At 38.6% G+C, this 72,089-nt stretch overlaps 1 long non-coding RNA gene across 1 annotated transcript; it reads left to right on the plus strand.

The window, feature by feature from the left end:
• Nucleotides 1-6,145: 6,145 nt before the first annotated feature.
• LOC149121672 (uncharacterized) lies at nt 6,146-28,522 on the plus strand. The gene is made up of 3 exons (XR_016222327.1): nt 6,146-6,546; nt 25,643-25,683; nt 27,109-28,522. It is a non-coding gene; the product is annotated as an uncharacterized LOC149121672 (long non-coding RNA).
• Nucleotides 28,523-72,089: the final 43,567 nt, after the last annotated feature.

Genomic DNA, 72,089 nt, shown 5'->3' on the forward strand with positions numbered 1-72,089 from the left:
TTTTTTTGTACTTTTTTTAATTTTTTTTAAACTTCTATTTAATTAATATAAATTTCCAAAGTAAGACTTATGGATTACAATGGCTTCCCCCCATACTGTCCCTCCCACCCACAACCCTCCCCTTTCCCACTCCCTCTCCCCTTCCATTCACATCAAGATTCATTTTCGATTATCTTAATATACAGAAGATCAGCTTAGTATACATTAAGTATGGATTTCAACAGTTTGTTCCCACACAGAAACATAAAGTGAAAAATCATAGATGATTTTTTTAAATGATGATGAAATCAGAGCAGACCTATTGTCATGTTTAATCCCAGTGAGAGTCAAGTTGGGAATTGATAATTTCTTTCTTTTTTTTTTTTACAGAGGATCAGTTTAGTATGCATTAAGTAAGGATTTCAACAGTTTGCACCCCCATAGAAACACAAAGTGAAATATATTGTTTGAGTACACGTTATAGCATTAAATCTCAATGCACAGCACATTAAGGACAGAGATCCTACATGAGGAGTAAGTGCACAGTGACTCCTGTTGTTGACTTTACCAATTGACACTCCTGTCTATGGCATCAGTAATCTCCCTCTGCTCCTGTCATGAGTTTCCAAGGCTATGGAAGCCCTCTGAGTTCTCCGACTCTTATCTTGTTTAGACAAGGTCATAGTCAAAGTAGAGGTTTTCTCCTCCCTTCAGAGAAAGGTACCTCCTTCTTTGATGACCTGTTCTTTCCACTGGGATCTCACTCACAGAGATCTTTTGCCAGAGTGTCTTGGCTTTCCATGCCTGAAATACTCTCATGGGCTTTTCAGCCAGATTTGAATGCCTTTAGGGCTGATTCTGAGGCCAGAGTGCTACTTAGGACATCTGCCATTCTATGAGTCTGCTGAGTATCTCACTTCCCATGTTGGATCACTCTCCCCTTTATTTACTCCATCGGTTAGCGTTAGCAGGTACTAGACTTGTCTATGTGCTCCCTTTGACTACCAGTCCCTCTACCATGACCAACTGTGAACTGAAATTGATCACCTGGAACAGTGAGATGGCATTGGTACATGACACCTCGATGGGATTGAATTGGAATCCCCTGGTATGCTTCCAAATCCACCACGTGGGGCAAGTCAGCCTGAGCATGTCCCAAATTATACATCTCTTCCCTCTCCCATTCCCACTCCCATGTTCAACAGGGATCACATTTCAGTTAATTTTCAAAACTTAAGAATAACTGTGCATCAATTACAGAACTAAATCAGTCATATTAAGTAGAACAGATAAAAAAAAAACTACTAAGAGGGATAATGTATTAAGTTGTTCATTAACAGTCAGGGCTATTCTGATCTAGCCACCGTTTCCCATAGTGTCCACCTCACTCCAACAGGTTTCCCTCTTGGTGTTCAGTCAGTTGTCACCGATCAGGGAGAACATATGATATTTGTCCCTTTGGGACTGGCTTATTTCACTCAGCATGATGTGTTCCAGATTCCTCCATTTTGTTGCAAATGACTGGATTTCATTGTTTCTTACTGCGGTATAGTATTCTAAAGAGTACATATCCCATAATTTCTTTATCCAGTCTATCGTTGATGGGCATTTAGGTTGGTTCCAGGTCTTAGCTATTGTGAATTGAGCTGCAATAAACATTAGGGTGCAGACCGCTTTTTTGTTTGCCAATTTAAATTCCTTTGGGTAAATTCCAAGGAGTGGGATGGCTGGGTCGAACGGTAGGGTTATCTTCAGGTTTCTGAGGAATCTCCAGACTGACTTCCATAGTGGCTTGACCAGTTTGCATTCCCACCAACAGTGGGTTAGTGTCCCTTTTTGCCCACATCCTCGCCAGCATCTGTTGTTGGTAGATTTCTGCATGTGAGCCATTCTAACCGGGGTGAGGTGAAACCTCATTGTGGTTTTGATTTGCATTTCCCTGATTGCTAATGACCTTGAACATTTTTTCATGTGCCTGTTGGCCATTTGGATTTCCTCTTATGAAAAATGTCTATTGAGGTCCTTGGCCCATCTCTTAAATGGGTTGTTGGTTTTACTTTTGTGGAGTTTCTTGATCTCTGTAGATTCTGGTTATTAACCCTTTATCTGTTGCATAGTTTGCAAATATTTTTTCCCATTCTGTCGGTTGTCTCTTCACTCTTCTGACTGTTTCTTTTGCAGTACAGAAACTTCTCAATTTGATGCAATCCCAATAGTTGATTTTGGCTTTGACTGCCTGTGCCTCCCGGGTCTTTTCCAGAAATTCTTTGCCTGTGCCAATATCTTGAAGGGTTTCTCCAAAGTTCTCTAGCAACTTGATGGTGTCAGGTTGTAGATTTAGGTCTTTAATCCATGTTGAGTGGATTTTTGTGTAAGGTGTAAGGTAGGGGTCTTGCTTCATGCTTCTGCACGTGGAAATCCAATTTTCCCAGCACCATTTATTGAATAGACTGTCCTTGCTCCAGGAATTAGTTTTAGATCCTTGATCAAATATAAGTTGGCTGTAGATGTTTGGGTTGATTTCTGGTGATTCAATTCTGTTCCATTGGTCTATCCATCTGTTTCTGTACCAGTACCATGCTGTTTTGATTACAACTGCCCTGTAGTATATCCTGAAATCTGGTATTGTGATGCCTCCGGCTTTGTTTTTGTTGTACAAGATTGCTTTAGCTATTCGAGGTCTCTTGTGCCTCCATATAAATTTCAGCACCATTTTTTCCAGATCTGAGAAGAAGGTCTTCGGTATCTTGATTGGTATTGCATTGAATCTGTAAATTGCTTTTGGGAGAATGGACATTTTGATGATATTGATTCTTCCAATCCATGAGCATGGAAGATTTTTCCATTTCTTGGTATCCTCTTCTATTTCTTTCTTTAAGGTTTTGTAATTTTCATCGTAGAGATCTTCAACGTCCTTGGTTAAGTTTATTCCAAGGTATTTGATTGTTTTTGTAGCTATTGTGAATGGGATTGATCTTAGAAGTTCTTCCTCAGCCATGGCATTGTCTGTGTATACAAAGGCTGTTGATTTTTGTGCATTGATTTTATACCCTGCTACTTTGCCAAACTCTTCTATGAGTTCCAATAGTCTCTTAGTAGAGTTCTTTGGGTCCCCTAAATACAGAATCATGTCATCTGCAAAGAGGGATAGTTTGAGTTCTTCCTTCCCAATTTGTATCCCTTTAATTTCTTTTTCTTGCCTAATAGCTCTGGCTAGAACCTACAGAAATATATTGAATAGCAGTGGTGAGAGTGGGCATCCCTGTCTGGTACCAGATCTCAGTGGAAATGCTTCCAACTTTTCCCCATTCAATAGGATGTTGGCTGTGGGTTTTTCATAGATTGCTTTGATTGTATTGAGGAATGTTCCTTCCAAACCCAGTTTGCTTAGAGTTTTCATCATGAACGGGTGTTGTATTTTATCAAATGCTTTCTCGGCATCTATTGAGATAATCATATGGTTTTTCTTCTGCAGTCTGTTAATGTGGTGTATCACATTGATTGTCTTGTGCACATTAAACCATCCCTGCATACCAGGGATAAATCCCACTTGGTCTGGGTGGATGATCTTTCTGATGTGTTGTTGCATTCTATTGGCGAGAATTTTATTGAGGATTTTTGCATCTATGTTCATCAGGGATATTGGTCTGTAATTCTCTTTCAGTGCTGCATCTTTCTCTGGCTTAGGAATTAAGGTGATGCTGGCTTCATAGAAAGAATTTGGGAGGATTCCCTCTTCTTCGATTGTTCTGAATAGTTTGAGAAGAATTGGAGTTAGTTCTTCTTTAAATGTCTGGTAGAATTCAGCAGTGAATCCATCTGGTCCTGGGCTTTTCTTTGTTGGGAGTGCCTTTATTACTGTTTCAATTTCTGTCTCAGTTATGGGTCTGTTTAGGTTTTCGATGTCTTCCTGGTTCAATTTAGGCAGGTTGCATGTGTCCAGGAATCTATCCATTTCTGATAGGTTTCCCTGTTTGCTGGCATACAAGTCCTTGTAGTAATTTCTGATGATTCTTTTTATTTCTGTGGTGTCTGTTGTTACATTTCCTTTTTCATCTCTGATTTTATTGATTTGGGTCTTTTCTCTTCTTTTTTTTAGTTAGTTGGGCCAATGGGGTGTCAATTTTGTTGATTTTTTCAAAAAACCAGCTCCTCGTTTGGCTGATTTTTTGTAATGTTTTTCTTGATTCAATCCTGCTGATTTCTTCTCTGATTTTAATTATTTCTCTTCTCCTACTAGATTTGGGTCTGGTTTGCTGTAGGTTTTCTAGATCCTTGAGGTGAATTGAAAGCTCATCTATTTGGTGCCTTTCCAATTTCTTGATGTAGGCACCTATTGATATAAACTTTCCTCTCAACACTGCTTTTGCTGCGTCCCATAAGTTTTGGTATGTTGTGCTGTTATCCTCATTTACTTCCAGAAAATTTTTGATTTCTCTTTTGATTTCTTCTATTACCCATTGTTCATTCAGGAGCATGTTGTTCAATCTCCATGTGTTTGTGTATGCTCTAGGGATTCCTGAGTTGCTAATTTCCAACTTCATTCCTTTATGGTCTGAGAAGCTGCATGGTATGATTCTAATTCTTTTGAATTTGCTGAGACTTGCTTTATGGCCTAGTATGTGGTCAATCCTAGAGAAGGTTCCATGTACTGCTGAGAAGAATGTAAAATCTTTAGCTGTAGGATGGAAAGTTCTGTATATATCTGTTAGATCCATTTGGGCTATAGTGGCATTTAAATCTACTGTATCCTTGTTGATCTTCTGTCCTATTGATCTGTCTATTTCTGAGAGTGGAGTATTGAAGTCCCCCAGTACTATTGTATTGGGGTCTAAGTCTCCCTTTAAGTCCGTTAATAAATCTTTTAGATAAACTGGTGCCCTGTAGTTAGGTGCATATACATTGATAATTGTTATATTTTCCTGTTGAATTGATCCCTTAATCATGATATAGTGTCCCTCTTTGTCTCTCTTAACAGTTTTTGTGGTAAAGTTTATGTTGTCCGATATTAAGATGGCTATGCCCGCTCTTTTTTCATTTCTGTTGGCATGGTATATCTTTTTCCAGCCTTTCACTTTCAGTCTGTATGGATCTTTGTTGGAAATATGTGTTTCTTGTAAGCAGCAAATAGATGGGTTTTGTTCCTTAACCCAATCAGCCAATCGGTGTCTTTTAACTGGACAGTTCAGGCCATTCACGTTCAATGTGACTAATGATAAGTGGTAACTTTGCCCTGCCATTTGCCAAAGATAAGTTCTAATATATGCTTTGAATTCCCTGTGATCTTTTGCTGTGAGGTTTCCTTCCTTGGTTTCCTTCCTTTACCTTCTTTCATATTGATGATCGTGTTTCTGTGTTTCTGTGTGTAACACATCTTTAAGCATCTTTTGCAGGGCTGGACGAGTGGCAACAAATTCTTTCAATTTCTCTTTGCTATGAAAAGTCTTTATTTCACCTTCATCACAAATGATAGCTTTGCAGGATATAATATTCTGGGCTGGCAGTTGTTCTCTCTTAGTACCTGGGCTATATCTCGCCATTCCCTCCTAGCTTTTAGAGTTTCTGATGAGAAGTCAGCTGTGAGTCTGATTGGAGATCCTCTGAGAGTAATCTGACGTTTCTCTCTTGCACATTTTAGGATCTTTTCTTTATGTTTCACTGTAGAGAGTTTAATTACAATGTGTCGTGGTGAGGATCTCTTTGGTCGTGTTTATTAGGGGTTCTGTGAGCTTCCTGTACTAGGATTTCTCTGTCCTCCTCCAACCCTGGGAAATTTTCTGCTAATATCTCACTAAAAAGGCCTTCTAATCCTTTCTCCCTCTCCATGCCTTCAGGAACTCCTAGAACCCGAATGTTGGGTTTTTTAATAGTATCCTGCAGATTCCTGACAATATGTTTTAGATTTCTAATTTCCTCTTCTTTTCTTTGGTCTGACTGTATCCTTTCCTGTTCTCTGTCTTCTAAGTCCGATATTCTCTCTTCTGCTTCACCCATTCTGTTTGTAAGGCTCTCTATTGTGTTTTTCATTTGATCTATTGAATTCTTCACTTCAGTCACTATCCCAGTTTCCTGTTGTACTAGTTGTTTCGTTTCATTTTGATTCCTCCTTAATATTAATTAATATCACAAGATTTTAATAGGGTCCTGGAAAAAGGAGGGAGGGACAGTGCTCTGATGTCATGATCATCAGGGAGGTGAGAGCGGCCCCTGCTGTTGGGAGGATCAAGCTGCAAAGATGAGGCAGTTTCAGACCTGAGACCAAGTCCTCTCTGCCCCCACCTGCCACAACCCCAAGCTATGGCCCTCATGCTAGGAGCATTTGGATTGGCTGTGTGTTCTCTGATGTTATGCATGCTCATTGTTAGGGCAGACTTTAAAATCAGGTGTTCAAAGGCAACACTGCTGAACCACACAGCGTCTTCTTTTCTGGCATCCCAATGTTAGGCTTTCTGGGTTTGTTCCTGAGAGAGGCCTCAGGTGTTTCACCCATTGCTGCTCTGTGAACTTCCCTCACCACACTCAGGAGCCCTTGGGAGGATGCTGGGATTCATTGGAAGCTGGAAAGTGGTGAGTGTCAGAGAGCAGTATTCTATGGGCACAGGAGGGGAGCTGGGCCAGTAGCCAGGATCCTAGTATCCTGTCCTGTGTCTAAAGGAAAAGGGTTTGTGTGAACCCTGGGGCCTCACAGCTTTCCAAATTGATGGTGATTACAGAATCCACATGGGGAAATGACTTCCACATGTGATCTGATATCCTTTGGTTGAGAAACGAGGTCACTAGTTTACAATTCAGTGCTGTCAGCACAGCTCTTGCTAGGTTCTGAGTCAGGTTTTGTTTGATGCTAATAACAGAATGGTACAGACTCAGTCATTTAGAAAGAAATGGTATTTGTCTCATGGTTTGGGTCCAAGTTTGGAGGGCAGTATCTGTTGAGGGTCATCTTGTTGGCAGAGGTTTGGGTGGCACAGAGACCATATGACCAAATAATGAAATTGCAGGAGGTTCAAATATGAAGTAGTTTCTACAGCACACACCTGGGAATAAGCAGTCACTCAACAATCACATGAATTGATCTAGCCCAATCGCTTCATTAGGGTCCTACCTGTTCCCAATGATTGATCTCTCCTAATTGGGATTAAATGCCTTCACACCCTTGTGTGGAGAGTAAAATCTTTGTAAAGGCCAATAATTTTTCACTCCCCAACCCCAAGCTAACTGGTGTGAGAACTGAGAATCAAATAAACTGTTGAACACACGGTAGTTGCATTATGCATCCAAATTTGGTTTAGCCAAATGATAGCTTGTAGCATTTGAGAATATCTCAGAAGATCAGATTCTGCTGGCTATAAAATGGTTTATAAATTTGAGAGTTCATTTGTGACTGGTAAATGAAAAAATTTCTTTTCTCCTCAATTCCTGTACCTTTGATTTTAAGACTCAGATATTCCATGGGCAATATGAGTGGCTATGATTCTGTCTAATACACAAATTTCAGGCCATAGCTAAGCTCATGCAAATAAGATAGCTTTACAGGGGATCTCTGGATAACTTCATAATTTTGACTGGAGCCAGAAAATCAAATACATGCTTTTCACTGGTATATGCCTGGGATGTGTGTATGCTAAAATCTTAATCCATTATGTCTTCTAACTATCTATTGTCAGAATTGAACTGTTGGTAAGTCATAGGTGTTATAGATGTGCTGTTTGATATTATGCAAACAACACACATTTGGTGTTAGTGACTGCACAGGTCACAGACTTAAACTGATTTTAAGTGTTTGATTTCTGGTGAGAACTAATACCTTGGAGGAGGGAGCCAATGCAAACTGTTGGGAGGGAAACGTAAAAAGTGTGGAACTCTCAGAATTAAATGTTCTGGCTGTGAGGTTTGTCTTAGTTCCTGAGAGTGAATCCCCTTAGTCTGCATCTCCGGAGAGTGATCCCCAAAGTCTGGGAACCTGCGTTTGGTGTCCCTTGATACTGTGGGATAAGTAGGTTGTTTCCTTTTAATTGCACTTAACACCAGTTTAGAAATTATGTGCTATGATTTCATGTTAGACATGTATACCCTTGCATAGATCCCTGAAAGGAAGACAATTGTTGACATCTTTGTTTTCTGCTAAATTTGAATAAGAATGTTAACATCCATAGAACAAATATTCAGGAAAATATAGGGGCCTTGGTCAGTTCAGGTATTTTCCCAATCTCTTCTACTGCTGCCCCCGAGAGGAAAGTCCTGGTTCTTTGAAGATTTTGTTTGCTTACTTTCTGTTTCTCTAAACCATGAGTTTTACTAGCTTTGTTGGGTATTTGTGACAATATCTTTCTTGATTTTTGTTCCTCATCTGCTAATTCTTGGCCTTTTTGGTTACATTATGGCAAAATGCTGTCATGTTATAGATTGTGTATAGACTGTGCTTCTGTAGGAAATATTGCTAGTTAAAATGGATTGTCTATCTTTTCTTCCATATCTACTGATTTTTGTGCTTTTTCAACACTTGAAGTGACCTTATTTATTTATTTTCTCCATCTAGTGTTAGCTGATGTTTCTGCACAATGACATATGGATAACTATTACTTACCCCTGGTTGGGTATTTATACCATTGTATTTATTTGTTCTGATAAACACTGGGCAATCCTTGCAGTTTTGTAAGCATTTTTCTTAAATATTCGGATGCTCTATCTATGAACACGGATATGAAACACTGTACTATCCTCATAGAAAATGAATCTGATATTGTGATTCCTCTGGCTTTGTTTTGTTCTTTAAGTTTGCTCTAGCTATTCAGGATCTCTTGGGCTTCTGTATGAATTGTAGCATCATTTTTTCTATCTTTTTTTCAGAAGAATGTCATTACTATTTTGATTGGGATCATATTGAACATGTAATTGCTTTCAGTAGTATGGACATTTTGATTATATTAATTCTTCTAATCCATGAACATGACAGATATTTCCATTTTTATGTTCTCCTATTTATTTTAAAAATGTTTTGAAATTATCATTGTAGAGATATTTGACCTCTTTATTTACATTTATTCCAATTTGTTTGGCCATTGTGAATTGAACTGATCTTGCATGTCCTTTCTCAGCCATAGCATTGCCTTTTATACAAATGCTATTGAATTTTGTGCATTGATTTTATCTTGCAAATTTACCAAACTCTCTGGAGTTACAATAGTCTCTTGGTGGAGTCTTTTGGCTTCCCTATAAATAAAATCATATCTTCTATCAGCAGTAATAATTTGACTTCAACCGTTCCAATTTGTATCCCTTTGCTTGGATTTTGCTTGCTGGTGGCTCTCAGTAAGCCTTCTAGAGCTATATTGAATAGCAATTATGGGGGTGAGAATCCTTGTAGGTCTTAGTGGAAATGCTTCCAATTTACCCACACGATTTGATGGTGGCTCTGTGTTTGTCATAAACTACCTTGCATGTGTTCAAGAATATTCCTTCTATTCCCAGTTTAATGTTTTTATCAAGGACATATTTTATCCAGTGCATTCACACTTGGTCTGGGTGAATTATATTTCTAATGTGTTGTTATGTTTGATGAGCAAGTATTTTGAGGATTTTTTGCATCTGAATTTATCAAATCTATTGGTCTTAGTTTGCTTCGTACATATGCCTGGTTTTAGAATGAAAGTGATGCTGGTTTTATAGGAGTTAAGAGGGGTTTTATCTTCAATCTGAAGATTGTCTTCTTTGTTGTGAATTATCTTCTTAGTTTTATATAAGGTTTCCCTATTAGTTTTTTATTGCCTGTTCTTAGGCTATCTTATCAAGAAGCCATTGCTTATGTCAATGTCTTATAGTTTTCTCTATATTTTGTAAGTTTCAGTCCTTACATTTGTATCCATGACTCACTTTCAGTTGACTTTGTATAGGAAAAGAGGGGTGGTCATCTGGGTTTAGTCATGTCCATATGGATATCCCGTTGCCTCTGGACACTTTACTGAATAGACTACACCTTTTCCAGTGTATTTTTGTTAGCTTTGTGAAAGATCCATTGTCTGTATGTATCTGTATTTCTTTTTGGGAGCCTCTATCCTCTTGCACTGGTCTATTCATCAGTTTTTATGCCAGGGTTTACCATACATCTATGGTATGTATTGAACTCATCTGTTGTGACCCCAGACGTGTTCTGTTTCTCAAGAGTTACTTTTCTATGTGGAACATTTTTTTTTAATATATGTGAAGATAGGAGGTTTAGGTTTATTTTTCTAGATACAATATGAATTCCATTGATTTTGATGGAAAGCATATTGTATCTGTAATTTAACTTGGACAATATGGAAATATAAGAAAGTATTTCAATCTGTGAATATGAGTGGACTTTTTGACCTCAGATTCTTTATCATGGCTCTAGAATTGTCACTGTAGAGGCATTTCACATCACAAGTCAAATTTATCCAGGGTACTTTATTTCTTATTGTGAATTTAATTTCTTCTTTAATTTATTTTTTCAGTGGGTTCACAATAGTATAGGTATATAAAACTTATTCTGACTTTTTGTGCTTACTTTGTATCCTACAAATCTACCAGTCATTTACCAGTTCAGGTGGCCTGTTGTTGACCTCGTTGCATTTCCATATAAATAGAATAAAACCATCTGGAAAAATAAATAATTTCAATTTCTTCTTTTCTATATCTGGGTCTTTTATTTCCTTCCCTTTTCTTTTGGTTTTGCCTAGATCTTACATTGCAGTATTGAATATAAAAGTAAAAAATGTGCATCATTTTATGGTTCCAATTATAGGGTAAATGCTTTCATGTTATTTGCCATTCAATAGAATCTGGCTCAGGTGCTTCAAATGCAAGGGTTTTGTAATTGAAGTATATGCAATCTGCAAGTGTTCTGCTCAACTTACTTCTCATAAGTGAATGTATAATTTTATACAAAATGTTTTCTGCATCTAGTTTATTATACTGATGTTGATTTTTGATTGATGTGAATTTTGGAATTATGAATTACATTCATATTTTCCCTGTTCCTATATTACATCTGACTGGATTATGATATCTGACCATTTTATTTTTTTTTTTTGATTCCAAACTGGATTCAATTACTATCAAATTTTGCACCTATATTCTAATATAAATTCTATTAGGATGACAGTGTTGCATTATATTCAGCAGGGACTCTGCTTTCTAAGTTTTTATTTGAAAAAAGAGAATCAGAGATAAACAGAGATCTTGCATCTATCAGGTCACTTTAGGAAAAACTGGCCTCACATAATGAGTTTGGAAAAGTTACCTCCCTAACAATTTGTATAATACTTTTCAAAAATGGGTGTTAATTTTTTTTAATTTTGTAGATTTTAGCAATGAAGATGTTTGTTGCTGATCTTTCATTTGAACACATTATTCCTCATTTAATGTTCTTTCTCAGTATTGCTCTATTCAGAGATGTTATTATTATTATAGAAAACTTTTTATAATTCCCTTAATTAAACTTGTTTATTTATTTATTGTTTAACTTTTATTTCATAAATATAAATATAAATGTCCAAAGTACAACTTTTGGATTATTGCAGCTTGCCCCACACCATAACCTCCCTCGCACCCGCAACCATCCCATCTCCCACTCCCTCTCCCATCCTATTCACATCAAGATTCATTTTTTCAATTATTTTTATAAACAGAAGATCAATTAGGTATATGCTAGGGAAAGATTTCAACAGTTTGCACATACACAGAAACGCAAAGTATAGAGTACTGTTTTACTAGTAGTTTTACCATGAATTTACATAGTACAACACATTAAGGACAGAGATCCTACATGGGGAGTAAGTGCACAGTGACTCCTGTTGTTGATTTAACAATTGACAATCTAATTTATGATGTCAGTAATCACCTGAGGCTCTTGTCATGAGCTGTCAAGGCTATGGAAGCCTCTTGAGTTCACCACCTCTGATCTTATTTAGACAAGGCCATAGTGAAAGTGGAAGTTCTCTCCTCCCTTCAGAGAAAGGTACCTCCTTCTTTGATGGCCCGTTCTTTCCACTAGGATCTCACTCACAGATATCTTTCATTTCTGAAATACTCTCATGGGCTTTTTAGCCATATCTAAAACCTTAAGGGCTGATTCTGAGGCCAGAGTGCTGTTTAGGACATCTGCAATTCTATGAGTCTGCTGTGTATCCCACTTCCCATCTTGGGTTGTTCTCTCCTTTTTAATTCTATCAGCTAGTATTAGCAGATACTAGTCTTGTTTAGGTGATCCCTTTGACTCTCAATCCTATCATTATGATCAATTATGAATTGAAACTGATCACTTTGACTAGTGAGCTGGCATTGGTACATGCCACCTTAATGGGATTGAATTGGAATCCCCTGGCATGTTTCTAACTCTACCACTAGGGGTATGTCTGATGAGCATGGGCCATACTGTACACCCCCCTCTTATTTCCACTCTTATATTTAACAGAGATCACTTTTCAGTTAAATTTAAACACCTAAGAATAATTGCATGTTAATTACCGAGTTCAACCAATGGCATTTAGTAGAACAAAAAATACTAAAAGGAACAAAATAGTAAGTTGTTCTTTAATAGTCAGGACAAGGGCTGATCAAGTCATTTTTTTCTCATAGTGTACATTTCACTTCAACAGGTTTCCTCTTAGGTGCTCAGTCAGTTGTCACCGTTCAAGAACATATGATATTTGTCCCTTTGGGACTGGCTTATTTCTCTCAGTATGATGTTTTCCAGATTCCTCCATCTTGTTGTGAATCAACAGATTTCATTTTTTACTGCTGTATAGTATTCTATAGAGTACATATCCCATAATTTCTTTATCCAGTCTTTTGTTGATGGGCATTTAGGTTGATTCCAGGTCTTAGCTATTGTGAATTGAGCTTCAATACACATTAAGATATAGACAGCTCTTTTACTTGCCAACTTAATTTCCTTTGGGTAAATTCCAAGGAATGGGATGGCTGGGTTGTATGGTAGGGTTATATTCAGGTTTCTGAGGAATCTCCAAACAGACGTCCATAATGGCTTTACCAGCTGGCCTCATATGATGAGTTTGGAAAAGTTACCTCTCTAACTTTTCAAAAGATTGGTGTTATACTTTTTTAATTTTGTAGATTTTATTTTGAAGATATTGGTTGCTGATCTTTCATTTGAACACATTATTCCTGATTGAATGTTCTTACTCAGTATTGCTCTATTCAGATATGTTAAGATTATAGAAAACTTTTATTTAATAAATATAAATTTCAAAAGTACAACTTTTGGATTATAGTGATTCTTTGCACTATAACCACCCTTCCACCCACAAACCATCCCATCTCCTACTCCCTCTCCTATCCCATTCCTCATTAAGATTCATTGCAAATATCTGTATATACAGAAGATCAACTCTATACTAAGTAAAGATTTCAACAGGTTGCACCCCCACAGAAAGACAAAGTATAAAGCATGGTTTGAGAACTAGTTATAGTGTTAATTCTCATAGTAAAAAACATTAAGTACACAGGTCCCAATATAGGGAGCAAGTGCACAGTGCCTCCTGTTGATGATTTAACAGTTCAGACTTTTATTTATGATGTCAGTAATCATCTGAGGCTCTTTTCATGAGCTGCCAAGGCTATGGAAGCCTCTTGCGTTCACAAAGTCCAACATTATTTATACAAGGTCATAATCAAACTGGGAGTTCTCTCCTCCCTTCAGAGAAAGGTACCTCATTCTTTAATGTCCACTTCTTTCTGCTGGAATCTCACTCACAGAGGTCTTTCTTTAAGGTCATTTTTTTTTCCACAATGCCCTGTGTTTCCATGCCTGAACTACTCTCATGGGCTTTTTAGCCAGATCCAAATGCCTTAAGGTGTGATTCTGAGGCCAGAGTTCTGTTTACGGCATTTGTCATTCTAAGAGTCTGCCCTGTGACCTGCTTCCTATCCTGGATTGTTCTCTCCTTTTTAATTCTGCAATTATTAGAAGACACTGGTCTTATTTCTGTGCTCTCTTGACAATCCTCTTTATGATCAGTTATGGACTGGTATTGGTGCATGCCAGTTTTTAGTATTTCAAGTCCCATGGCAAGTTTTAAGCTTTACCCTTAGGGGTAAACACCTTGGAGCATGTGCCAAACTGTATATCCCCTCCATGTCTTATTCCAACTCTTATTTTTATTTCAATTTGATTTAAACACCTAAGAATAATTCTGTGTTAAGTAAAAAGCTCAACCAATGGTATTAAGTAGAAAAAGAAAATACTAAAATGAATAAAATAGTAAGCTGTTCCTTGACAGTCATCACAAGGGCTGATCAAGTCATTCCTTCTCATAGTGTCAGTTTCACTTCTACAGTTTTCCTATTAGATGCTCAGTTGTCACATATCAGGGAGAACATATGATATTTGTCCCTTTGGAACTGGCTTATTTCACTCAGTATGATGTTTTCCAGATTCCTCCATTTTGTTGCAAATGACCAGATTTCATTTCTTTTACCACTGTGTAGTATTCTGTAGAATACAAATCACTTAATTTCTTTACCCAGTCTTCTGTTGATGGGCATTTAGGTTGATTCCATGTCTTAACTGTTCTGAATTGTGTTGCAATAAACATTGAGGTGTAGACAGCTCTTTTATTTGCCAATTTAATTCTCCTTGGGTAAATTCCAAAGAATGGAATTGCTGGGTCATGTGGTAGGGATACATTCCGATTTCTGAGGTATCTCCAAACTGTATCCATAGTGGCTTTACCAGTCTGCATTCCCACCAACAGTGGGTTATTGTGCCTTTGCCCCCACATCCTCACCATCATCTGTTGTTAGTTAATTTCTGTATGAAAGCCATTCTAACTGGAGTGAGGTGCAACCTCATTGTTTTGATTTGCATTTCCCTGATGGCTAGTGATCCTGAACATTTTTTCATGTGCCTGTTGGCCATTTGGATTTCCTCTTGAGAAATGTCTATTTAGGTTCTTGGCCCATCTCTTAAGTGGGTTGTTTGTTTTGCTGTTGTGAAGTTTCTTGATCTCTTTGTAGATTCTGGTAATTTTTTTTTTACAAACAGAGTCAGACAGTGAGAGAGAGAGAGACAGAGAGAAAAGTCTTCCTTTTCCGTCGGTTCACCCCCCAAATGGCTGCTACACTGGCGCACTGCGCCGATCCAAAGCAAGGAGCCAGATGCTTCCTCCTGGTCCCCCATGTGGGTGCAGGGCCCAACCACTTGGGACATCCTTCACTGCCTTCCCAGGCCACAGCAGGGAGCTGGACTGGTAGAGGAGCAACTGGGACAGTACCCAGCACCCCAACCGGGACTATAATCCAGGGTGCCAGCTCCACAGGCAGAAGATTAGCCAAGTGAGCTGTAGTGCCTGCCAGATTTTGGTTATTAATCCTTTATCAGTTGCATAATTTGCAAAGATTTCCTCCCATTATTTCAGTTGCCTCTTCACTTTGCTGACTTTTTTTTTTTTTTTTTTGCAGTACAGAAACTTTTCAATTTGTTGTAATCCCTGTTGTTAATTTCGGCTTTGACTGCCTATGCCACTGGAGATTTTTCTAAGAAGTCTTGCCTGTTCCTATATCTTGCAGACTTTCTCCAATATTCTATAATAATTTTATGGTGTTGGGTCATAGATTTAGATCTTTAATCCATGTTGAGTGGATTTTTGTGTAAGGTGTAACATAGGTATCTTGCTTCATACTTCTGCATGTGGAAATCCTGTTTTCCCAACAATATTTGTTTAAAAGACTCTCCTTGCTCCAGGAATTGGTTTTAGCTCCTTGATCAAATATAAATTGGTTGTAGATGTTTGGATTGATTTCTGGTGTTCCTATTCTGTTCTATTGCCTATCCATCTGTTTCTGTACAGTACCATGCTGTTTTGATTATAATTGCACAGTAGAATGTCTTGAAATCTGGTATTCTGATGCATCCAGCTCTGTTTTTGTTGTATAAGACTCGTTTATCTATTTGAGGTCTCCTGCGCCTCAATATATGTTTCTATATGAATATCAGCATCATTTTTTCTAGGTCTGATAAGAATGTGTTTGATATTTTCATTGGTATCACATTGAATCTGTAAATTGCTTTTGGAAGAATGGACATTTTGATGCTATTGATTCTTCCAATCAGTGAGCATGGGACATATTTCCATTTTTTGGTATCCTCTTCTAGTTCTTTAAGATTTTGTAATTCTCATCATTATAGAAATATTTGTCATCTTGGCTAAGTTTTTTCCAAGGTATTTGTTTTTTTCTGGTAGCTTTTGTGAATGGGATTGACCTTAGAAGTTATTTCTCAGTTCTGGCAGTGTCTGTATAAAAAGGCTGTTGATTTTTATGTATTGATTTTATATCCTGCTACTTTGCCAAAATCGTCTATGAGTTCCAATAGTCTCTTAGTGGAGTTCTTTGGATCCGTTAAATAAAGAGTCACGTTGTCTGCAAAGATGGATAGTTTGACATTTCCCTTCCCTTTTTGTACCCCTTTTAATTTCTTTTTCTTGACTAATGGCTTGGCTAGAACTTCTAGTGCTATATTGAATAGCAATGGTGAGATTTGGCATCCCTGTCTGGAACTGGATCTCAGTAGAAATGCTTCCAACTATTCCCCATTCAATAAGTTGCTGGCTGCGAATTTTTCATAAATTGCCTTAATTGTGTTGAGGAATGTTCCTTCTATACACAATTTGGTTAGAGTTTTCATCATGAAATGGTTTTGTAATTTATCAAATGCATTCTCTGCATCTATATAGATAATATATGATTTTTCTTCTGCAGTTAGTTAATGTGGTGTATCACATTGATTGATTTGTGAATGTTGAGCCATCCCTGCATACAAGGATAAATCCCACTTGGTTGGGTTGGATGATCTTTCTAATTTGTTGTTGGATTATTTTGGCTTGAATTTTGTTGAGGATTTTTTGTATGTTCTTTAGAGAAATTGGTGTGTAATTCTCTTTCTCTGCTACATCTTTTTCAGGTTTAGGAATTAAGTGATACTGGCTTTGTAGAAAGAATTTGGGGAGGATTCCCTCTCTTTCAATTGTTTTGAATAGCTTGAGAAGAATTGGAGTTATTTCTTCTGTAAATGTCTGATAGAATTCAGCAGTGAATCTCTCTTGTCCTGGGCTTTTCTCTGTTGGGAGGGCCTTTATTACTGATTCAATTTCTGACTTTGTTATGGGTCTTTTTGGTTTTCTATGTTTCTTGCTTCAATTTTTGTAGGTCATATATGTCCAGGAATCTATCCATTCCTGACAGATTTCCCTGATTGTTGGCATACAACTCTTTGTAGTAATTTACAATGACTCTTGTTATTTCTGTGGTGTCTGTTGTTACATTTCCTTTTCATGTCTAATTTTATTGATTTGTGTCTTCTCTCTCCTTTATTTGGTTAGTTGGGCCAATGGTGAGTCAATTTTGTTTATTTTTTTCAAAAAATCCTTTCAGCACTTAGCTTCTCTTTTGTAATTTTTTTGGATTCAATTTTGTTGATTTTCTCTCTAATCTTAATTATTTCTTTTGTCCTACTAGTTTTGGGTTTGGTTTGGTGTAGTTTTTCTAGATCTTTGAGGTGAATTGATAGCTCATTTATTTGGTGCCTTTCCAATTTCTTGATGTAGGCACCTATTGCTATAAACTTTCCTCTTAACCCTGCTTTTGCTGTATCCCATACGTTTTGATATGTTGTGTTGTTATCTTCATTTGTTTCCTGAGAGTTTTTGATTTCTCTTTTGATTTCTTCTTTGACCCAGTGTTCATTCAGGAGCATGCTGACATTCTCCATGTGTTTACTTATGCCCTAGAGAATCCTGAGTTGCTGATTTCCAGCTACATTCCATTGTGGTCTGAGATGCATGGTAGGATTTTGATTTGTTTTAAATTTGCTGAGACTTGCTTTATGGCCTAATATGTGGTCTATCCTAGAGAAAACCCCCTGCACTAGTGAGAAGAATGTGTATTCTGTAACATTAGGATGAATATTTCTATACATATCTCTTAGATCTGTTTGTTCTCTAGTGTCAATTAAATCTGCTGTTTCCTTGTTGATTTCTGTCTGGTTGATCTGTCCATTGCTAAAAGTGGAGCATTGAAGCTCCCCAATATTATTGTATTGGAGTCTAAGTCTCCCTTTAAGTTCCTTAACATATCTTTTAAATAAACTGGTGCCCTGTAATTAGATGCATATATATTTATAATAGTTACATTTTCCTGTTGAACTGATACCTTAATCATTATATAGTGCCTCTCTCTGTCTCTCTTAACATTTTTGTGTTAAAGTCTATTTTTTCTGATATTAAGGTGGCTACATCAGCTCTTTTTTGGTTTCTTTTGGCATGGAATATCTTTTTCCAAACTTTCAATTTCAGTCTGCATGCATCTTTGTTGGAAAGATGTGTTTCTTGTAAGCAGCAAATAGATGGGTTTTGTTTTTTAATCCATTCAGCCAGTCTGTGTCTTTTATTTTAAACTTTTACTTAATGAATATAAATTTCTGAAGTACAGCTTATGGATTACAATGGTTCCCCCCCAAAAAGTTTCCTCCCACCTGCAACCCTCCTCTCTCCCACTCCCTCTCCCCTTCCATTCACATCAGGATTCATTTTCAATTATCTTTATATGCAGAAGATCAATTTAGCATATATTAAGTAAAGATTTCAACAGTTTACACCCACACGGAAATACAATGTGTAAAATACTGTTTGAGCACTAGTTATAGCATTAAATCAAAATGTACAGCACATTTAGGACAGAGATCCTACATGACGAGTAAGTGCACAGAGACTTCTGTTGTTGACTTAACAAATTGCAATTGTTGTTCATGGCATTAGTAATCACCCTAGGCTCTTGTCATGATTTGGCAAGGCTATGCAGGCCTTTTCAGTTTTCCGACTCTGATCATATTTAGACAAGGTCATAGTCAAAATGGAAGTTCTCTCCTCCCTTCAGAGAAAGGTACCTCCTTCTTTGATGACCTGTTCTTTCCACTGGGATCTCTAGAGAGTTGAGGCCATTTACTTTCCGTGCAGCTACTGAAAAGTAGTGACTTTGCCCTGCCATGTTCCCAAAGATATTTCTAATATATAGTTTGAACTTCCTGTGATCCCTTACTGCAAGGTTTTCTTCCTTTACCCTCTTTCTGTTGATGACTGTGTTTCTGTGTTTCTGTTTGTAAAAAATCTTCAGCATCCTTTGCAGGAATGGATGAGTGGTGACAAATTCATTCTGTTTGGTATGAAAGGCTTTTATTTAATCTTTATTCCCAAATGAGACCTTTGCAGGGTATAATATAATAGGATGACTGTATTTTCTCTAAGTCTTGGGCTATATCTCACCATTCTCTCCCAGCTTTCAAGGTTTCTGATTAGAAGTCTGATGTGAATCTAATTGGAGATCCTTGAAAATAATCAGGCATTTCTCTTTTGCACATTTTAGAATCTTTTTCCTATGCTTCACTGTGGTGTGTTTGATTACAATGTGTTGTGTTGATGATCTTTTCTGGTCATGTCTGTTGGAAGTTCGCTAGTATTTTGCCTTGTAACACTTTCTCTCTCACCATAACTTCAGAAAATACTAGAAGCCAAAATCTTGTTTTTTATATATTGTATCCTATAGATTCTCAACAATATGTTTTAGATTTCTAATTTTCTCCTGCAGACTTTAGCTAGACTGTATACTTTTCTGTGCTCTGTCTTCTAAGTCTGATATTCTCTCTTCTGCCTGATTGGGATTTTAAGGTTCTCAAATGCATTTTTTATTTATTCTGTTGAATTCTTCATTTTCATTTTGTTTTCTCTTCAATACCTCGATTTCATGTTGTATTGAGTTTTTTTAATTTCATTTTTATTCCTCCTTATAAATTAAATAGGCAAACAAAAAAGCTGTCTGCACATTAATGTTTATTGCAGCTCAATTCACAATAGCTAAGAGCTGGAACCAACCCAAATGCCCATCAACAGTAGCCTGGATAAGGACATTATGGGACATGTACTCTATAGAATACTATCCAGCAGTCAAAAACAATGAAATCTGGTCATTTACAACAAATGGAGGAATCTGGAAAACATCATGCTGAGTGAATTAGGCCAGTCCCAAAGGGACAAATATCATATGTTCTCCCTGATCGGTGACAACTAACTGAGCACCAAAGGGGAAACCTGTTGAAATGAAATGGACACTATGAGAAACATTGACTTGATCAGCTGTTGTCCTGACTGCTGATGTACAATGTAATACTTTATCCATTGTAGTATTTTTTCTAGTACTACTGGTTGAACTCTGTAATTGATTTACAACTATTCTTAGGTGTTTAAATTTTAACTGAAAAGTGATCCCTGTTAAATATAAGAGTGGTAATAAGAGAGGGAGGAGATGTACAATTTGGGACATGCTCAATCGGACTTGCCCCAAATGGAGTTAGAAACGTGCCACGGGATTCCAATACAATCCCATCAAGGTGGCATGTACCAATGCCATCTCACTAGTCCAAGTGATCAACTTCAGTTCACAGTTGATTACACTGATAGGTCTAAGAGTCAAAGTAATCACATAAACAAGACGGGTGTCTGCTAATACTAGCTGACAGAATCAAACAGGGAGAGAACGATCCAACATGAGAAGCAGGATACACAGCAGACTCATAGAAAGGCAGATGTCCTAAACAGCACCCTGGCCTCAGAATCAGCCCTTAAGGCAATCGGACCTGGCTGAAGAGCCCCTGAGAGTATTTTAGGCCTGGGAAGCCAAGACACTCTGGGAAAAAAGAAGACCTAAGGGAAAGATCTCTGTGAGTGAGATCCCAGTGGAAAGAATGGGGCCATCAAAGAAGGAGGTACCTTTCTCTGAAGGGAGGGGAGAACTTCCACTTTCACTATGACCCTGTCAGAATAAGATCGAAAGGCAGAAAGCTTCAGAAACCTGACAAAATGTAATAATTGTGTTTGTAAACATGACATTAGATCCAGTGGCCGAAAAGAAAGATTGTGCTTTTCTCCAAAACCACTTTGACGGTGATTTCTTGGTTAAATTTCACCCGAAAACCACAACAATTTGTCCAGATACTCCTGCATGAAAACAAAAATATCTGGTGTGTTGTGGCTATCTCAATCCCAGATCTTGCTACAGCCTCTGTGTTTGTGTTTTGTGGACATTTTCTAGGAACTTTACCGTTTTGAATGCATTTTAGCCTGTAAGTTTTTGTTTTCTGCCGGCTAACGATAATTGCTTCCACAGGGGGTCAAATCCTCCACACATTCGAGTTCTCTAGACAGAAAACTTCAGAAATCCTAGAAAACATGATATTTGCATTTGTAAACATGACATGGGATGCATTTGCCAAACAGAAAGATTGTGCTTTTCTCCAAAACCACTTTCACGGTGATTTTTTGGTTAAATTTCACCCGAAAACCACAAAAAAATTTTCAGGATTTCCCGGGATGAAAGCAGAAATATCTGCTATGTTGTGGCTATCTCATTCCAAGATCTTGCTACAGCCTCTGTGTTTGTTTGTGTTTTCTGGACATTCTCTATGGACTTTACAGTTTTCACTGAATTTTAGCATGACACTTTTTTGTTTTCTCCCGGCAAACACTAATTGGTTCCCCTTGGTGTCAAATCATCCACACATTCGAGTTCTCTAGGCAGAAAGCTTCAGAAGCCTGAGAAAATGTGATATTTGTTTTTGTAAACATGACATTGGATGCATTTGCTGAACAGAAAGACTGTGCTTTTCTCCAAAACCACTTTCACGGTGGTTTTTTGGTTAAATTTCACCCGAATTCCGCAACAATTTGTCCAGATACTCCTGGATGAAAACAAAACTATCTGGTGTGTTGTGGCTATCTCAATCCCAGATCTTGCCACAGCCTCTGTGTGTGTTTGTGTTTTCTGGACATTCTTTACTGACTTTATGGTTTTGAATGCATTTTAGCATGTAAGTTTTTGTTTTCTGCTGGCAAATGCTATTGGTTCCACATGGAGTCATATCCTCCACACATTCGCGGTTTCTAGGCAGAAGGCTTCAGAAACCCGATTGAACATGATATTTCTGTTTGTAAACATGACATGGGATGCATTTCCTGAACAGAAAGATTGTGCTTTTCTGCAAAACCACTTTGACGGTGATTTTTTGGTTGAATATCACCCGAATTCCACAACAATTTGTTCGGATATGCTGGGATGATCGCAGAAATATCTGGTGTGTTATATCTATCTCAGTCCCAGATTTGCTACAGCCTCTGTGTTTGTTTGTGTTTTCTGGACATTCTATACGGACTTTGGTTTTGAATGCATTTTAGTATGGCACTATTTTCTGCTCACAGTCGGTAATTGGTTCCACATGGAGTCAAATGCTTCACACATTCGAGTGTTATGGGAAGAATGGTTCAGAAACCTGAGAAAGCATAATATTTGTGTTTGTAAACATGACATTGGATCCACTTGCCAAAAAGAAAGATTGTGCTTTTCTCCAAAACCACTTTGACAGTGTTTCTTTTTTTTTTTTTTTAAATTTCACCCGATTCCGCAACAATTTGTCAGGATTTTCCGGGATGAAAGCAGATATATCAGGCGCATTGTGGCTATCTCAATCCGAGATCTTGCTACAGCCTCTGTGTTTGTTTGTGTTTTCTGGACATTCTTTACTGACTTTATGGTTTTGAATGCATTTTAGCAAGTAAGTTTTTGTTTTCTGCTGGCAAACGCTAATTAGTACCACATGGAGTCAAATCCTCCACACATTCCAGTTTTCTAGGAAGAAAGCTTCAGAAACCTGAGGAAACCTGATATTTGTTTTTGTGAACACGACATTGGATGCATTTGCTGAGCAGAAAGATTGTGCTTTTCTCCAAAACCACTTTTACGGTGATTTTTTGGTTAAATTTCACCCAAAAACCACAACCAATTTTCAGGATTTCCCGGGATGAAAGCAGAAATATCTGGTGTGTTGTGGCTATCTCATTCCAAGATCTTGCTAAAGCCTCTGTGTTTGTTTGTGTTTTCTGGACATTTTCTATGGAATTTACAGTTTTGAATGCATTTTAGCATGTAAGTTTTTCTTTTGTGCTGGCAAATGCTAATTGGTTCCACATGGAGTAAAATCCTCCACACATTCGCGTTTTGTAGGCAGAAAGCTTTGAAGAGTTAAAATTGTATATGTGTGGGTGCAAAAAGTTAAGCTTAAGCTTTTAGGTTTAAACCTTCCTTGTGCAGCTGTGAAAGTAAGACAGAGTAAAGTAGCACCTTGACAGTAGGGACTCCATTTTGGAGCACTTGAGACTGCATTCTGGGAAAGCAACCCCCCCCACCATGAGACTCTGGTCTGAAACTATGATCTCTAATAGTCGGACAAGAGCAGTGCACTCAGACAACTAGGTAGTGGGTAACCTTGTGCAATAGGAGATTTCAAACCCCACTCAGCCCCCAGACTGAGGAGCTTCATTGCTTTCTGCCTTCCTCCTCCTCCCCCTGGGGGCTCCCTCCCCCACTCTTTTGCTCTCCTCATCTCCATTCCTATACCACTGGCCAGGAGAAAGGGAGAGGGAAATTCCACAGGTCTCTCCACCCAGGGAAAAGCTGTTACCTGTTACCTGTTAACCCTTTCCAACCTGGTAGAAAGTTTTCCATCTTTGCAACTTATGGTAACTCTGGTGCGTCTTAAAGTTTTTTGTGAACTATTACTGTTGCTAAGCTTTGATTGCCTAAGGACTAAATCTGAAAAAAAAGCTAAAGTTAACTATCTGTTGTAATTGACTGAGTGTCTGCAGTAGTCCTAATTGATCTGGCTTTGGTTAAATTATAGGAGGTTCCCAAACACTCTTAGTAAAACGGAGCACCTACCCAACCCCATGGTTAGTCCTGCCAGGCCCTGGTGTGTGCAGTCTTCCCTGTAAATGGGGGAACACAGCCTTTCTCTGCACTCTATTCTAGTCCATGTGGCCTGCTGCACCCAGGCAGGCATAGCCAAATATCTCTAGGCAGAGCCCCCACACCAGGGCTGCTTCTTTTTCCTCTCCTGGAGGAATTTCCAATTCAATACCACTGCTGGCCTTACCTAAGGGAGCCAGAACCTTAAGCCATTAACCCTTTCCAACCTGATTAGTTTTTCTCTTTGCAGCTAATGAAAACCTAAACAATGGGTTCATATGCTGATAATCAGCTCTTTTCTGTGCTACTGTCCCTGATTCATCTGAGAGCGTTCACCTGTCCTGAAGGTTTCGAGTTTTTCTATTGTCATTATGAGTCTTGATTGGAAAAACTACAGCACGAAGTTTGTTTACATTGTTTATCTGTTTTTAACATCTGAGTGATTACCCAACTGATCAGAAATGTACTAATTTTGGCTAAATGGTTTGACTCTCTGACGTCTTAAATTCTAAACCGAGTCTTCCAACTTTGGGCTTCCAGCCAGATCCCTGGAACTCTCAAAGAATGAGACTCTAAATTTGTTAAAGTAACAGCTGCTTGGGTCAATTCAAATTATATAAAATATATTAAAATGTTATAAATGGTGTCAGACCAATACTGTATTTATGTTTCTGCTTTCCAGCTAAAGTGGTCTTATAAAAATAAAAGTAAATTCTGTGTATACAAGCCTTTATGTTGTTAACTAAAGTAAGCCAATGCAGATTGGTTCAGAAAATTGAGGTAATGCAAACACCCTTCGGTTTGCTCAGTGGCTTGCTTGCTCAGTTTTACATGTCTTTGATATGCTTTAAACTTGTTTCTCTTAATGAGGAAGATCTTTTCAAAGTTGTAAACACGCACTAGTGTTTGCTGTCCAGGAGGTGTTATCCTCATGTTACTTAAAAACATAAAAATGTAATTTTAAATTTTATTTCAGATAACGGTGTGGTATTCATTAATAACTCAGTGTCTTAAGTCATCTAAGCATCAGTGCTAAGTAAAACTTGGAAAAATATATTATATATACTTTTAACATCTCAAATTCGATAAAAAAACTGTTTGAGTTTGTTAACATGTATTCTCATAGGTTGTCCATACATGACAATTCAAAGCTATGTAAAAGTAACTACAGGTATAAAGTTTCAAAAGGTGTAAACAAGTCATAAAAAGTTTTAAAATGTTTACAATTTTAAAATATTGTTTACAGAGTTGAGTGCTAATGCCAAAATTACACTAACCTAAAGTTAAAGTCTGATCTTCTGCTATAACAATGTTTTTTTTTTAATGTGTACTAATGTTAGTTAATATCTAAAAATGGTCTAAATCATAAATCTTGGAATCTGTTTTTGCAAAAACTGTAACGTCTATTTTAAGTGTCTGCTTAATCGGTTACTCTGCCATTTCTAGAGTTAGGTCCTGTAAGCTCTTTTTGACTCTGTTAAATAATTCTAAATTATGTAAACTCTTATATACAAAGTTGTTTTTTTTTATTTCTGGTTTATTCGACAGCAAGAGACATAAATGTTAATCCATTTTGTACTCTACTGTCTCTGTTAAGTTATGGTTATGCGGCAGATGCTAGAAAACTGGGTTCCAGAAACCCAAGAAAGCTCTAGTGTCCACAGGCTACACGGTAAATACCTGGAAGCCAAAGGATGGCAGAGACCTCTGCCACAATTTCTCCTCTAAGTCAGGCTACACAGTAAACACTGGTTAAACTGCCAGTTAAATCTAAAAGCCCAAAAAGTCAGGCTAGAGACCCAACTTGCTGCCTCACTTCTCCTCTTTTCTCTTCCAGAAGGGAAGTTACTACTGTTCTGCAGGACTCTCCACTGTGATGTACGGTTTGATCCCCAGACCTTATGTAAGGGATGACTGACCTTTTCTGTAATAATGCCTGGCCACAGTATAGGGCCCCAAACAACAACAACAACAACAAAAAGTTAAACTATAAAATAATGTGACAACTAGATCAATTTTTTCAGTGTAAAAAGTTACACTGATGACCTCAAAGTATGCAAGCAGGTCACCACAGTTGATCTTACCTAAAGGGTCATAGTTCTCCTCATGGGCACGGTCTTAACTCGCAGGAAAATACTAAGTGTCAGAATTTGCCCATGACCATAGTTTTTCTAGCTCACCCTGATATTTAAAAAAATCTCCAAAAATCAGGATTGGGTTGAGCACCCCCTTAACTGACATCATAGAGGCTGCCTCCTTGGTCTACTTTATTAGAGACCAGGAAAATGAGGAGCAAGCTAGCAGCAGAGGATAGGCAACAGACCAATCAATGGCTGTTTTACACGGTGATTGCCATCAAGGAGACCCAGCAAGGCCAGTGCACCCCAAATGGCACCTGTTGCTGATATAAGGAGCCAGGGCATTGGGCAAGCAGCTGTCGTGACAGCAAATGCCTTCTGTCAGTCCTGCCAAGAGCACGGCCACTGGGCACGGAACTGCCCTGGGTGTCGAAGGAATCCTGGTTCAGAACCGCTGACCCTGTGGCCCCAAGCTAAAAAGCCTTTGGCTCTGCCCAGCCTCTGCCCAGCTTCCAGCTCCAGCCACTGCTATTGAGGGGATGGCCTAGGGTCAGTGAAATGCAAGTTGCCTATTTCCATCAGCCTCCTATTCAGCTCTCCTCCTAGTCCATCCATGTAATGCAAGTCAACAGGGTGCCTCCCTTAAAGGAGATTTGCATCTCTTTCAATTCTCTTCCAGCACCCCATGGATAGGTCTGGGCCTCACACACCCAGCCAGGCCTTAAAAGTCTATCCAATAACATTAAACTTAAAAAGCCCTCCCTGCCAGTTCCTAAAAACAGGGCTTTCGGTAACAGCTAACTCAGATAGCCCTACACCGATTTGGACAGGTCCTCACTGAGGACTTAAAGGGCCTATCTCTTGAGGGGGGGTGCACAATAATCCATAATATAAATGGTTAAATGTAAATAATTCATTAGTCTGTCTTTTTCCCAGCCTGAGACTCTAGTCTTGTACATTGGCTTAAATTCCTAGCAAAACTGGCTACTAAATATCAAAAAAAAAAAAAAAAATTGTCTCTGGGTCAATCAGACTAGACAGGCACAAACCCAAATTTGTACTTTTCCTGAAAAAAGCCAAACAACTCCAGGACCAGGCCAAGCAGGGCTGGGATTTCTGGCCTGACATCTGGTCACGAAAATCCTGGCTATTTCCTCTCCTTGGCCCACTAACTTCTGCAATCTTGATGCTTGTCTTTACACCTTGTTCGTTTTCTCTCTAACAGACTAAAAGCTGTTGAACTCCAAATGGTCATCAGGCAAGACTTCCAGCCCATTCCACTGGACGACTTGAGCAGCCCTCTGGACTGAGCAACACAGTCTTTCCAAGGCCACTGTTGCACACCATAAGACAGGTAGCAAGAGGAAATACCCAAATCCCCCTCGATGCCCACATGCCAGCTTCGAAGAAGTTACAGAAAACGGAACTCCATCCATAATCCCAAAGAAAAATTTTGGGTATTACCTCTTAAGGGGAAAATATTAGGCAGAAAGTCAGTTATGAGCTTATCTGTGTGTAATATAAAGGCCTAATGTGTCCAGCATATGCATCTGCATCTCAGTCATCCTGACAATGTTTCACGGGCAGCCTGGCCTTTGCATCCTGCCCTGCCCCCTTCTATCTGATAACCTGCCAGGTGGAGATCCCTGCCCCTTCTGCCTGACAAATCTTCCACAATCTCCCAGATGCAACCCAGAATCTGCATTTCAGTATTACAGAACAGGCGGGGGTTGAATCTCATTTTCATGGGGGGGGGGTGGTTATGCACGGCCCTAAAAAAAATATTGTTTTTATGCCGACTAAACTGGGGTGGTTAGAAACTCCATGGCCAAACTCAGAAAACAACTGAAAATGGCAACGGGAGAGGGAAACTCAACAGGGATGGTTTGAGTCATGGTTCGGCCAGTCCCCATGGCTTACTACTCTACTGTCAGCCCTAACAGGACCCTTAATTGTTTTACCCCTAATTGTAACCATAGGACCTTGTGTGTTAAATAGACTCATCACCTTTTTGAGGGAACAAGTTAAAAATGTTAAACTCATGGTTGTAAGACAACAATATGTCACATTAAAAGAGACAAAAATGAATAATCTCTAAGATTAGAGATCCTCACAACAAGGGGTGGGAAATGAAGAGTTAAAATTGTATATGTGTGGGTGTAAAAAGTTAGGCTTAAGCTTACAGGTTTAAACCATCCTGGTGCAGAGGTGAAAATAAGACAGAGTAAAGTGGCACCTTGACAGTAGGGACTCCATTTTGGAGCACTTGAGACTGCATTCTGGGAAAGCAACCCCCCCCTCACCATAAGACTCTGGTCTGAAACTATGATCTCAAATAGTCGGACAATAGCAGTGCACTACATCACCCTTGGCAACGCACAAAAACCCCCTAGCATGACTGCTCAAGCTTAAAAGTAGAAATGTTGCACCTGGGTTACCTGGGCTAATAATGAAGATGTGATTTGTCTATGTCTTAAGATCATAATTGCTGATTGTAAGATTTTAGCAACCTCTTAGCAACCGAGTATTCTCGCCATACTCCCGATTTTTCAGTTTTTGCCTTTATAAACCCTATGCTGTAGTTCCGCACTGCTCCTCTGTCCTTGTCAGAGGGCCCGAACATGTTGGATCAATAAAATTAACTCTTTGCTGGGTGCATGAGAGAAAACACTCTTGGAGTCGTTACTTGGGTGGTGGGCTTTTTTGGACACTAACAGCTTCAGAAACCCGATTAAACATTATATTTGTGTTTGTAAACATGACATGCGATGCATTTACTAAACAGAAAGATTGTGCTTTTCTCCAAAACCACTTTCACGGTGGTTTTTTGGTTAAATTTTACCCGAAATCCACAACAATTTGTCCGGATATGCTGGGATGAACGCAGAAATATCTGGTGTGTTGTGGCTAACTCATTCCAAGATCTTGCTACAGCCTCTGTGTTTGTTTGTGTTTTCTAGACATTCTCTATGGACTTTAAGGTTTCGAATGCATTTTAGCATGACACTTTTTGTTTTCTGCCGGCAAACACAAACTGTTACCACATGGATTCAAATCCTCCACACATTCGAGTTTTCTAGGCAGAAAGCTTCAGAAACCTGATTACACATGATATTTGTGTTTGTAAGCATGACATTGGTTGCATTTGCCGAACAGAAAGATTGTGCTTATCTCCAAGACCACTTAGACGGTGTTTTTTTGGTTAAATTTCACCCGAAAACCACAACAATTTGTCCAGACACTCCTGGATGAAAACAAAAATATCTGGTGTATTATGGCTATCTCAATCCCCGATCTTGCTACAGCCTCTGTGTTTGTTTGTGTTTTCTGGACATTCTCTTTGGACTTTAAGGTTTGGAATGCATTTTAGCATGACACTTTTTGTTTTCTGCTCACAGACGCTAATTGATTCCACCTGGCGTCAAATCCTCCGTACATTCGAGTTTTATAGGTAGAAAGCTTCAGGAACCTGAGAAAACATGATATTTGTGTTTGTCAACATGATATTGGATGCATTTGCTGAACAGAAAGATTCTGCTTTTCTCCAAAACCACTTTGACGGTGTTTTTTTTTTTTTTTTTTTAAATTTCACCTGAATTCCACAAGAATTTGTGTAGTTACTCCTGGATGAAAACAAAAATATCTGGTGTGTTGTGGCTGTCTCAATCCCAGATCGTGCTACAGCCTCTGTGTTTGTTTGAGTTTTCTGGACATTCTCTACAGACTTTACCATTTTGAATGCATTTTAGTATAACACTTTTTGTTTTCTGCTCACAGATGGTAATTGGTTCCACATGGAGTCAAATCCTCCATGTCGCTCCCCCTCTTCGTGGAGGAATGACACAGGACCCTGTGTTGTTATTTCGTCTGCTCGGCCTTTCCCGGGTTTGCTGCTGGTTCTTCCCGGGTTGGCTACCGTCCCTTCCACCTCCGTGGAAGGGCGGTTCCCCCTGCCACTTTCCACACTTCCGCGGGGGAATGGCACACTGCAGGCCGGCTCTCTTGGGGGCTGCACAGGTTTTCCTTCAGATAGAAGTTCCTGGTGCATGTTGTCTCTCTCATTTATAGTCCTTTTCCAATAATCCCAACTCTGCTACCCACATGCCGAGTACGCTGCTCTCCTCCAATCAGGAGCAGGTCCTGCTGTTTATTGGTTGAACTGGAGGCAGCTGTGTAGAAGCTGTTTCCTCCTCTCCCAGCACCATATTGTGGGAGAGCAGATGCATAGAATAAGTCTTAATTCCAGTAACTTAGTCTAGTCGAAGTTGCTCCCAGTTGCTCCGCACACTCCACACATTTGAGTTTTTGAGGAAGAATGCTTCAGAAACCCATGAAAGCACGATATTGGTGTTGATAAACATGACATTGGATCCAATTGCCAAACAGAAAAATTGTGCTTTTCTCCAAAACCACTTTGACTATGATTATTTGGAAAATTTCATCCAAAAACCACAACAGTTTTTCAGGATTTGCCGGGATGTAAGCAGAAATATCTGGTGTTTTGTGGCTATCTGAAGTCCAGATCCTGCTACAGCCTCTGTGTTCGTTTGTGTTTTCTGGACATTGTATATGTACTTTAAGGTTATGAATGCATTTTAGCATGTAAGTTTCTGTTTTCTGCTGGCAAATGCTAATGGGTTCCACATGGAGTCAAATCCTCCACATATTTGAATTTTCTAGGCAGAAAGCTTCAGAAACCCGATTAAACATGATATTTGTGTGCGTAAACATAATATCGGATGCATTGCCCGAACCGAAAGATTGTGCTGTTTCTACAAAACAACTTTGATGTTGATTTTTTGGTTATATTTCACCTGAAATCTACAACAATTTGCGCAGATACTCCTGGATGAAACAAAAAAATATCTGGTGGGTTGTGGCTATCTCAATCCCAGATCTTGCTACAGCCTCTGTGTTTCATTGTGTTTTCTGGACATTCTCTATGGAGTTTACGGTATCGAATGCATTTTAGCATGTAAGTTTTTGTTTTCTGCTGGCAAATGCTAAATGATTCCTGTGGTGTCAAATCCTCCACACATTCGGTGTTCTAGGCAGAAAGCTTCAGAAACCTGAGAAAACAGGATATTTGTGTTTGTGAAAATGACATTGGATTCACTTGCTGAACAGGAAGATTGTGCTTTTCTCCAAAACCACTTTCACGGTGATTTTTTGGTTAAATTTCACCAAAATACCACAGCAATTTTTCAGGATTTCTGGGATGAAAACAAAAACATCTGGTGTATTGTGTCTATCTCAATCCCAGATCTTGCAACAGTCTCTGTGTTTGGTTGTGTTTTCTGGATATCATCTATGGACTTTGGTTTTGAATGCATTTTATTATGACACTTTTGTTTTCGGCTCACAGACGCTAATTGGTTCCACCTGGAGTCAAATCCTTCACACATTCGCTGTTCCAGGCAGAAAGCTTCAGAAACCAGAGATAACATGATATTTGTGTTTGTAAACATGCCATTGGATGCATTCGCTGAACAGAAAGATTGTTCTTTTCTCCAAAACCACTTTGACTCCATGTGGAACCATTTAGCGTTTGCCAGCTGAAAACAAAAACTTACATGCTACAATGCATTCAAATCCGTAAAGTCCATAGAGAATGTCCAGAAAACACAAACAAACACAGATGCTTTAGCAAGATCTGGGATTGAGATAGCCACAACACACCAGATAGTTTTGTTTTCACGCAGGAATTTCTGGACAAATTGTTGTGGATTTCGGGTGAAATTTAACCAAAAAATAACCGTGAAAGTGGTTTTGGAGAAAAGCACAATCTTCCTGTTCGGCAAATGCATCCCATGTCATGTTTACAAACACAAATATCATGTTTTCTAAGGATTCTGAAGGTTTCTGCATAGAAAACTCGAATGTGTGTAGGATTTGACTCCAGGTAGAACCAATTTGCGTTTGCCAGCAGAAAACAGAAAGTGTCATACTAAAATGCATTCAAAACATTAAAGTCCATAAAGAATGTACAGAAAATGCACACAAACACAGATGCTGTAGCAAGATGTTGGATTGAGATAGCCACAACACACCAGATATTTTTGTTTTTGTGTAGGAGTATCTGGAAAAATTGTTGTGGTTTTCGGGTGAAATTGAACGAAAAAATCACTGTGAAAGTGGTTTAGGAGAAAAGCACAATAGTTGTGTTCAGCAAGTGCATCCAATGTCATGTTTATAAAAACAAATATCATGTTTCCTCGGGTTTCTGAGGCCTTCCGCCTAGAAAATGAGAATGTGTGTAGAATTTGACTCCATGCGGAGCCAATTAGCTTTTGCCGTTAGAAAACAAATCTTACATGCTAAAATGCATTCAAAAACCTAACGTCTGTAGAGAATTTCCAGAAAACACAATTGCTTCCACCTGGAGTTAAATCCTTCACATATTCGGTGTTCTAGGCAGAAGTTACAGAAATCTGAGAAAACACGATATTTGTGTTTGTAAACATACATGAGATGCATTTGACGAATAGAAACATTGTGCTTTTCTCCAAAACCACTTTCACGGTGATTTTTTAGTTAAATTTCACCCGAAAACCACAACAATTTGTCCAGATACTCATGCATGTAAACTAAAATATCTGGTGTGTTGTGGCTATCTCAGTCCCAGATGGTGCTACAGTCTCAGCGTTTGTTTGTGTTTTCCGGAAATTTTCTATGGACATTACCGTTTTGAATGCATTTGAGCTCGTAAGTTTTTGTTTTGTGCCGGCAAACGATAATTGGTTCCACATGGAGTGAAATCCTCCATACATTCGAGTTTTCTAGGACGAAGACTTCAGAAACCCAATGAAACATGATAGTTGTTTGTAAACATGACATGGGATGCCTTTGCCGAACAGAAAGATTATGCTTTTCTCCAAAAGCATTTTCACGGTGATATTTGGTTAAATTTCTCACAAAATTCTCAACATTTTGTCCAGATACTACTGGATGAACGTAGAATTATCTAATGCATTTTGGCTAACTCAATCCCAGATCTAGCTACAGTCTCTTGTTTGTTTGTGTTTTCTGGACATTCTCTATGGACTTTAAGGTTTTGAATGCATTTTAGCATGTAAGTTTTTTTTTTTTTTTGAAAATGCTAATTGGTTCCACATGGAGTAAAATTCTACACACATTCGCGTTTTCTAGGCAGGAAGCTTCATATACCCAAGAAAACACGATATTTGTGTTTGTAAACATACATGAGATGCATTTGACAAACAGAAACATTGTGCTTTTGTCCAAAACAACTTTCACGGTGATTTTTTGGTTAAATTTCACTCGAAAACCACAACAATTTGTCCAGATACTCCTGGATGAAAACAAAACTATCTGGTATGTTGTGGCTATCTCAATCCCAGATACTGCTACAGCCTCTTTGTGTCTTTGTGTTTTCTGGACATTTTCTATGTACTTTACAGTTTTGAATGCATTTTAGCATGACACTTTTGCTTTTAGGCCGGCAAACACTAATTGGTTCCACCTGGAGTCAAATCCTACACACATTCACGTTTTCCAGGCAGAAGGCTACATATACCTGAAAAAACATGATATTTGTGTTTGTAAACATGACATGGGATGCATTTGCAAAACAGGAAGATGGTGCTTTTCTCCAAAACCACTTTCACGGTGATTTTTTTTGGTTAAATTTCACCCAAAATCCACAACAATTTGTCCATAAACTCCTGGATGAAAACAAAAGTATTGTTGTATTGTGGATATCTCAATCGCAGATCGTGCTACAGCCTCTGTGTTTTTATGTGTTTTCTGGACATTCTCTATGGACTTTACGGTATGGAATGCATTTTAGCATGTAAGATTTTGTTGTCTGCTGGCAAACGCTAATTGGTTCCACCTGGAGTCAAATCCTACACACATTCGCGTTTTCTAGGCAGAAGGCTACATATACCTGAAAAAACATGATATTTGTGTTTGTAAACATGACATGGGATGCATTTGCTAAACAGGAAGATGGTGCTTTTCTCCAAAATCACTTTCACGGTGATTTTTTTGTTAGATTTCATCCAAAAACAACAACAATTTGTCCAGATTCTCCTGCATGAAAACTAAAATAATTGGTGTGTTGTGGCTATCTCAGTCCCAGATGGTGCTACAGCCTCTGTGTTTGTTTGTGTTTTCTGGACATTTTCTACGGACATTACAGATTTGAATGCATTTTAGCATGTAAGTTTTTGTTTTTTCCAGGCAAAGGATAGTTGGTTCCACATGCGGTCAAATCCTCCACACATTCTAGTTTTCTAGATAGAAAGCTTCATATACCCGAAAAAATATGATATTAGTGTTTGTAAATATGACATGGGATTCATTTGCAAAACAAAAAGATTATGCTTTTCTCCAAAACCACTTTCATGGTGATTTTTTGGTTAAATTTCACCCGAAAACCACAACAATTTTTCCAGATACTCCTGGATGAAAAAAAAATATCTGGTGTGTTGTGCCTATCAAATCCCAGATCTTGCTACCACCTCTGTTTTTGTTTGTGTTTTCTGGAAATTTGCTATGGACATTACAGTTTTGAATGCATTTGAGCTCGTAAGTTTTTGTTTTCTGCCGGCAAACGCTAATTGGATCCACATGGAGTGAAAACCTCCACACATTCGCGTTTTCTATGACAAAGCCTTCAGAAACCCGATGAAACATGATAGTTGTTTGTAAACATGACATGGGATGCCTCTGTGTTTGTTTGTTTTCTGGACATTCTCTATGGACTTTACGGTTTTGAATGCATTTTAGCATGTAAGTTTTTGTTGTCGGCTGGCAAACACTAATTGCTACCACATGGAGTCAAATCTTCCACACATTCGAGTTTTCTAGACAGAAAGCTGCATACACCGAGAAAACATGATATTTGTGTTTGTAAGCATGACATGGGATGCATTTGATGAACAGAAAGATTGTGCTTTTCTCCAAAACCAGTTTCAGGGAGATTTTTTGGTTAAATTTCAGCCGAAAACCACAACAATTTGTCCAGATACTCCTGCATGAAAACAAAAAGATCTGATGTGTTGTGCCTATCTCAATCCCAGATCTTGCACAGCCTCTGTGTATGTTTGTGTTTTCCTGACATTTTCTGCGGACTTTACAGTTTGGAATGCATTTTAGCATGTAAGTTTTTGTTTTCTGCCGGCAAAAGCTAATTTGTTCCACATGGTGTCAAATCCTCCACACATTCGCGTTTTCCAGGCAGAAGGCTTCAGAGACAAGATTAACCATGATATTTGTGTTTGTAAACATGACTTGGGATGCATTTGCCCAACATTAAGATTGTGCTTTTCGTCAAAACCACTTTCACGGTGTTTTTTGTTTGAATTTTACCAGAAAACCACAACAATTTGTCCAGATACTCCTGCATGAAAACAAAAATATCTGGTGTGTTGTGGCTATCTCAGTCTCAGATCGTGCAACAGCCTCTATGTTTGTTTGTGTTTTCTGGACATTTTCTATGGAGTTTACAGTTTGGAATGCATTTTAGCATGTAAGTTTTTGTTTTCTACTGGCAAACGCTAATTGGTTCCACCTGAAGTCAAATCCTACACACATTCTCGTTTTCCAGGGAGAAGGCTTCAGAAACACCATTAACTTTGATATTTGTGTTTGTAAACATGACATGCGATGCCTTTGCCGAACAGAGAGATTGTGCTTTTCTCCAAAACCACTTCACGGTGATTTTTGGTTAAATTTCACCCAAAATTCTCAACATTTTGTCCAGATACTACTGGATGAACGTAGAATTATCTAATGCATTTTGGCTAACTCAATCCCAGATCTAGCTACAGCCTCTTGTTTGTTTGTGTTTTCTGGACATTCTCTATGGACTTTACGGTTTTGAATGCATTTTAGCACGTAAGTTTTTGTTTTTTAGTTGAAAATGCTAATTGGTTCTACATGGATTCAAATCCTACACACATTTGAGTTTTCTAGGAAGAAAGCTTCAGAAACCTGAGAAAACATGATATTTGTTTTTGTAAACATGACATTGGAAGCATTTGCTGCACAGAAAGATTGTGCTTTTCTCCAAACCACTTGGATGGTGTTTTTTTTTTGTTAAATTTCACCCGAAAACCGCAATTTTCCAGATACACCTGCATGAAAACAAAAATATCTGTGGGTTGTGGCTATCTCAATCCCAGATCGTGCTACAGCCTCTGGTTTGTTTGTGTTTTCTGGACATTCTCTACGAGCTTTAAGGTTTTGAATGCATTTTAGCATGACACTTTTCGTCTTCTGTAGGCAAACGCTAATTGTTTCCACCTGGAGTCATATCCTACACACATTCAAGTGTTCTAGGCAGAAAGCTTCAGAAACCAGAGAGAACATGATATTTTTGTTTGTAAACATGACATTGGATGCATTTGCCGAACGTAAGATTGTGCTTTTCTCCAAAACCACTTTCATGGCAGTTTTTTTGTTAAATTTCACCCAAAAACCACAACAATTTGTCCAGATACTCCGGGATGAAAACAAAAATAATGGTGTGTTGTGCCTATCAAATCCCAGATCTTGCTACAGCCTCTGTGTTTGTTTGTGTTTTCTGGACATTTTCTACGGACTTTACAGTTTTGAATGCATTTTAGCATGTAAGTTTTGTTTACTGCCGGCAAACGCTAATTGGTTCCACCTGGAGTCAAATCCTACACACATTAGCGTTTTCCAGGCAGAAAGCTTCATATACCCAGGAAAACACGATATTTGTGTTTGTAAACATACATGAGATGCATTTGACGAACAGAAACATTGTGCTTTTCTCCAAAACCACTTTCACGGTGATTTTTTTGGTTAAATTTCACCCAAAATCCACAACAATTTGTCCATATACTCCTGGATGAAAACAAAAGTATTGGTGTATTGTGGCTATCTCAATCCCAGATCGTGCTACAGCCTCTGTGTTTGTATGTGTTTTCTGGACATTCTCTACGGACTTTACAGTATTGAATGCATTTTAGCATGTAAGTTTTTGTTGTCGGCTGGCAAACGCTAATTGCTACCACATGGAGTCAAATCTTCCACACATTCGAGTTTTCTAGACAGAAAGCTCCATACACCGAGAAAACATGATATTTGTGTTTGTAAGCATGACATGGGATGCATTTGATGAACAGAAAGATTGTGCTTTTCTCCAAAACCAGTTTCAGGGAGATTTTTTGGTTAAATTTCAGCCGAAAACCACAACAATTTGTCCAGATACTCCTGCATGAAAACAAAAAGATCTGATGTGTTGTGCCTATCTCAATCCCAGATCTTGCACAGCCTCTGTGTATGTTTGTGTTTTCCTGACATTTTCTGCGGACTTTACAGTTTGGAATGCATTTTAGCTTGTAAGTTTTTGTTTTCTGCCGGCAAAAGCTAATTGGTTCCACATGGTGTCAAATCCTCCACACATTCGCGTTTTCCAGGCAGAAGGCTTCAGAGACAAGATTAACCATGATATTTGTGTTTGTAAACATGACTTGGGATGCATTTACCCAACATTAAGATTGTGCTTTTCGTCAAAACCACTTTCACGGTGTTTTTTGTTTAAATTTTACCAGAAAACCACAACAATTTGTCCAGATACTCCTGCATGAAAACAAAAATATCTGGTGTGTTGTGGCTATCTCAGTCTCAGATCGTGCAACAGCCTCTATGTTTGTTTGTGTTTTCTGGACATTTTCTATGGAGTTTACAGTTTGGAATGCATTTTAGCATGTAAGTTTTTGTTTTCTACTGGCAAACGCTAATTGGTTCCACCTGAAGTCAAATCCTACACACATTCTCGTTTTCCAGGGAGAAGGCTTCAGAAACACCATTAACTTTGATATTTGTGTTTGTAAACATGACATGCGATGCCTTTGCCGAACAGAGAGATTGTGCTTTTCTCCAAAACCACTTCACGGTGATTTTTGGTTAAATTTCACCCAAAATTCTCAACATTTTGTCCAGATACTACTGGATGAACGTAGAATTATCTAATGCATTTTGGCTAACTCAATCCCAGATCTAGCTACAGCCTCTTGTTTGTTTGTGTTTTCTGGACATTCTCTATGGACTTTAAAGTTTTGAATGCATTTTAGCACGTAAGTTTTTGTTTTTTAGTTGAAAATGCTAATTGGTTCTACATGGATTCAAATCCTACACACATTTGAGTTTTCTAGGAAGAAAGCTTCAGAAACCTGAGAAAACATGATATTTCTTTCTGTAAACATGACATTGGAAGCATTTGCTGCACAGAAAGATTGTGCTTTTCTCCAAACCACTTGGATGGTGTTTTTTTTTTGTTAAATTTCACCCGAAAACCGCAATTTTCCAGATACACCTGCATGAAAACAAAAATATCTGTGGGTTGTGGCTATCTCAATCCCAGATCGTGCTACAGCCTCTGGTTTGTTTGTGTTTTCTGGACATTCTCTACGAGCTTTAAGGTTTTGAATGCATTTTAGCATGACACTTTTCGTCTTCTGTAGGCAAACGCTAATTGTTTCCACCTGGAGTCATATCCTACACACATTCAAGTGTTCTAGGCAGAAAGCTTCAGAAACCAGAGAGAACATGATATTTTTGTTTGTAAACATGACATTGGATGCATTTGCCGAACGTAAGATTGTGCTTTTCTCCAAAACCACTTTCATGGCAGTTTTTTTGTTAAATTTCACCCAAAAACCACAACAATTTGTCCAGATACTCCGGGATGAAAACAAAAATAATGGTGTGTTGTGCCTATCAAATCCCAGATCTTGCTACAGCCTCTGTGTTTGTTTGTGTTTTCTGGACATTTTCTACGGACTTTACAGTTTTGAATGCATTTTAGCATGTAAGTTTTGTTTACTGCCGGCAAACGCTAATTGGTTCCACCTGGAGTCAAATCCTACACACATTAGCGTTTTCCAGGCAGAAGGCTACATATACCTGAAAAAACATGATATTTGTGTTTGTAAACATACATGAGATGCATTTGACGAACAGAAACATTGTGCTTTTCTCCAAAACCACTTTCACGGTGATTTTTTTGGTTAAATTTCACCTAAAATCCACAACAATTTGTCCATATACTCCTGGATGAAAACAAAAGTATTGGTGTATTGTGACTATCTCAATCCCAGATCGTGCTACAGCCTCTGTGTTTGTATGTGTTTTATGGACATTCTCTACGGACTTTACAGTATTGAATGCATTTTAGCATGTAAGTTTTTGTTGTCAGCTGGCAAACGCTAATTGCTACCAAATGGAGTCAAATCTTCCACACATTCAAGTTTTCTAGACAGAAAGCTCCATACACCGAGAAAACATGATATTTGTGTTTGTAAGCATGACATGGGATGCATTTGATGAACAGAAAGATTGTGCTTTTCTCCAAAACCAGTTTCAGGGAGATTTTTTGGTTCAATTTCACCCGAAAACCACAACAATTTGTCCAGATACTCCTGGATGAAAACAAAACTATCTGGTGTGTTGTGGCTATCTCAATCCCAGATCCTGCTACAGCCTCTGTGTTTGTTTGTGTTTTCTGGACATTCTCTACGGACTTTATGGTTTTGAATGTATTTCACCATGACAATTTTTGTTTTCTGCCGGCAAATGCTAATTGGTTCCACCTGGAGTCCATCCTCCACACATTCGAGTTTTCTATTCAGAAAGCTTCAGAAACCCGAGAAAACATGATATTTCTTTTTTTAAACATAACATTGGATTCATTAGCTGAACAGAAATTTAGTATTTTCAAAAAAATCCACTTTGACGGTGATTTTTTGTTTAAATTTCACCCAAAAACCACAACAATTTGTCCAGTACTCCTGCATGAACGCAGAAATATCTGGTGGATTATGGCTATCTCAATCCCAGATCTTGCTACAGCCTCTGAGCTTGTTTGTGTTTTCTAGACACAAAGATTCTTTTTCTCCAAAAAGCAGTTTGACGGTGATTTTTTGGTTAAATTTCACGCGAAAACCACAACAATTTGTCCAGATACTCCTGGATGCAAACAAAAAGATCTGGTGTGTGTGGTTATCTCAACCCCAGATCTTGCTACAGCCTCTGTGTTTGTTTGTGTTTTCTGGACATTCTACACGGACTTTACGGTTTTGAATGCGTTTTTGCATGTAAGTTTTTGTTTTGGGCCGGCAAATTCTAATTAGTTCCACATGGAGTTAAATCCTCTGCACATTCGAGTTTTCTATGCAGAAGGATTCAGAAACCTGAGAAAACACAATATTTGTTTTTGTAAACATGACATTGGATGCACTTGTCGAACAGAAACATTGTGCTTTTCTCCAAAACCACTTTCACCGTGACTTTTTGGATAAATTTCACCCGATTTCCACAAGAATTTGTCCGGATATGTTGGGATGAATGCAGAAATATCTGGTGTGTTGTGGCTATCTCAATCCGAGATCTTGCTATAGCCTCCGTGTTTGTTTGTGTTTTCTGGACATTCTCTATGGACTTTACGGTTTTGAATGCCTTTTAGCATGACACTTTTTGTTTTCTCCCAGCAAAAGCTAATTGATTCCACCTGGAACCAATCCTCCACACATATGAGTTTTCTATTCAGAAAGCCTCAGAAACCTGAGAAAACATATTTCTTTTTGTAAACATAACATTGGATGCATTTGCTGAAAGAAAGATTCTATTTTCTCCAAAAATGCTTTGATGGTGATTTTTTGGTTAAATTTCACCCAAAACCACAACAATTTGTGCAGATACTCCTGCATGAACACAGAAATATCTGGTAAGTTATGGCTATCTCAATCCCAGATCGTGCTACAGCCTCTGTGTTTGTTTGTGTTTTCTGGACATTCTCTACGGACTTTACGGTTTTGAATGCAATTTAGCATGACACCTTTTGTTTTCTGCCAGCAAACGCGAATTGGCTCCACCTGCAATCAATCCTCCACACATTTGAGTTTTCTATTCAGAAAGCTTCAGAAACCCGAGAAAACATGATATTTCTTTTTGTAAACATAACATTGGATGCATTAGCTGGACTGAAATATAGTGTGTTCTACAAAAACCACTTTGACGGTGATTTTTTGTTAAATTTCACCAAAAAACCAAAACAATTTGTCCAGATCTCCTGCATGAACGCAGAAATATCTGGTGCGTTATGGCTATCTCAATCCCAGATCTTGCTACAGCCTCTGTGTTTGTTTGTGTTTTCTGACATTCTCCACGGACTTTATGGTTTTGAGTGCATTTTTGCATGACACTTTTTGTTTTCTCACGGCAAATGCTATTTGGTTCCACCTGGAGTCAATCCTCCACACATTCGAATTTTCTAGGCAGAAAGCTTCAAAAACCTGAGAAAACACAATGTTTGTTTTTGTAAGATTACATTGGATGCACTTGCCGAACAGAAAGATTGTGCTCTCCAAAACTTCTTCCAACGTGATTTTTTGGAAAAATTTCACCCTAATTCCTCAACAATTTATCCAGATACTCCTGCAGGAATGCAGAAATATCTGGTGGGTTATGTCTATCTCAATCCCAGATGTTTCTGCAGCCTCTGTGTTTGTTTGTGTTTTTTGGACATTCTCAATGGACTTTACGGTTTACAATACATTTTAGCATAACACTATTTGTTTTATCCCGGCAAACGCTAATTGGTTCCACCTGGAGTCAATCCTCCACACATTCGAGTTTTCTATACAGAAAGATTCAGAAACCTGAGAAAACATGATATTTCTTTTTGTAAACATAATTTTGGATGCATTTGCTGATCAGAAACATTTTTTTCTCCAAAAACCACTTTGACGGTGATTTTTAAGTTAAATTTCACCCAACAACAACAACAATGTGTCCATATACTCCTGCATGAACGGAGAAATATCTGGTAAGTTATGGCTATCTCAATCCCTGATCTTGCTACATTCTCTCTGTTTGTTTGTGTTTTCTGGACATTCTCTACGGACTTTATGGTTTTGAATGCATTTTAGCATGACACATTTTGTTTTCTGCCGGCAAATTCTAATTGGTTCCACATGAAGTTAAATCCTCTGCACATTCGAGTTTTCTATGCAAAAAGCTTCAGAAACATGAGAAAACTCAATATTTGTTTTTGTAAATAGGACATTGGATGCACTTGCTGAACAGAAAGATTGTGCTTTACTCCAAAACCACTTTCAGCATGAGTTTTTGGATACATTTCACCCGAATTCCACAACAATTTTTCCAGATACTCCTGCATGAACGCAGAAATATCTGCTGGGTTATGACTATCTCAATTCCAGATCTTGCTACAGCCTCTGTGTTTGTTTGTGTTTTCTGGACATTCTCTACGGACTTTACGGTTTTGAATGCATTTTAGCATGACATTTTTTGTTTTCTCCCGGCAAATGCTAATTCGTTCCACCTGGAGTCAAATCCTCCATACATTCGAGTTTTCTAGGCAGAAAGCTTCAGAAACCTGAGAAAACATGATATTTCTTTCTGTAAACATGACATTGGATGCACTTGCCGAACAGAATGATTGTGCTTTTCTGCAACACCACTTTGACGGTGGTTTTTTGGTTAAATTTCACCCGAATTCCAGAACAATTTGTCCAGATACTCCTGGATGAAAACAAAAAGATCTGGTGTGTTGTGGCTATCTCAATCCCAGATCCTATGACAGCCTCTGTGTTTGTTTGTGTTTTCTGGACATTCTCTACGGACTTTACGGTTTAGAATGCATTTTAGCTAACAGTTTTTGTATTCTCCGGCAAACGCGAATAGTTTCCACCTGGAGTTAATCCTCCACACATTCGAGTTTTCTAGGAATAAAGCTTCAGAAACCTGAGAAAACATGATATTTCTTTTTGTAAACCTAACATTGGTTACATTTGCTGGAGTGATAGATTTTATTTTCTCCAAAAACCACTTTGATGGCGGTTTTTTGGTTAAATTTCACCCAAAAACCACAACAATGTGTCCAGATACTCCTGGATGAAAACAAAAAGATCTAGTGTGTTGTGGCTGTCTCAATCCCATATCTTGCTACAGCCTCTGTGTGTGTTTGTGTTTTCTGGACATTCTCTACGGACTTTACGCTTTGAATGCATTTCTGCTTGTAAGTTTTGGTTTTGTGCCACGAAATTCTAATTGGTTCCACATGGAGTTAAATCCTCTGCACATTCGAGTTTTCAAGGAAGAAAGCTTCAGAAAGATGACAAAACACAATATTTGTTTTGGTAAACATGACCTTGAATGCACTTGCCGAACAGAAAGATTGTGCTTTACTCCAAAACCACTTTCAGCATGAGTTTTTGGATACATTTCACCCGAATTCCACAACAATTTTTCCAGATACTCCTGCATGAACGCAGAAATATCTGGTGGGATACGGCTATCTCAATACGATATCTTGCTACAGCCTCTGTGTTTGTTTGTGTTTTCTGGACATTCTCTACGGACTTTACGGTTTTGAATGCATTTTAGCATGACACATTTTGTTTTCTGCTGGCAAACGCTAATTGGTTCTACCTGGAGTCAATCCTCCACACATTCGAGTTTTCCATTCTGAAAGATTCAGAAACCCGAGAAAACATGATATTTCTTTTTGTAAGCATAACATTGGATGCATTTGCTGAGAGAAAGATTCTATTTTCTCCAAAAACCACTTTGACGGTGATTTTTTGGTTAAATTTCACCCAAAAACCACAACAATTTGTGCAGATACTCCTGCACGAACGCAGAAATATCTGGTGGGTTATGGCTATCTCAATCCGATTTCTTGCTACAGCCTCTGTGTATGTGTTTTCTGGAATTCTCTACGTACTTTACGGTTTTGAATGCATTTTAGCATGACACATTTTGTTTTCTTCCGGCAAACGCTAATTGGTTCCACCTGGAGTCAAATCCTCCACACATTCGAGTTTTCTAGGAAGAAAGCTTCAGAAACCTGAGAAAACACGACATTTGTTTTTGTAAACATGAAATTGGATGCATTTGCTGAACATAAAGATTGTGATTTTCTCCAACACCACTTTGACGGCGATTTTTTGGATAAATTTCACCCAAAAACCAAAACAATTTGTCCAGATACTCCTGCATGAATGCAGAAATACCTGGTGGGTTCTGGCTATCTCAATCCCATATCTTAACAGCCTCTGTGTTTGTTTGTGTTTTCTGGACATTCTCTATGGACTTTACGATTTTATCAGGACCCTTTTTGTTTTCTGCTGGCAATCGCTAATTGGTTCCAGCTGGAGTCAAAACCTCCGCACATTCAAGTTTTCTAGGAGGAAAGTTTCAGAAACCTGAGAAAACATGATATTTTTTCTGTAAACATGACATTGGATGCATTTGCCGAACAGGAAGATTGTGCTTTTCTCCAAAACCACTTTCATGGTGATTTTTGGTTAAATTTCACCCAAAATCCACAGCAATTTGTTCAGATACTCCTGGATGAAAACAAAACTATCTGGTGTGTTGTGGCTATCTCAATCCCAGATCTTGCTACAGCCTCTGTGTGTGTTTGTGTTTTCTGGACATTCTCTATGGACATTAAGGTTTTGAATGCATTTTAGCGTGTAAGTTTTTCTTTTTAGCTGCCAAACGCTAATTGTTCTACCTGGAGTGAAATCCTCCACGCATTCGAGTTTTCTAGGAAGAAAGCATCAGAAACCGGAGAAAACATGATATTTGTATTTGTAAACATGACATTGGATTCATTTGATGAACAGAAAGATTGTGCTTTTCTCCAAAACGACTTTCACGGCGATTTTTTGGTTAAATTTCTCTACAAAACTACAACAATTTGTCCAGATACTCCTGGATGAAAACAAAACTATCTGGTGTGTTGTGGCTATCTCAATCCCAGATCTTGCTACAGCCTCTGTGTGTGTTTGTGTTTTCTGGACATTCTCTATGGACTTTACGGTTTTGAATGCATTTTAGCGTGTAAGTTTTTCTTTTTAGCTGCCAAACACTAATTGTTCTACCTGGAGTGAAATCCTCCACACATTCGAGTTTTCTAGGAAGAAAGCATCAGAAACCGGAGAAAACATGATATTTCTTTCTGTAAACATGACATTGGATGCATTTCCCGAACAGGAAGATTGTGCTTTTCTCCAAAACAACTTTCACGGTGATTTTGGGTTAAATTTCACCCAAAATCCACAGCAATTTGTCCAGATACTCCTGGATGAAAACAAAACTATCTGGTGTGTTGTGGCTATCTCAATCCCAGATCTTGCCACAGCCTCTGTGTGTGTGTGTTTTCTGGACATTCTCTATGGACTTTACAATTTGAATGCATTGTAGCATGTAAGTTTTTTGTTTTCAGCTGGCAAACGCTAATTGGTTCCACCTGGAGTCAAATCCTCCACACATTCGAGTTTTCTAGGAAGAAAGCTTCAGAACCTGAGAAAACATGATATTTCTTTCTGTACACATGACATTGGATGCATTTGCAGAACAGGAAGATAGTGCTTTTCACCAAAACCACTTTCACGGTGATTTTTGGTTAAATTTCACCCGAAATCCACAACAATTTGTCCAGATACTCCTGGATGAAAACAAAACTATCTGGTGTGTTGTGGCTATCTCAATCCCAGCTCTTGCTACAGCCTCTGTGTGTGTTTGTTTTTTCTGCACACTCTCTACGGACTCTAAGGTTGGGAATGCATTTTAGCATGTAAGTTTTTGTTTTTAGCTGCCAAACGCTAATTGGTTCCACCTGGAGTCAAATCCTCCACACATTCGAGTTTTCCAGGAATACAGCACCAGAAACCTGAGAAAACATGATATTTCTCTGTCAACATGACATTGGATTCATCTGCCGAACAGGAAGATTGTGCTTTTCTCCAAAACCACTTGCACGGTGATTTTTTCTTTAAATTTCACTTCAAAACTATAACAGTTTGTCCAGATACTCCTGGATGAAAACAAAACAATCTGGTGTGTTGTGGCTATCTCAATCCCAGATCTTGCTACAGCCTCTGTGTGTGTTTGTGTTTTCTGGACATTCTCTATGGACTTTACGGTTTTGAATGCATTTTAGCATGTAAGGTTTTGTTTTTAGCTGCCAAACGCTAATTGGTTCCACCTGGAGTCAAATTCTCCACACATTCGAGTTTTCTAGGAAGAAAGCTTCAGAAACCTGAGAAAACATGATATTTCTTTCTGTAAACATGACATTGGATGCATTTGCCGAACAGGAAGATTGTGCTTTTCTCCAAAACCACTTTCACGGTGAATTTTGGTTAAATTTCACCAGAAATCCACAACAATTTGTCCAGATACTCCTGGATGAAAACAAAACTATCTGGTGTGTTGTGGCTATGTCAATCCCAGATCTTGCCACAGCCTCTGTGTGTGTTTGTGTTTTCTGGACATTCTCTATGGACTTTACGGTTTTGAATTCATTTTATCTGTACCCTTTTTGTTTTCAGCTGGCAAATGCTAATTGGTTCCACCTGGAGTCAAATCCTCCACACATTCAAGTTTTCTAGGAGGAAAGCTTCAGAAACCTGAGAAAACATGATATTTCTTTCTGTAAACATGACATTGGATGCATTTGCCGAACAGGAAGATTGTGTTATTCTCCAAAACCACTTTCAGGGTGATTTTTGGTTAAATTTCACACAAATTCCACAACAATTTGTCCAGATACTCCTGGATGAAAACAAAACTATCTGGTGATTTGTTACTATCTCAATCCCAGAGCTTGCTACAGCCTCTGTGTGTGTTTGTGTTTTCTGGACATTCTTTATGGACTTTAAGGTTTTGAATGCATTTTAGCATGTAAGTTTTTTGTTTTCAGCTGGCAAACGCTAATTGGTTCCACCTGGAGTCAAATCCTCCACACATTCGAGTTTTCTAGGAAGAAAGCTTCATAAACCTGAGAAAACATGATATTTCTTTCTGTAAACATGACATTGGATGCATTTGCCGAACAGGAAGATTGTGCTTTTCTCCAAAACCACTTTCACGGTGATTTTTGGTTAAATTTCACCCAAATTCCAGAACAATTTGTCCAGATACTCCTGGATGACAACAAAACTATCTGGTGTGTTGTGGGTATCTCAATCCCAGATCTTGCCACAGCTTCTGTGTGTGTTTGTGTTTTCTGGACATTCTCTATGGACTTTACGGATTTGAATGCATTGTAGCATGTAAGTTTTTTGTTTTCAGCTGGCAAACGCTAATTGGTTCCACCTGGAGTCAAATCCTCCACACATTCGAGTTTTCTAGGAAGAAAGCTACAGAAACCTGAGAAAACATGATATTTGTATTTGTAAGCATGACATTGGATTCATTTGCAGAACACAAAGATTGTGCTTTTCTCCAAAACCACTTTCACGGTGATTTCTTGGTTCAATTTCACTTCAAAACTACAAGAATTTGTCCAGATTCTCCTGGATGAAAACAAAACTATCTGGTGATTTGTAGCTATCTCAATCCCAGATCTTGCTACAGCCTCTGTGTGTGTTTGTGTTTTCTGGACATTCTCTATGGACGTTATGGCTTTGAGAGCATTTTAGCATGTAAGTTTTTGCTTTCAGCTGGCAAACGCTAATTGGTTCCACCTGGAGTCAAATCCTCCACACATTCGAGTTTTCTAGGAAGAAAGCTTCAGAAACCTGAGAAAACATGATATTTCTTTCTGTAAACATGACATTGGATGCATTTGCCGTACAGGAAGATTGTGCTTTTCTCCAAAACACTTTCACGGTGATTTTTGGTTAAATTTCACCCAAAATCCACAGCAATTTGTCCAGATACTCCTGGATGAAAAGAAAACTATCTGGTGTGTTGTGGCTATCTCAATCCCAGATCTTGCTACAGCCTCTGTGTGTGTTTGTGTTTTTTGGACATTCTCTATGGACTTTACGGTTTTGAATGCATTTTATCAGGACCCTTTTTGTTTTCTGCTGGCAATCGCTAATTGGTTCCACCTGGAGTCAAATCCTCCACACATTCGAGTTTTCTAGGAAGAAAGCTCCAGAAACCTGAGAAAACATGATATTTCTTTCTGTATACATGACATTGGATGCATTTGCCGAACAGGAAGATTGCGCTTTTCTCCAAAACCACTTTCACGGTGATTTTTGGTTAAATTTCACCCAAAATCCACAGCAATTTGTCCAGATACTTCTGGATGAAAACAAAACTATCTGGTGATTTGTTGTTATCTCACTCCCAGATCTTGCTACAGCCTCTGTGTGTGTTTGTGTTTTCTGGACATTCTCTATGGACTTTAAGGTTTTGAATGCATTTTAGCAGGGCCCTTTTTGTTTTCTGCTGGAAAACGCTACTTGGTTCCACCTGGAGTCAAATACTCCACACATTCGAGTTTTCTAGGAAGAAAGCTTCAGAAACCTGAGAAAACATGATATTTCTTTCTGTAAACATGACATTGGATGCCCTTTGCTGAACAGGAAGATTGTGCTTTTCTCCAAAACCACTTTCACGGTGATTTTTGGTTAAATTTCACCCGAAATCCACAACAGTTTGTCCAGATACTCCTGGATGAAAAAAATCCTATCTGGTGTGTTGTGGCTATCTCAATCCCAGATCTTGCCACAGCCTCTGTGTGTGTTTGTGTTTTCTGGACATTCTCTATGGACTTTACGGTTTTGAATGCATTGTAGCATGTAAGTTTTTTGTTTTCAGCTGGCAAACGCTAATTGGTTCCACCTGGAGTCAAATCCTCCACACATTCGAGTTTTCTAGGAAGAAAGCTCCAGAAACCTGAGAAAACATGATATTTCTTTCTGTAAACATGACTTTGGATGCATTTGCCGAACAGGAAGATTGTGTTATTCTCCAAAACCACTTTCACGGTGATTTTTGGTTAAATTTCACCCAAAATCCACAACAATTTGTCCAGATACTCCTGGATGAAAACAAAACTATCTGGTGTGTTGTGGCTATCTCAATCCCAGATCTTGCCACAGCCTCTGTGTGTGTTTGTGTTTTCTGGACATTCTCTATGGACTTTACGGTTTTGAATGCATTGTAGCATGTAAGTTTTTTGTTTTCAGCTGGCAAACGCTAATTGGTTCCACCTGGAGTCAAATCCTCCACACATTCGAGTTTTCTAGGAAGAAAGCTACAGAAACCTGAGAAAACATGATATTTGTATTTGTAAGCATGACATTGGATTCATTTGCAGAACACAAAGATTGTGCTTTTCTCCAAAACCACTTTCAGGGTGATTTTTGATTAAATTTCACCCGAAATCCATAACAGTTTGTCCAGATACTCCTGGATGAAAACAAAACTGTCTGGTGTGTTGTGGCTATCTCAATCCCAGATCTTGCTACAGCTTCTGTGTGTGTTTGTGTTTTCTGGACATTCTCTATGGACTTTACGGTTTTGATGCATTTTAGCAGGACTCTTTTTGTTTTCAGCTGGCAGACGCTAATTGGTTCCACCTGGAGTCAAATCCTCCACACATTCGAGTTTTCTAGGAAGAAAGCTTCAGAAACCTGAGAAAACATGATATTTTTTTCTGTAAACATGACTTTGGATGCATTTGCCGAACAGGAAGATTGTGTTATTCTCCAAAACCACTTTCACGGTGATTTTTGGTTAAATTTCACCCAAAATCCACAGCAATTTGTCCAGATACTCCTGGATGAAAACAAAACTATCTGCTGTGTTGTGGCTATCTCAATCCCAGATCTTGCCACAGCCTCTGTGTGTGTTTGTGTTTTCTGGACATTCTCTATGGACTTTACGGTTTTGTTTTTTTTTTTTATCTTTTATTTAATGAATATAAATTTCCAAAGTACGTCTCATGGTTTACAATGGCTTTCCCCCCCATACCGTCCCTCCCACCCACCACCCTCCCCTTTCCCACTCCCTCCCCCCTTCCATTCACATCAAGATTCATTTTCGATTATCTTAGTAGACAGAAGATCAGCTTAGTATACCTTAAGTAAGGATTTCAACAGTTTGTTCCCACACAGAAACATAAAGTGAAAAATAATAGATGATTTTTTTTAAATGATGATGAAATCAGATCAGACCTATTGTCATGTTTAATCCCAGTGGGAGTCACGTTGGGAATTGATAGTTTCTTTTTTTTTTTTAACAGAAGATCAGTTTAGTGTACATTTAGTAAAGATTTCAATCGTTTGCACCCCCATAGAAACACAAAGTGAAATATACTGTTTGAGTACTCGTTATAGCATTAAGCCTCAGTGTACAGCACATTAAGGACAGAGATCCTACATGAGGAGTAAGTGCACAGTGACTCCTGTTGTTGACTTTACCAATTGACACTCCTGTTTATGGCATCAGTAATCTCCCTATGCACCAGTCATGAGTTTCCAAGGCTATGGAAGCCCCTTGAGTTCTCCGACTCTTATCTTGTTTAGACACGGTCATAGTCAAAGTGGAGGTTCTCTCCTCCCTTCAGAGAAAGGCACCTCCCTCTTTGAAGACCTGTTCTTTCCACTGGGATCTCACTCACAGAGATCTTTTTGCCAGAGTGTCTTGGCTTTCCATGCCTGAAATACTCTCATGGGCTTTTCAGCCAGATCCGAGTGCCTTTAGGGCTGATTCTGAGGCCAGAGTGCTATTTAGGACATCCGCCATTCTATGAGTCTGCTGAGTATCTCACTTCCCATGTTGGATCACTCTCCCCTTTATTTATTCTATCGGTTAGTGTTAGCAGATACTAGACTTGTTTATGTGCTCCCTTTGACTCTTAGTCCTTTCATTATGATCAATTGTGAACTGAAATTGATCACTTGGAATAGTGAGATGGCATTGGCACATGCCACCTTGATGGGATTGAATTGGAATCCCCTAGTATGTTTCCAACATGATATTTCTTTCTGTAAACATGACATTGGATGCATTTGCCGAACAGGAAGATTGTGCTTTTCTCCAAAACCACTTTCATGTGATTTTTGGTTTAATTTCCCCCGAAATCCACAACAGTTTGTCCAGATACTCCCGGATGAAAACAATCCTATCTGGTGTGTTGTGGCTATCTCAATCCCAGATCTTGCTACAGCCTCTGTGTGTGTTTGTGTTTTCTGGACATTCTCTATGGACTTTACGGTTTTGAATGCTTTGTAGCATGTAAGATTTTTGTTTTGAGCTGGCAAACGCTAATTGGTTCCACCTGGAGTCAAATCCTCCACACATTCGAGTTTTCTAGGAAGAAAGCTCCAGAAACCTGAGAAAACATGATATTTGTATTTGTAAGCATGACATTGGATTCATTTGCAGAACACAAAGATTGTGCTTTTCTCCAAAACCACTTTCACGGTGATTTCTTGGTTCAATTTCACTTCAAAACTACAACAATTTGTCCAGATACTCCTGGATGAAAACAAAACTATCTGGTGATTTGTAGCTATCTCAATCCCAGATCTTGCTACAGCCTCTGTGTGTGTTTGTGTTTTCTGGACATTCTCTATGGACGTTATGGTTTTGAGAGCATTTTAGCATGTAAGTTTTTGCTTTCAGCTGGCAAACGCTAATTGGTTCCACCTGGAGTCAAATAGTCCACACATTCGAGTTTTCTAGGAAGAAAGCTTCAGAAACCTGAGAAAACATGATATTTCTTTCTGTAAACATGAAATTGGATGCATTTGCCGAACAGGAAGATTGTGCTTTTCTCCAAAACCACTTTCACGGTGATTTGTGGTTAAATTTCACCCAAAATCCACAACAATTTGTCCAGATACTCCTGGATGTAAACAAAATTATCTGGTGTGTTGTGGCTATCTCAATCCCAGATCTTGCTACAGCCTCTGTGTGTGTTTGTGTTTTCTGGACATTCTCTATGGACTTTACGGTTTTGAATGCATTTTAGCATGTAAGGTTTTGTTTTCAGCTGCCAAACGCTAATTGGTTCCACCTGGAGTCAAATCCTCCACACATTCGAGTTTTCTAGGAAGAAAGCTTCAGAAACCTGAGAAAACATGATATTTCTTTCTGTAAACATGACTTTGGATGCATTTGCCGAACAGGAAGATTGTGCTTTTCTCCAAAACCACTTTCACGGTGATTTTTGGTTAAATTTCACCCAAAATCCACAGCAATTTCTCCAGATACTCCTGGATGAAAACAAAACTGTCTGGTGTGGTGTGGCTATCTCAATCCCAGATCTTGCCACAGCCTCTGTGTGTGTTTGTGTTTTCTGGACATTCTCTATGGACTTTACGGTTTTGAATGCATTGTAGCATGTAAGTTTTTTGTTTTCAGCTGGCAAACGCTAATTGGTTCCACCTGGAGTCAAATCCTCCACACATTCGAGTTTTCTAGGAAGAAAGATTCAGAAACCTGAGAAAACATGATATTTCTTTCTGGAAACATGACATTGGATGCATTTGCCAAACAGGAAGATTGTGCTTTTCTCCAAAACCACTTTCACGGTGATTTTTGATTAAATTTCACACAAAATCCACAACAGTTTGTTCAGATACTCCTGGATGAAAACAATCCTATCTGGTGTGTTGTGGCTATCTCAATCCCAGATCTTGCTACAGCCGCTGTGTGTGTTTGTGTTTTCTGGACATTCTCTATGGACTTTACGGTTTTGAATGCATTGTAGCATGTAAGATTTTTGTTTTTAGCTGCCAAACGCTCATTGGTTCCAACTGGGGTCAAATCCACCACACATTCGAGTTTTCTAGGAAGAAACTCCAGAAACCTGAGAAAACATGATATTTGTATTTGTAAGCATGACATTGGATTCACTTGCAGAACACAAAGATTGTGCTTTTCTCCAAAACCACTTTCAGGGTGATTTTTGATTAAATTTCACCCGAAATCCATAACAGTTTGTCCAGATACTCCTGGATGAAAACAAAACTGTCTGGTGTGTTGTGGCCATCTCAATCCCAGATCTTGCTACAGCTTCTGTGTGTGTTTGTGTTTTCTGGACATTCTCTATGGACTTTACGGTTTTGATGCATTTTAGCAGGACTCTTTTTGTTTTCAGCTGGCAGACGCTAATTGGTTCCACCTGGAGTCAAATCCTCCACACATTCGAGTTTTCTAGGAAGAAAGCTTCAGAAACCTGAGAAAACATGATATTTCTTTCTGTAAACATGACTTTGGATGCATTTGCCGAACAGGAAGATTGTGTTATTCTCCAAAACCACTTTCACGGTGATTTTTGGTTAAATTTCACCCAAAATCCACAGCAATTTGTCCAGATACTCCTGGATGAAAACAAAACTATCTGCTGTGTTGTGGCTATCTCAATCCCAGATCTTGCCACAGCCTCTGTGTGTGTTTGTGTTTTCTGGACATTCTCTATGGACTTTACGGTTTTGTTTTTTTTTTTATCTTTTATTTAATGAATATAAATTTCCAAAGTACGTCTCATGGTTTACAATGGCTTTCCCCCCCATACCGTCCCTCCCACCCACCACCCTCCCCTTTCCCACTCCCTCCCCCCTTCCATTCACATCAAGATTCATTTTCGATTATCTTAGTAGACAGAAGATCAGCTTAGTATACCTTAAGTAAGGATTTCAACAGTTTGTTCCCACACAGAAACATAAAGTGAAAAATAATAGATGATTTTTTTTAAATGATGATGAAATCAGATCAGACCTATTGTCATGTTTAATCCCAGTGGGAGTCACGTTGGGAATTGATAGTTTCTTTTTTTTTTTTTAACAGAAGATCAGTTTAGTGTACATTTAGTAAAGATTTCAATCGTTTGCACCCCCATAGAAACACAAAGTGAAATATACTGTTTGAGTACTCGTTATAGCATTAAGCCTCAGTGTACAGCACATTAAGGACAGAGATCCTACATGAGGAGTAAGTGCACAGTGACTCCTGTTGTTGACTTTACCAATTGACACTCCTGTTTATGGCATCAGTAATCTCCCTATGCACCAGTCATGAGTTTCCAAGGCTATGGAAGCCCCTTGAGTTCTCCGACTCTTATCTTGTTTAGACACGGTCATAGTCAAAGTGGAGGTTCTCTCCTCCCTTCAGAGAAAGGCACCTCCCTCTTTGAAGACCTGTTCTTTCCACTGGGATCTCACTCACAGAGATCTTTTTGCCAGAGTGTCTTGGCTTTCCATGCCTGAAATACTCTCATGGGCTTTTCAGCCAGATCCGAGTGCCTTTAGGGCTGATTCTGAGGCCAGAGTGCTATTTAGGACATCCGCCATTCTATGAGTCTGCTGAGTATCTCACTTCCCATGTTGGATCACTCTCCCCTTTATTTATTCTATCGGTTAGTGTTAGCAGATACTAGACTTGTTTATGTGCTCCCTTTGACTCTTAGTCCTTTCATTATGATCAATTGTGAACTGAAATTGATCACTTGGAATAGTGAGATGGCATTGGCACATGCCACCTTGATGGGATTGAATTGGAATCCCCTAGTATGTTTCCAACATGATATTTCTTTCTGTAAACATGACATTGGATGCATTTGCCGAACAGGAAGATTGTGCTTTTCTCCAAAACCACTTTCATGTGATTTTTGGTTTAATTTCCCCCGAAATCCACAACAGTTTGTCCAGATACTCCCGGATGAAAACAATCCTATCTGGTGTGTTGTGGCTATCTCAATCCCAGATCTTGCTACAGCCTCTGTGTGTGTTTGTGTTTTCTGGACATTCTCTATGGACTTTACGGTTTTGAATGCTTTGTAGCATGTAAGATTTTTGTTTTTAGCTGGCAAACGCTAATTGGTTCCACCTGGAGTCAAATCCTCCACACATTCGAGTTTTCTAGGAAGAAAGCTCCAGAAACCTGAGAAAACATGAAATTTGTATTTGTAAGCATGACATTGGATTCATTTGCAGAACGCAAAGATTGTGCTTTTCTCCAAAACCACTTTCACGGTGATTTCTTGGTTCAATTTCACTTCAAAACTACAAAAATTTGTCCAGATACTCCTGGATGAAAACAAAACTACCTGGTGATTTGTAACTATCTCAATCCCAGATCTTGCTACAGCCTCTGTGTGTGTTTGTGTTTTCTGGACATTCTCTATGGACTTTACGGTTTTGAATGCATTTTAGCATGTAAGTTTTGGTTTTTAGCTCCCAAACGCAAATTGGTTCCACCTGGAGTCAAATACTCCACACATTCGAGTTTTCTAGGAAGAAAGCTTCAGAAACCTGAGAAAACATGATATTTCTTTCTGTAATATTGACATTGGATGCATTTGCCAAACAGGAAGATTGTGCTTTTCTCCAAAACCACTTTCACGGTGATTTTTGGTTAAATTTCAGCCGAAATCCAGAAGAATTTGTCCAGGTACTCCTGGATGAAAACAAAACTATCTGGTGTGTTGTGGCTATCTCAATCCCAGATCTTGCTACAGTCTCTGTGTGTGTTTGTGTTTTCTGGACATTCTCTATGGACTTTACGGTTTTGAATGCATTGTAGCATGTAAGTTTTTTGTTTTCAGCTGGCAAACGCTAGTTGGTTCCACCTGGAGTCAAATCCTCCACATATTCGAGTTTTCTAGGAAGAAAGCTTCAGAAACCTGAGAAAACATGATATTTCTTTCTGTAAACATGACATTGGATGCATTTGCCGAACAGGAAGATTGTGCTTTTCTCCAAAACCACTTTCACGGTGATTTTTGGTTAAATTTCACCCAAAATCCACAGCAATTTGTCCAGATACTCCTGGATGAAAACAAAACTATCTGGTGTGTTGCGGTTATCTCAATCCCAGATCTTGCTACAGCCGCTGTGTGTGTTTGTGTTTTCTGGACATTCTCTATGGACTTTACGGTTTTGAATGCATTGTAGCATGTAAGTTTTTTGTTTTCAGCTGGCAAACGCTAATTGGTTCCACCTGGAGTCAAATCCTCTACACATTCGAGTTTTCTAGGAAGAAAGCTTCAGAAACCTGAGAAAACATGATATTTGCATTTGTAAGCATGACATTGGATTCATTTACAGAACACACAGATTGTGCTTTTCTCCAAAACCACTTTCACAGTGATTTCTTGGTTCAATTTCACTTCAAATCTACAACAATTTGTCCAGATACTCCTGGATGAAAACAAAACTATCAAGTGATTTGTAGCTATCTCAATCCCAGATCTTGCTACAGCCTCTGTGTGTGTTTGTGTTTTCTGGACATTCTCTATGGACGTTATGGTTTTGAGAACATTTTAGGATGTAAGATTTTTGTTTTTAGCTAGCAAACGCTAATTGGTTCCACCTGGAGTCAAATCCTCCACACATTCGAGTTTTCTAGGAAGAAAGCTCCAGAAACCTGAGAAAACATGATATTTGTATTTGTAAGCATGACATTGGATTCATTTGCAGAACAGGAAGATTGTGCTTTTCTCCAAAACCACTTTCACGGTGATTTCTTGGTTCAATTTCACTTCAAAACTACAACAATTTGTCCAGATTCTCCTGGATGAAAACAAAACTATCTGGTGATTTGTAGCTATCTCAATCCCAGATCTTGCTACAGCCTCTGTGTGTGTTTGTGTTTTCTGGACATTCTCTATGGACGTTATGGTTTTGAGAGCATTTTAGCATGTAAGTTTTTGCTTTCAGCTGGCAAACGCTAATTGGTTCCACCTGGAGTCAAATAGTCCACACATTCGAGTTTTCTAGGAAGAAAGCTTCATAAACCTGAGAAAACATGATATTTCTTTCTGTAAACATGAAATTGGATGCATTTGCCGAACAGGAAGATTGTGCTTTTCTCCAAAACAACTTTCACGGTGATTTTTGGTTAAATTTCACCCAAAATCCACAGCAATTTGTCGAGATACTCCTGGATGAAAACAAAACAATCTGGTGTGTTGTGGGTATCTCAATCCCAGATCTTGCCACAGCTTCTGTGTGTGTTTGTGTTTTCTGGACATTCTCTATGGACTTTACGGTTTTGAATGCATTGTAGCATGTATTGTTTTTGTTTTCAGCTTGCAAACGCTAATTGGTTCCACCTGGAGTCAAATCCTCCACACATTCGAGTTTTCTAGGAAGAAAGCTTCAGAAACCTGAGAAAACATGATATTTCTTTCTGTAAACATGACATTGGATGCATTTGCCGAACAGGAAGATTGTGCTTTTCTCCAAAACCACTTTCACGGTGATTTTTGGTTAAATTTCACCCAAAATCCACAACAGTTTTTCCAGATACTCCTGGATGAAAACAATCCTATCTGGTGTGTTGTGGCTATCTCAATCCCAGATCTTGCTACAGCCTCTGTGTGTGTTTGTGTTTTCTGGACATTCTCTATGGACTTTACGGTTTTGAATGCATTTTAGCATGTAAGATTTTTGTTTTGAGCTGGCAAACGCTAATTGGTTCCACCTGGAGTCAAATCCTCCACACATTCGAGTTTTCTAGGAAGAAAGCTCCAGAAACCTGAGAAAACATGATATTTGTATTTGTAAGCATGACATTGGATTCATTTGCAGAACACAAAGATTGTGCTTTTCTCCAAAACCACTTTCACGGTGATTTCTTGGTTCAATTTCACTTCAAAACTACAACAATTTGTCCAGATACTCCTGGATGAAAACAAAACTATCTGGTGATTTGTAGCTATCTCAATCCCAGATCTTGCTACAGCCTCTGTGTGTGTTTGTGTTTTCTGGACATTCTCTATGGACGTTATGGTTTTGAGAGCATTTTAGCATGTAAGTTTTTGCTTTCAGCTGGCAAACGCTAATTGGTTCCACCTGGAGTCAAATAGTCCACACATTCGAGTTTTCTAGGAAGAAAGCTTCAGAAACCTGAGAAAACATGATATTTCTTTCTGTAAACATGAAATTGGATGCATTTGCCGAACAGGAAGATTGTGCTTTTCTCCAAAACCACTTTCACGGTGATTTGTGGTTAAATTTCACCCAAAATCCACAACAATTTGTCCAGATACTCCTGGATGTAAACAAAATTATCTGGTGTGTTGTGGCTATCTCAATCCCAGATCTTGCTACAGCCTCTGTGTGTGTTTGTGTTTTCTGGACATTCTCTATGGACTTTACGGTTTTGAATGCATTTTAGCATGTAAGGTTTTGTTTTCAGCTGCCAAACGCTAATTGGTTCCACCTGGAGTCAAATCCTCCACACATTCGAGTTTTCTAGGAAGAAAGCTTCAGAAACCTGAGAAAACATGATATTTCTTTCTGTAAACATGACTTTGGATGCATTTGCCGAACAGGAAGATTGTGCTTTTCTCCAAAACCACTTTCACGGTGATTTTTGGTTAAATTTCACCCAAAATCCACAGCAATTTCTCCAGATACTCCTGGATGAAAACAAAACTGTCTGGTGTGGTGTGGCTATCTCAATCCCAGATCTTGCCACAGCCTCTGTGTGTGTTTGTGTTTTCTGGACATTCTCTATGGACTTTACGGTTTTGAATGCATTGTAGCATGTAAGTTTTTTGTTTTCAGCTGGCAAACGCTAATTGGTTCCACCTGGAGTCAAATCCTCCACACATTCGAGTTTTCTAGGAAGAAAGATTCAGAAACCTGAGAAAACATGATATTTCTTTCTGGAAACATGACATTGGATGCATTTGCCAAACAGGAAGATTGTGCTTTTCTCCAAAACCACTTTCACGGTGATTTTTGATTAAATTTCACACAAAATCCACAACAGTTTGTTCAGATACTCCTGGATGAAAACAATCCTATCTGGTGTGTTGTGGCTATCTCAATCCCAGATCTTGCTACAGCCGCTGTGTGTGTTTGTGTTTTCTGGACATTCTCTATGGACTTTACGGTTTTGAATGCATTGTAGCATGTAAGATTTTTGTTTTTAGCTGCCAAACGCTCATTGGTTCCAACTGGGGTCAAATCCACCACACATTCGAGTTTTCTAGGAAGAAACTCCAGAAACCTGAGAAAACATGATATTTGTATTTGTAAGCATGACATTGGATTCACTTGCAGAACACAAAGATTGTGCTTTTCTCCAAAACCACTTTCACGGTGATTTTTGGTTACATTTCACTTCAAAACTACAACAATTTCTCCAGATACTCCTGGATGAAAACAAAACTATCTGGTGATTTTCAGCTATCTCAATCCCAGATCTTGCTACAGCCTCGGTGTGTGTTTCTGTTTTCTGGACATTCTCTATGGACGTTATGGTTTTGAGAGCATTTTAGCATGTAAATTTTTGCTTTCAGCTGGCAAACGCTAATTGGTTCCACCTGGAGTCAAATCCTCGACACATTCGAGTTTTCTAGGAAGAAAGCTTCAGAAACCTGAGAAAACATGATATTTCTTTCTGTAAACATGACATTGGATGCATTTGCCGAACAGGAAGATTGTGCTTTTCTCCAAAACCACTTTCACGGTGATTTTTCGTTAAATTTCACCCAAAATCCACTGCAATTTGTCCAGACACTCCTGGATGAAAACAAAACTATCTGGTGTGTTGTGGGTATCTCAATCCCAGATCTTGCCACAGCCTCTGTGTGTGTTTGTGTTTTCTGGACATTCTCTATGGACTTTACGGTTTTGAATGCATTGTAGCATGTACGTTTTTTGTTTTCTGCTGGCAAAAGCTAATTGGTTCCATCTGGAGTCAAATCCTCCACACATTCGAGTTTTCTAGGAAGAAAGCTTCAGAAACCTGAGAAAACAGGATATTTCTTTCTGTACACATGACATTGGATGCATTTGCCGAACAGGAAGATTGTGCTTTTCTCCAAAATCACTTTCACGGTGATTTTTGGTTAAATTTCACACGAAATCCACAAGAGTTTGTCCAGATACTCCTGGATGAAAACAAAACTATCTGGTGTGTTGTGGCTATCTGAATCCCAGATCTTGCTACAGCCTCTGTGTGTGTTTGTGTTTTCTGGACAATCTCTATGGACTTTACGGTTTTGAATGCATTGTAGCATGTAAGTTTTTTGTTTTCAGCTGGCAAACGCTAATTGGTTCCACCTGGTGTCAAATCCTCCACACATTCGAGTTTTCTAGGAAGAAAGCTTCAGAAACCTGAGAAAACATGATATTTCTTTCTGTAAACATGACTTTGGATGCATTTGCCGAACAGGAAGATTGTGCTTTTCTCCAAAACCACTTTCACGGTGATTTTTGGTTAAATTTCACCCGAAATCCACAACAGTTTGTCCAAATACTCCTGGATGAAAACAAAACTATCTTGTGTTGTGGCTATCTGAATCCCAGATCTTGCTACAGCTTCTGTGTGTGTTTGTGTTTTCTGGACATTCTCTATGGACTTTACGGTTTTGATGCATTTTAGCAGGACCCTTTTTGTTTTCTGCTGGCAAATGCTAATTGGTTCCTCCTGGAGTCAAATCCTCCACACATTCGAGTTTTCTAGGAAGAAAGCTTCAGAAACCTGAGAAAACATGATATTTCTTTCTGTAAACATGACATTGGATGCATTTGCCGAACAGGAAGATTGTGCTTTTCTCCAAAACCACTTTCACAGTGATTTTTGGTTAAATTTCACTCAAAATCCACAGCAATTTGTCCAGATACTCCTGGATGAAAACAAAACTATCTGGTGTTTTGTGGCTATCTCAATCCCAGATCTTGCTACAGCCTCTGTGTGTGTTTGGGTTTTCTGGACATTCTCTATGGACTTTAAGGTTTTGAATGCATTTCTGCATGTAAGTTTTTGTTTTTAGCTGCCAAACACTAATTGGTTCCACCTGGAGTCAAATCCTCCACACATTCGACTTTTCTAGGAAGAAAGATTCAGAAACCTGAGAAAACATGATATTTGTATTTGTAAGCATGACATTGGATGCATTTGCCGAACAGGAAGATTGTTCTTTTCTCCAAAACAACTTTCACAGTGATTTTTGGTTAAATTTCACCCAAAATCCACAGCAATTTGTCCAGATACTCCTGGATGAAAACAAAACTATCTGGTGATTTGTTGTTATCTCAATCCCAGATCTTGCTACAGCCTCTGTGTATGTTTGTGTTTTCTGGACATTCTCTATGGACTTTACAGTTTTGAATGCATTTTAGCATGTAAGTTTTTGTTTTTAGATGCCAAACGCTAATTGGTTCCACCTGGAGTCAAATCCACCACACCTTCGAGTTTTCCAGGAAGAAAGCTTCAGAAACCTGAGAAAACATGATATTTCTTTCTGGAAACATGACATTGGATGCATTTGCCGAACAGGAAGATTGTGCTTTTCTCCAAAACCACTTTCACGGTGATTTTTGGTTAAATTTCACCCAAAATCCACAACAATTTGTCCAGATACTCCTGGATGTAAACAAAAGTATCTGGTGTGTTGTGGCTATCTCTATCCCAAATCTTACTACAGCCTCTGTGTGTGTTTGTGTTTTGTTGACATTCTCTATGGACTTTACGATTTTGAATGCATTTTTGCATGCAAGTTTTTGTTTTTAGCTGCCAAACGCTAATTGGTTCCACGTGGAGTCAAGTCCTCCACACATTCGAGTTTTCTAGAAAGAAAGCTTCAGAAACCTGAGAAAACATGATATTTCTTTCTGTAAACATGACATTGGATGCATTCGCCGAACAGGATGATTGTGCTTTTCTCCAAAACCACTTTCAAGGTGATTTTTTGTTTAAATTTTACTTCAAATCTACAACAATTTGTCCAGATACTCCTGGATGAAACCAAACTATGTGGTGTGTTGCGGCTATCTCAATCCCAGATCCTGCTACAGCCTCGTGTGTGTTTGTGTTTTCTGGACATTCTCTATGGACATTAAGGTTTTCAATGCATTTTAGCTGGACCCTTTTTGTTTTGAGCTGGCAAACGCTAATTGGTTCCACCTGGAGTCACATCCTCCACACATTCGAGTTTTCTAGAAAGAAAGCTTCAGAAACCTGAGAAAACATGATATTTCTTTCTGTAATATTGACATTGGATGCATTTCCCAAACAGGAAGATTGTGCTTTTCTCCAAAACCGCTTTCACAGTGATTTTTGGTTAAATTTTACTTCAAAACTACAAAAATTTGTCCAGATTCTCCTGGATGAAAACAAAACTACCTGGTGTTTTGTGGCTATTTCAATCCCAGATCTTGCTACAGCCTCTCTGTGTGTTTGTGTTTTCTGGACATTCTCTATGGACTTTATGGTTTTGAATGCATTTTTGCATGTAAGTTTTTTTTTTAGCTGCCAAACGCTAATTGGTTCCACGTGGAGTCAAATCCACCACACATTCGAGTTTTCTAGGAAGAAAGCTTCAAAAACCTGAGAAAACATGATATTTCTTTCTGGAAACATGACATTGGATGCATTTGCTGAACAGGAAGATTGTGCTTTTCTCCAAAACCACTTTCACGGTGATTTTTGGTTAAATTTCACCCGAAATGCACAACAATTTGTCCAGATACTCCTGGATGTAAACAAAACAATCTGTTGTGTTGTGGCTGTCTCAATCCCAGATCTTGCTACAGCCTCTGTGTTTGTTTGTGTTTTCTGGACATTCTCTATGGACTTTACGGTTTTGAATGCATTTTAGCATGTAAGTTTTTGTTTTTAGCTGCCAAACGCTAATTGGTTCCACCTGGAATCAAATCCTCCACACATTCCAGTTTTCTAGGAAGAAAGCTTCAGAAACCTGAGAAAACATGATATTTCTTTCTGTAATATTGACATTGGATGCATTTGCCAAACAGGAAGATTGTGCTTTTCTCTAAAACCTCTTTCAAGGTGATTTTTTGGTTAAATTTTACTTCAAAACTACAACAATTTGTCCAGATACTCCTGGATGACAACAAAACTATCTGGTGTGTTGTGGCTATCTCAATGCCAGATCTTGCTACAGCCTCTCTGTGTGTTTGTGTTCTCTGGACATTCTCTATGAACTTTATGGTTTTGAATGCATTTTAGCATGTAAGGTTTTGTTTTTAGCTGCCAAACGCTAATTGGTTCCACCTGGAGTCAAATCCTCCACACATTCGAGTTTTCTAGGAAGAAAGCTTCAGAAACCTGAGAAAACATGATATTTCTTTCTGTAAACATGACATTGGATGCATTTGCCGAACAGGAAGATTGTGCTTTTCTCCAAAACCACCTTCACGGTGATTTTTGGTTAAATTTCACCCAAAATCCACAACAGTTTGTCCAGATACTCCTGGATGAAAACAAAACTATCTGGTGTGTTATGGCTATCTCAATCCCAGATCTTGCTACAGCCTCTGTGTGTGTTTGTGTTTTCTGGACATTCTCTATGGACTTTATGGTTTTGAATGCATTTTAGCATGTAAGTTTTTGTTTTTAGCTGCCAAACGCTAATTGGTTCCACCTGGAATGAAATCCTCCACACATTCGAGTTTTCTCGGAAGAAAGTCTCAGAAACCTGAGAAAACATGATATTTCTTTCTGTAATATTGACATTGGATGCATTTGCCAAACAGGAAGATTGTGCTTTTCTCCAAAAGCACTTTCACGTTGATTTTTTGGTTAAATTTTACTTCAAAACTACAACAATTTGTCCAGATACTCCTGGATGAAACAAAACTATCTGGTGTGTTGTGGCTATCTCAATCCCAGATCTTGCTACAGCCTCTGTGTGTGTTTGTGTTTTCTGGATATTCTCTATGGACTTTACGGTTTTGAATGCATTTTTTCATGTAAGTTTTTGTTTTTAGCTTCCAAACGCTAATTGGTTCCACCTGGAGTCAACTCCTCCACACATTCGAGTTTTCTAGGAAGAAAGCTTCAGAAACCTGAGAAAACATGATATTTCTTTCTGGAAACATGACATTGGATGCATTTGCTGAACAGGAAGATTGTGCTTTTCTCCAAAACCACTTTCACGGTGATTTTTGGTTAAATTTCACCCGAAATGCACAACAATTTGTCCAGATACTCCTGGATGTAAACAAAACAATCTGTTGTGTTGTGGCTGTCTCAATCCCAGATCTTGCTACAGTCTCTGAGTTTGTTTGTGTTTTCTGGACATTCTCTATGGACTTTACGGTTTTGAATGCATTTTAGCATGTAAGTTTTTGTTTTTAGCTGCCAAACGCTAATTGGTTCCACCTGGAGTCAAATCCTCCACACATTCGAGTTTTCTAGGAAGAAAGCTTCAGAAACCTGAGAAAACATGATATTTCTTTCTGGAAACATGACTTTGGATGCATTTGCCGAACAGGAAGATTGTGCTTTTCTCCAAAACCACTTTCACGGTGATTTTTGGTTAAATTTCACCCAAAATCCACAACAATTTGTCCAGATACTCCTGGATGAAAACAAAACTATCTGGTGTGTTATGGCTATCTCAATCCCAGATCTTGCTGCAGCCTCTGTGTGTGTTTGTGTTTTCTGGACATTCTCTATGCACATTAAGGTTTTCAATGCATTTTAGCTGGATCCTTTTTGTTTTGAGCTGGCAAAAGCTAATTGGTTCCACCTGGAGTCAAATCCTCCACACATTCGAGTTTTCTAGGAAGAAAGCTTCAGAAACCTGAGAAAACATGATATTTCTTTCTGTAAACATGGCATTGGATGCATTTGCCGAACAGGAAGATTGTGCTTTTCTCCAAAACCACTTTCAAGGTGATTTTTTGGTTAAATTTTACTTCAAAACTAAAACAATTTGTCCAGATACTCCTGGATGCAAACAAAATTATCTGGTGTGTTGTGGCTATCTCAATCCCAGATCTTGCTACAGCCTCTGTGTGTGTTTGTGTTTTCTGGACATTCTCTATGGACTTTACGGTTTTGAATGCATTTTAGCATGCAAGGTTTTGTTTTTAGCTGCCAAACGCTAATTGGTTCCACCTGGAGTCAAATACTCCACACATTCGAGTTTTCTAGGAAGGAAGTTTCAGAAACCTGAGAAAACATGATATTTCTTTCTGGAAACATGACATTGGATGCATTTGCCAAACAGGAAGATTGTGCTTTTCTGCAAAACCACTTTCAAGGTGATTTTTTGGTTAAATTTTACCTCAAAACTACAACAATTTGTCCAGATACTCCTGGATGAAAACAAAACTATCTGGTGTGTTGTGGCTATCTCAATCCCAGATCTTGCTACAGCCCCTGTGTTTGTTTGTGTTTTCTGGACATTCTCTATGGACATTAAGGTTTTCAATGCATTTTAGCTGGACCCTTTTTGTTTTGAGCTGGCAAAAGCTAAGTGGTTCCACCTGGAGTCAAATCCTCCACACATTCGAGTTTTCTCGGAAGAAAGCTTCAAAAACCTGAGAAAACACGATATTTCTTTCTGTAAACATGACATTGGATGCATTTGCCGAACAGGAAGATTGTGCTTTTCTCCAAAACCACTTTCACGGTGATTTTTGGTTAAATTTCACCCGAAATCCACAACAATTTGTCCAGATACTCCTGGATGAAAACAAAACTATCTGGTGTGTTGTGGCTATCTCAATCCCAGATCTTGCTACAGCCTCTGTGTGTGTTTGTGTTTTCTGGACATTCTCTATGGACTTTACGGTTTTGAATGCATTTTAGCATGTAAGTTTTTGTTTTGAGCTGGCAAAAGCTAATTGGTTCCACCTGGAGTCAAATCCTCCACACATTCGAGTTTTCTAGGAAGAAAGATTCAGAAACCTGAGAAAACATGATATTTCTTTCTGGAAACATGACATTGGATGCATTTGCCGAACAGGAAGATTGTGCTTTTCTCCAAAACCACTTTCACGGTGATTTTTGGTTAAATTTCACCCAAAATCCACAACAATTTGTCCAGATACTCCTGGATGTAAACAAAACTATCTGGTGATTTGTAGGTATCTCAATCCCAGATCTTGCTACAGCCTCTGTGTTTGTTTGTGTTTTCTGGACATTCTCTATGGACATTAAGGTTTTGAATGCATTGTAGAATGTAAGTTTTTTTTTTAGCTGCCAAACACTAATTGGTTCCACCTGGAGTCAACTCCTCCACACATTCGAGTTTTCTAGGAAGAAAGCTTCAGAAACCTGAGAAAACATGATATTTCTTTCTGTAAACATGACGTTGGATGCATTTGCCGAACAGGAAGATTGTGCTTTTCTCCAAAACCACTTTCACGGTGATTTTTTGGTTAAATTTCACTTCAAAACTACAACAATTTGTCCAGATACTCCTGGAAGAAAACAAAACTATCTGGTGTGTTGTGGCTATCTCAATCCCAGATCTAGCTACAGCCTCTGTGTGTGTTTGTTTTTTCTGGACATTCTCTATGGACTTTACGGTTTTGAATGCATTTTAGCATGTAAGTTTTTGTTTTTAGCTGCCAAACGCTAATTGGTTCCACCTGGAGTCAAATCCTCCACACATTCGAGTTTTCTAGGAAGAAAGCTTCAGAAACCTGAGAAAACATGATATTTCTTTCTGTAAACATGGCATTGGATGCATTTGCCGAACAGGAAGATTGTGCTTTTCTCCAAAACCACTTTCAAGGTGATTTTTTGGTTAAATTTTACTTCAAAACTAAAACAATTTGTCCACATACTCCTGGATGCATACAAAATTATCTGGTGTGTTGTGGCTATCTCAATCCCAGATCTTGCTACAGCCTCTGTGTGTGTTTGTGTTTTCTGGACATTCTCTATGGACTTTACGGTTTTGAATGCATTTTAGCATGTAAGGATTTGTTTTCAGCTGCCAAACGCTAATTGGTTCCACCTGGAGTCAAATCCTCCACACATTCGAGTTTTCTAGGAAGAAAGCTTCAGAAACCTGAGAAAACATGATATTTCTTTCTGGAAACATGACATTGGATGCATTTGCCGAACAGGAAGATTGTGCTTTTCTCCAAAACCACTTTCACGGTGATTTTTGGTTAAATTTCACCCAGAATCCACAACAATTTGTCCAGATACACCTGGATGTAAACAAAACTATCTGGTGTGTTGTGGCTATCTCAATCCCAGATCTTGCTACAGCCTCTCTGTGTGTTTGTGTTTTCTGGACATTCTCTATGGACATTAAGGTTTTCAATGCATTTTAGCTGGACCCTTTTTGTTTTGAGCTGGCAAAAGCTAAGTGGTTCCACCTGGAGTCAAATCCTCCACACATTCGAGTTTTCTCGGAAGAAAGCTTCAAAAACCTGAGAAAACACGATATTTCTTTCTGTAAACATGACTTTGGATGCATTTGCCGAACAGGAAGATTGTGCTTTTCTCCAAAACCACTTTCACGGTGATTTGTGGTTAAATTTCACCCAAAATCCACAAGAATTTGTCCAGATACTCCTGGATGAAAACAAAACAATCTGTTGTGTTGTGGCTGTCTCAATCACAGATCTGGCGACAGCCTCTGTGTTTGTTTGTTTTCTGGACATTCTCTATGGAGTTTACGGTTTTGAATGCATTTTAGCATGTAAGTTTTTGTTTTCAGCTGGCAAACGCTAATTGGTTCCACCTGGAGTCAAATCCTCCACACATTCGAGTTTTCTAGGAAGAAAGCTTCAGAAACCTGAGAAAACATGATATTTCTTTCTGTAATATTGACATTGGATGCATTTGCCAAACAGGAAGATTGTGCTTTTCTCCAAAACCACTTTCAAGGTGATTTTTTGGTTAAATTTTACTTCAAAACTACAACAATTTGTCCAGATACTCCTGGATGAAAACAAAACTATCTGATGTGTAGTGGCTATCTCCATCCCAGATCTTGCTACAGCCTCTGTGTTTGTTTGTGTTTTCTGGACATTCTCTATGGACATTAAGGTTTTGAATGCATTTTAGCTGGACCCTTTTTGTTTTGAGCTGGCAAAGGTAATTGGTTCCACCTGGAGTCAAATACTCCACACATTCGAGTTTTCTAGGAAGAAAGCTTCAGAAACCTGAGAAAACATGATATTTCTTTCTGTAAACATGACATTGGATGCATTTGCCGAACAGGAAGATTGTGCTTTTCTCCAAAACTACTTTCAAGGTGATTTTTTGGTTAAATTTTACTTCAAAACTAAAACAATTTGTCCAGATACTCCTGGATGAAAACAAAATTATCTGGTGTGTTGTGGCTATCTCAATCCCAGATCTTGCTGCAGCCTCTGTGTGTGTTTGTGTTTTCTGGACATTCTCTATGGACTTTACGGTTTTGAATGCACTTTAGCATGTAAGTTTTTGTTTTTAGCTGCCAAACGCTAATTGGTTCTACCTGGAGTCAAATACTCCACACATTCGAGTTTTCTAGGAAGGAAGATTCAGAAAGCTGAGAAAACATGATATTTCTTTCTGGAAACATGACATTGGATGCATTTGCCGAACAGGAAGATTGTGCTTTTCTCCAAAACCACTTTCACGGTGAATTTTGGATAAATTTCACCCAAAATCCACAACAATTTGTCCAGATACTCCTGGATGTAAACAAAACTATCTGGTGTGTTGTGGCTATCTCAATCCCAGATCTTGCTACAGCCTCTGTGTTTCTTTTTGTTTTCTGGACATTCTCTATGGACTTTACGGTTTTGAATGCATTTTAGCATGTAAGGTTTTGTTTTTAGCTGCCAAACGCTAATTGGTTCCACCTGGAGTCAAATCCTCCACACATTCGAGTTTTCTAGGCAGAAAGCTTCAGAAACCTGAGAAAACATGATATTTCTTTCTGTACACATGACATTGGATGCATTTGCCGAACAGGAAGATTGTGCTTTTCTCCAAAACCACTTTCAAGGTGATTTTTTGGTTAAATTTTACTTCAAAACTAAAACAATTTGTCCAGATACTCCTGGATGCAAACAAAATTATCTGGTGTGTTGTGGCTATCTCAATCCCAGATCTTGCTACAGCCTCTGTGTGTGTTTGTGTTTTCTGGACATTCTCTATGGACTTTACGGTTTTGAATGCACTTTAGCATGTAAGTTTTTGTTTTCTGCTCGCAAACGCTAATTGGTTCCACCTGGAGTCAAATCCTCCACACATTCTTGTTTTCTAGGAAGAAAGCTTCAGAAACCTGAGAAAACATGATATTTGTATTTGTAAGCATGACATTGGATGCATTTGCCGAACAGGAAGATTGTGCTTTTCTCCAAAACCACTTTCACGGTGATTTGTGGTTAAATTTCACCCAAAATCCACAACAATTTGTCCAGATACTCCTGGATGTAAACAAAACAATCTGTTGTGTTGTGGCTGTCTCAATCACAGATCTGTCGACAGCCTCTGTGTTTGTTTGTTTTCTGGACATTCTCTATGGACTTTACGGTTTTGAATGCATTTTAGCATGTAAGTTTTTGTTTTCTGCTCGCAAACGCTAATTGGTTCCACCTGGAGTCAAATCCTCCACACATTCGAGTTTTCTAGGAAGAAAGATTCAGAAACCTGAGAAAACATGATATTTCTTTCTGGAAACATGACATTGGATGCATTTGCCGAACAGGAAGATTGTGCTTTTCTCCAAAACCACTTTCACGGTGATTTTTGGTTAAATTTCACCCAAAATCCACAACAATTTGTCCAGATACTCCTGGATGTAAACAAAACTATCTGGTGTGTTGTGGGTATCTCAATCCCAGATCTAGTTACAGCCTCTGTGTGTGTTTGTGTTTTCTGGACATTCTCTATGGACTTTACGGTTTTGAATGCATTTTAGCATGTAAGGTTTTGTTTTTAGCTGCCAAACGCTAATTGGTTCCACCTGGAGTCAAATCCTCCACACATTCGAGTTTTCTAGGCAGAAAGCTTCAGAAACCTGAGAAAACATGATATTTCTTTCTGTACACATGACATTGGATGCATTTGCCGAACAGGAAGATTGTGCTTTTCTCCAAAACCACTTTCAAGGTGATTTTTTGGTTAAATTTTACTTCAAAACTAAAACAATTTGTCCAGATACTCCTGGATGCAAACAAAATTATCTGGTGTGTTGTGGCTATCTCAATCCCAGATCTTGCTACAGCCTCTGTGTGTGTTTGTGTTTTCTGGACATTCTCTATGGACTTTACGGTTTTGAATGCACTTTAGCATGTAAGTTTTTGTTTTCTGCTCGCAAACGCTAATTGGTTCCACCTGGAGTCAAATCCTCCACACATTCTTGTTTTCTAGGAAGAAAGCTTCAGAAACCTGAGAAAACATGATATTTGTATTTGTAAGCATGACATTGGATGCATTTGCCGAACAGGAAGATTGTGCTTTTCTCCAAAACCACTTTCACGGTGATTTGTGGTTAAATTTCACCCAAAATCCACAACAATTTGTCCAGATACTCCTGGATGTAAACAAAACAATCTGTTGTGTTGTGGCTGTCTCAATCACAGATCTGTCGACAGCCTCTGTGTTTGTTTGTTTTCTGGACATTCTCTATGGACTTTACGGTTTTGACTGCATTTTAGCATGTAAGTTTTTGTTTTTAGCTGCCAAACGCTAATTGGTTCCACCTGGAGTCAAATCCTCCACACATTCGAGTTTTCTAGGAAGAAAGATTCAGAAACCTGAGAAAACATGATATTTCTTTCTGTAAACATGACTTTGGATGCATTTACCGAACAGGAAGATTGTGTTATTCTCCAAAACCACTTTCACGGTGATTTTTGGTTAAATTTCACCCAAAATCCACAACAATTTGTCCAGATACTCCTGGATGAAAACAAAACTATCTGGTGTGTTGTGGCTATCTCAATCCCAGATCTTGCCACAGCCTCTGTGTGTGTTTGTGTTTTCTGGACATTCTCTATGGACATTAAGGTTTTGAATGCATTTTAGCTGGACCCTTTTTGTTTTGAGCTGGCAAAGGTAATTGGTTCCACCTGGAGTCAAATACTCCACACATTCGAGTTTTCTAGGAAGAAAGTTTCAGAAACCTGAGAAAACATGATATTTCTTTCTGGAAACATGACATTGGATGCATTTGCCGAACAGGAAGATTGTGCTTTTCTCCAAAACCACTTTCACGGTGATTTTTGGTTAAATTTCACCCAAAATCCACAACAATTTGTCCAGATACTCCTGGATGTAAACAAAACTATCTGGTGTGTTGTGGGTATCTCAATCCCAGATCTAGCTACAGCCTCTGTGTGTGTTTGTGTTTTCTGGACATTCTCTATGGACTTTACGGTTTTGAATGCACTTTAGCATGTAAGTTTTTGTTTTTAGCTGCCAAACGCTAATTGGTTCTACCTGGAGTCAAATACTCCACACATTCGAGTTTTCTAGGAAGGAAGATTCAGAAAGCTGAGAAAACATGATATTTCTTTCTGGAAACATGACATTGGATGCATTTGCCGAACAGGAAGATTGTGCTTTTCTCCAAAACCACTTTCACGGTGAATTTTGGATAAATTTCACCCAAAATCCACAACAATTTGTCCAGATACTCCTGGATGTAAACAAAACTATCTGGTGTGTTGTGGCTATCTCAATCCCAGATCTTGCTACAGCCTCTGTGTTTCTTTTTGTTTTCTGGACATTCTCTATGGACTTTACGGTTTAGAATGCATTTTTGCATGTAAGTTTTTGTTTTTAGCTGCCAAACGCTAATTGGTTCCACCTGGAGTCAAATCCTCCACACATTCGTGTTTTCTAGGAACAAAAATTCAGAAACCTGAGAAAACATGATATTTCTTTCTGTAAACATGACATTGGATGCATTTGCCGAACAGGAAGATTGTGCTTTTCTCCAAAACCACTTTCAAGGTGATTTTTTGGTTAAATTTTACTTCAAAACTAAAACAATTTGTCCAGATACTCCTGGATGAAAACAAAACTATCTGGTGTGTTGTGGCTATCTCAATCCCAGATCTTGCTACAGCCTCTGTGTGTGTTTGGGTTTTCTGGACATTCTCTATGGACTTTACGGTTTTGAATGCATTTTAGCTGGACCCTTTTTGTTTTGAGCTGGCAAAAGCTAATTGGTTCCACCTGGAGTCAAATCCTCCACACATTCGAGTTTTCTAGGAAGGAAGTTTCAGAAACCTGAGAAAACATGATATTTCTTTCTGGAAACATGACATTGGATGCATTTGCCAAACAGGAAGATTGTGCTTTTCTCCAAAACCACTTTCAAGGTGAATTTTTGGTTAAATTTTACTTCAAAACTAAAACAATTTGTCCAGATACTCCTGGATGAAAACAAAACTATCTGGTGTGTTGTGGCTGTCTCAATCCCAGATCTTGCTACAGCCTCTCTGTGTGATTGTGTTTTCTGGACATTCTCTATGGACTTTACGGTTTTGAATGCATTTTAGCATGTAAGTTTTTGTTTTCTGCTCGCAAACGCTAATTGGTTCCACCTGGAGTCAAATCCTCCACACATTCGAGTTTTCTAGGAAGAAAGATTCAGAAACCTGAGAAAACATGATATTTCTTTCTGGAAACATGACATTGGATGCATTTGCCGAACAGGAAGATTGTGCTTTTCTCCAAAACCACTTTCACGGTGATTTTTGGTTAAATTTCACCCAAAATCCACAACAATTTGTCCAGATACTC

This window comes from Oryctolagus cuniculus, chromosome 16, assembly GCF_051225735.1.
Source record: "Oryctolagus cuniculus isolate XC-2025 breed Fujian yellow rabbit chromosome 16, ASM5122573v1, whole genome shotgun sequence".
Lineage (NCBI taxonomy): Eukaryota > Metazoa > Chordata > Mammalia > Lagomorpha > Leporidae > Oryctolagus > Oryctolagus cuniculus.